The sequence below is a fragment of the Euphorbia lathyris genome, chromosome 1, assembly GCF_963576675.1.
Source record: "Euphorbia lathyris chromosome 1, ddEupLath1.1, whole genome shotgun sequence".
Classification (NCBI taxonomy): domain Eukaryota; kingdom Viridiplantae; phylum Streptophyta; class Magnoliopsida; order Malpighiales; family Euphorbiaceae; genus Euphorbia; species Euphorbia lathyris.
In genome coordinates this window covers 51,950,600-52,022,688 of record NC_088910.1, presented here as the reverse complement: position 1 = coordinate 52,022,688, position 72,089 = coordinate 51,950,600, and the positions used below count along the sequence as shown (strand labels likewise).

At 36.6% G+C, this 72,089-nt stretch overlaps 4 protein-coding genes and 1 pseudogene across 5 annotated transcripts in view; 2 read left to right on the top strand and 3 right to left on the bottom strand.

The window, feature by feature from the left end:
- The window catches only part of LOC136232628 (flavin-containing monooxygenase FMO GS-OX-like 9), a 2,689-nt gene extending 1,159 nt beyond the window's left edge, over positions 1 to 1,530 (top strand). Inside the window, exons 5-7 of the mRNA XM_066021881.1 lie at positions 223 to 358; positions 533 to 706; positions 1,091 to 1,530. Coding sequence (XP_065877953.1) covers positions 223 to 358; positions 533 to 706; positions 1,091 to 1,285 — 505 coding nt within the window. The 3' untranslated portion in view covers positions 1,286 to 1,530. The remainder of the gene's footprint in view (positions 1 to 222; positions 359 to 532; positions 707 to 1,090) is intronic.
- Positions 1,531 to 6,529: 4,999 nt separating this feature from the next.
- Positions 6,530 to 11,164, bottom strand: LOC136232619 (uncharacterized). Of its 2 annotated transcripts, none has more exons than XM_066021857.1 (3): positions 10,700 to 11,164; positions 9,633 to 9,965; positions 6,530 to 9,007 (listed from the first exon to the last, which is right to left on the bottom strand). In XM_066021857.1, exons 2-3 carry the CDS (start codon positions 9,876 to 9,878, stop codon positions 6,821 to 6,823), a joined length of 2,433 nt encoding a protein of 810 aa, XP_065877929.1. In that variant the 5' UTR covers positions 9,879 to 9,965; positions 10,700 to 11,164; the 3' UTR covers positions 6,530 to 6,820. The 2 variants fall into 2 exon arrangements, with proteins under 2 accessions (XP_065877929.1, XP_065877938.1); XM_066021866.1 differs by lacking the exon at positions 10,700 to 11,164 and adding an exon at positions 10,367 to 10,621.
- Positions 11,165 to 53,139: 41,975 nt separating this feature from the next.
- On the bottom strand, positions 53,140 to 54,027 carry LOC136202116 (uncharacterized). The gene is made up of 2 exons (XM_065992634.1): positions 53,645 to 54,027; positions 53,140 to 53,574 (listed from the first exon to the last, which is right to left on the bottom strand). Exons 1-2 carry the CDS (start codon positions 53,789 to 53,791, stop codon positions 53,359 to 53,361), a joined length of 363 nt encoding a protein of 120 aa, XP_065848706.1. The 5' UTR covers positions 53,792 to 54,027; the 3' UTR covers positions 53,140 to 53,358.
- A 4,144-nt stretch (positions 54,028 to 58,171) lies between these two features.
- On the top strand, positions 58,172 to 59,850 carry LOC136218110 (uncharacterized; annotated as a pseudogene).
- Positions 59,851 to 65,972: 6,122 nt separating this feature from the next.
- LOC136232610 (probable LRR receptor-like serine/threonine-protein kinase At1g74360) lies at positions 65,973 to 70,126 on the bottom strand. The gene is made up of 2 exons (XM_066021846.1): positions 69,732 to 70,126; positions 65,973 to 69,365 (listed from the first exon to the last, which is right to left on the bottom strand). Exons 1-2 carry the CDS (start codon positions 69,796 to 69,798, stop codon positions 66,136 to 66,138), a joined length of 3,297 nt encoding a protein of 1,098 aa, XP_065877918.1. The 5' UTR covers positions 69,799 to 70,126; the 3' UTR covers positions 65,973 to 66,135.
- Between the last annotated feature and the right edge of the window lie 1,963 nt (positions 70,127 to 72,089).

The window sequence follows — 72,089 nt, the reverse complement described above, 5'->3', positions numbered from 1 at the left end:
GAAAAGTCTAATTAAGAAATACTTAGAATTATTTGGAAGCATTAATTAAGTGAAGTAGGAGATTTCCAATGTGAAAAGTGTGGTGATTAGATGATCATCATCAGTCATGGCTGGGTGGGACATGTATCATTTGTTTGGGGGTGCAAATCTTGTAACACTAATTTAGTCATTTCTTGTTGCAGAATCAATACATGAATAATAATTATATATACTATGGTGTAGGTATACATATGCATTCCCATTTCTTGACACCAAAGGAATAGTGGTTGTGGATGATGATAGAGTGGGACCTTTGTATGAGCATACCTTCCCTCCTTCTCTTGCTCCTTCTCTTTCTTTTATTGGCATACCTAGAAAGGTATTTCTACTCATTCTTCCTATTAAAAATACTATATTGGACTGAATATTCGAATAAATATTTTTAGTACAATGTCAAATCTTTTTCTCGGGATATTCGATTCAATCTAGTGTTTTTCACAATCCGTATTTTAATTTCTTTTTTGTATTTGAGAAATGAATAATTGAAATGCAGATCATAGGGTTCCCTTTCTTTGAGTCACAAGCAATATGGATAGCTCAACTGTTGTCTGGAAAGAGAAGATTGCCATCATGGGATGATATGATGTTGTCCATTAAACAATTTTATCAATCTAGGGATTCTGCTTCTATTCCTAAGCATAATACTCATGACATTGCAGATTTTGAGGTAACATATGCAATTTTTTAAATTTGTTTAATGACATATACATATACTACTTGACCAAACAATTTTAATGTGTGTGATTATAATTGATTGAAAGAGTAGAGCTTGATGTATGAACATACAAAAGATGAGGAGTTTGGTGATGTTTTTTCTTTATTCCAATATTATATTAAAAAGAAGAAATACAATTATAGGTTAGTTAACCAGGTTGGGCAAAATGGGGACAAGTTACATAAAAGGTCCTTATAAAAATGCCATGAGCTGTAAAGGGCAGACTTTGTCGTATAACTTTCTTTCTGTGAGTCAAAAGCTTTATAAAGATGGAGCAGTGTGAGATTGATATGACTTGGAATTGAAGCTAAAATAAAAGTAAATTATATTTTGCAGTACTGTGATAGATATGGGGACAATGTTGGATTCCCACATTTAGAAGAATGGAGGAAGGAATTGTGCATATCAGCATTAGTAAATGCAGAAGCAAACTTGGAAACATACAGAGATTCATGGGATGATCATCATTTGCTTCAACAAGCTCTTCAAAGTTCTCATTTTACTCAACTTCCTCTTCAAGATTTTTCTTGATCATTTTTTCTTTCTTTCTTTTTTGGACCTCTCCTTTTTATATTTATTTATTTTTTATTGTCCAAAAGAAAAAAGAACTACAAAGTTAGGGATAGCCTGCAACAGGGTCATAGAGAGAAAAAGAAATGATATCATATCACTTTTGGGGTTTCCAATCATTCAGTAGACTATTCTGCTTTTTTCTTTCTTTTTTCCTTTAGTAGAGGAAAAGGAGTTATTTTAATAAAATTTTGAGTTGTTTTGTATTGTAAGACTCCATACTATCATGTTGCTGATTGATAACTTTGTTGGTAACTTGGCTTGTTTCTTATACTTAATAATACAATTAAGTCATAAATTTGGTCTTACTAAAATTAAAAAGGTAGTTCATTCAATTTATGCATTACTTTTGAAGTTCGTTTACTCACAACTACTCCAATGGTAAGTAATCATTTATCGTAGGACTAATGTAAATGATATTCTAATTAATTTTAATTCTTGATTTTATTTTTTTTGAGATCGTTTAGGTGTTTATTAGCTAGGAGAGAGAAAATTGTTGTTTAGAAAAAGAAATCTCCGAAAATGGTGATTTGAAAAATAAAAAGTTATTAATTCATGGATTTTTTTTATTTTGATATCATCATCAGTCATTTTGAGGTCGTTCACTTTTATAAAACACTTTTCTACCATATGGATTTCTCCTCACAAACTACAACTCTCTCTGTCTACTTTAGATTCATTATGCTCGCACACATTCTCATACTCAACTTCCTCATTCTAACTATCAAGTCATAGAAAGGATTAAGATTCAGTTTCTTTACCATATGATTTTTTTGGCATCTAGGGGTTCGAGATGGTTGAAATGAGGTGCTTGGCTCCCTTCTTAATGGATGTGATGGAGGTGGAGGTGGTGGCAGTAGAGGACCTTATTTTCTCCTCTTCGATTCCGCTCAAAGACTTGTTAAAGCATGTCTTGAAACTCTGCACTTATTTGCTCAATTGCAGCCCACGTGTCTTGCCTAATAGCTTGGCTTGATTCTGCTATGGAGAGCCTCAACTCTTGCCTCAAATCTTCAACCTTTTTTTTATAGGCCTCTATTTGTTCTTGAGAATTTCTTAGTTTAACCATACCAAAAAAAAAATCAGGTTAGAAAACGATTGGCTCTAATATCAACTGATAATAAAATGAATTGAGAAAATGGTGTTTGTTTAACCCTAAACAAACATAGCAATTCACAAGCTAAACTTGTAGAAAATTAGAAAATCTTTGATTTATAAAAAAGGTGAACCCTAGCCTCCATATGAGTTTTTATATTTTTTTTATTGATAAAAAGTTACTTTTACAATTCTTAAGGGGTTTAAGTACCCTTTTACCCTTGGAAGAAAAATACATAAAAATCTTCGCAAATTATCAAGTAGAACATAACTTAATGGGTAGAAGGAAAAATGAAAAATGAAAGGAATAACTATAAATATAATATAATGAAAAATTTGTAAATTTCAGTAAATGAAATTAAATAAGGTGGGGACTGTAATAAGATATAAGAATTCAAATTCAAAAAGAAAATGGGGACCTTATGGTTGGGCATGAAAACGTGCACCAACAGTTGAGGTTGGCGACCACAACACTTTCTATCGAGAGGCAGAATGTGGGCGAGTCGGCGACCCATGGCCTAAAATTGCTCCTATATGTTCCCTTTCGCTTCCTGATGCTCCTTCGATGCACATTAAACACCTCGCATCCTCTAGAACACCAAGAATGCTCACTTGGTCTTATTGGAAAAGGGTTGAACAAATTTATGTCTTCGTCATTCTCTCTTTCTTGAAAGTATTTGGGCCCACATCTTGTGTAGGATAGTTAAAAAGTGTGGATTTCTCTTAGGTGTTCTTACAAACTTCATTTTTTCCATGTACCCAAAAGTTACCTCCTCAACTTTAAGTTTGATAGTTTTTCCTTTAACCTTCAACAATTTGTCAAAATTTGGAATTAGTGTCAAGTACAATGTCTCATTATTAGGCATGAATGTAGTTATGTGCTACTCTTCCCACTTGAATCCTTTATGGTTATCAAACCTCGGGTTAAAACCTTATAGAAGGTCCATATTGCAATAAATTTCACTATATAGTTCCAACATGACTTTGTGTAGGTCGACCCCGGTTCTCTTTAACATTCTTCTAATTGACCCGGATACCAAGCCCATCCTTGACACACCTCAAGAATATCAAGCTCCTCCTTAAAAAAAAATGTTACTTCATACTAGGGGCATAAAGTTGGTGCTCCCTCAACAAAGCAATCATAATTCTCAACATAAGTAAGTCAACAAAATACATGACAACAAGTTTCAAAATTACTAGGTGGAGAACTTGATTCAACAATCGCCTACATGTGTCATTATTCATACTAAAAGGCATCACTGGGAGTTTCTACTCTTCTTCGTAAAGCTCATTTCCTGATGAGGAAGCTTAGAAAAACTATCACATGGAATCAAATGAGGTTGGTGTGCCTTGCCTTTCAAAAGTAGTAGCTTGTTAGTTTCCACCTTTTCATTCCCTCCAATAATTGCTCTTACTTGTATCGAGTTAGTTTTTTCCGTCAACTCATGAACTTAATTACTCGCTATATCTTCTTTCGACATCGATTCCCGAGTTGGACAAACGATCAAAGTGGCCTTCCTCTCCTCACTAGAGGAACCCATCAATGGTGTAAAGATATGTATTGGATCCATCCTTGAATATTTTATATGTGTTTCTTCTTCCTGCATGTGTCTTATCTCGATCCAATTTCCAAAGCCTTAGGAGCAAATGACAAGCATACATTTCATATACAACTCACATAAGTTTATCGTTATAAGCTCCCTATAGAGATGGGAAATTTACATCGATGAGTAACTTGAAGCTTCTCAACATCTTTGATCCAACCAATCCGATGTGGTCCACGATATGGTTCGGGTACCATACCAAACCAAACTTACTCAAAGCGGCTCAACTAATGATATTCTCTTAGCTTCCCCTATCAATGATCACCTCACACGTCCTCCTAAGAATTAAGCACCGAGTTCTAAATAATTGATGTATTGGGTCATGATCTTGCACACTAGATATTAACATCCGCTTCACCACATGAATGGTATGTTCATCCCCGAGGAAACCACTCACAAATAGGTCACAATAAAGCCCCATCATCTTTTTCATCATTATCTCTATAAATTACCATGTTGGTGTTCCTCCGTTTTGGACTTTCATTAGATATATGGCTTGGTTCATTGCATCGAAAACATTTGAGGGATGTCGACCTAGCATAAAGATTATTGTTTCTAGGTGGAGGTGGGGCTCCCCTACATTGCCTTCCATCTCCTATAAGAATCTTCCCAGCATTGGAACTCTAAGACTTGCAATTTGCTTCTCTTTATCTATTGACTCCAATTGATCTAAAGTGAGAGTACTACTCTTAACCCCCCCCCCCCCCCCAAAAAAAAATCTTCCTATAGCTCTCTCGACTCCTCATGCTCAATTGAGACTCTACCTTCAATGCCAAATTCAGGTAAAAACATGGATTGGCTTCTATGCCAATCTGAATAAAAATCAGAAACCCTTTCATTAAAATACCAGGCAAAGAAGAAAAGCAATGAGCTACATTGAATTAAAAAAAATTCATCTAAACAAAAATAGAAAGACAAATGATTAATAAAATCTGTCATCTGGAAAAAAATCCATTGACATAATTGATCAAGATCTATGTCATCTGAAACACGCTATAACGACATAAATCAATATCCAAACTGTCATCACTTTAACCAAGAAGCTAATTTTCCATAATTTTTTTGAAATTTTTTTAGTAGGGTGTCATTCAAGGGTCATATAAGTGACATGAATAATAAATATGTCGTCATCAGAAAATGAGTAAGATGACAGTGTATCAATAGACTGATGTCATGTAAGGTTATTTCAAATGACAGAAGACATCCGTCATCGGAAATATAAACAGACGGCAGCGAACCTCGTGACAGTTTCATATTCTTTGGGACGACAGTTTTTAACCGTCGTCTGAATGGGTTATCGTCGTAGTGCTATAGAGGACCTTCATCTTCTCCTTTTCAATTTTGCTCAAAGGCTTGTTAAAGCATGTCTTGAAACTTCACCCTTATTTGCTCCATGGAACCCCTCATGTCTTGTGTAATAGCTTAGTTTGATTCTATTGTGGAGAGTCTCAATTCTTGCTTCAAATCTTCAAATCTTCAAGCTTCTTATCATATGTCTCTATTTGTTCTTGAAAAGTTATTGGTTGAACCATACTAAAGAAGTTTTGTGTTAGAAAATGATTAGCTCTACTACCAACTGGTGCAAAAAGTGATTGAGAGAAATTATATGTTTGTTTTAACCATAAAAGCAATTCACAAGCTAAACTTGTAAGAATTTAAAAAGTTTCCACATTTATAAAAGGGATGAACTTGGACCTCCATATAAGTTTTTAGATTTTTTATTCTTACAATTCACAATTCACAAACCCGAGGAAGAAAAATACATAAAAACCTTAAGAGTTAACCAACTAAAACATAACTTGTAAGGGACAAAAAGGAAAAAAGAAAGTGCATAACGGTAATATAACATAATGGCAAACTTGTAAATTTTAACAAATGAAATAAGGTGGGATTGGAAGAAGATATAAGAATTCAAATTCAATGAAGGAGACACCTAACAATAATTGGGATCGCTGACCTAATTGAGATCGGCCCCTCAAAACATTCTATTGAGTCAGAATATGGACAATTCGACAACCTGGGACCTAAAATCGCCCTCGTCTATCATGTTTCGCTTCGGGATGATACACGTTAAACCCATTGCATCCTCCCGAGTCCTTTAGAAGGCCTCGAGTGCTCACTTGGTCCTCTTGCAAATGACTGAACGGATTTATGTCCTCATCAATTTTTAACAATTTGAAAATATTTTATTTATATACGTGATTTCATGTGACTATATAAAAACTATGAGAATCTTGTTTTGAAATGTATTTAAATATACACGCATTCTTGTTAAAATTAGATGTTTACAACTAATTAATTGACAATTGATTAGAGGTGAGAGGATTGAAGTGTCCAAATGAATAAACAATTCTATGGCTCAATCCAATCACTGTCTGCCAAAAAGTTACAGAGCATCCATTCAATGAATGATGCATGGAAAATGCAGCATTTTAGTTACTTGGTCATGAAAATGTTGCCAAAAGCCATCACAATTCATACATAATAATCAAACAACATTGTGAACTAAGGAAATTGAGAGTAGTTGCTACCATCACCATGTATCGTAAGTCGTAACATTCCCATTTCGAAAGCTCAGAAATAGTAGAGAATAGACAATGCAGCATGTACAAAACAAAACCAATGAAAACCATCCCTATCAACTCAACCCAAAAAGCTTAGAGATTTGCTGCTTTTGGTCTTTCTATATGATGCTTATCAAGTATGTAATATTTTCCATGTACAATAATATGTCATGGTTCACTCACCATTGAGTCAACCCCAAAAGTGACAAAATACCAAAGCGAGCGAGCTTCCGCTACACTTGGCTCACAATAAGACGTGGATTATTAGCAGGACATCGCTGTCCCCTGCGCCGCCTTGTTATCTTCCCCCAGTCTATTATATTCCGCTCCTCCACACTGCATTCACCATGTCTGTTTTGCTGATCCAGTGCCATGCAGAGTGACGTTTCTGTTTCCATTTCCGCCTTCGAAGATAAAGAGGGCCTCCCCCTCCTCCCCCTACTCCACCCATTTCTACCTGTTCTTCTTCCACCACTGCTGCATTGTGCAGCCTCAATTAACCCTCCTATTGCCTGAAGATCCTCACTCACTTCATACCTTGACAAAGAGGCGAGACTTGGGAGGATTTCGTTTTGAAAGTCCTTCCGCTGCTGCCTTCCCCTTCGTGTCCGGCCTCTCCTTGCCAATGAAGCTGATTCCTCCTGTATGCTAGTGTTACAACAGTACTCTTCTGCCTTTGTTTCCTCCAGCTGCAATGTCATGGCCTCGAAGGAGTCAATCTCATCTGTAGAGTACTCGTTATGATGATTCGGTTTCTTACAACACAAAACCACACCGAATTCACTATCTGGATCATCTACTACAGAAGAAGCTAGCTTCGCAAACCAATAGAGCAAGTCACCCTTCAGAGCTTCAGATGGACTGGTAGTTGAGTTACTTTGTACCTCGGATGATGAAATTGAAACTATGGCCTCTGCTGCCATTGTTACAAGATCCTCTTCTGGTTTCCCATTTTCCAGCATTAACAGTTCACAAGGCATATCAAGCTGGTTTTTGTCCGAATCTCCTCTAGGTGGAGACCGCTCCTTGTTTTCAGGGCTTTCAGGTGCATGCAACTCTACTTCTGTTGATGGAGAGGGCAGTGGCAAAGATTCATCCTCGCTAATGTATGAGTTGAGGTCAACATGAAATTTAGACCCTGAGGACTTGTTATCAGGCCTACTTACTGAATCTAGATCACCTGCAATGAGCTGCTCTCCTAAATCAGGCATAGAAATGCAGTCCGAGTCAAGTTTCTTACTCGATTCGGTTTCTTCTGTTAACCCTTTGAATTTCGTTTCTACATCTGCAAGGCAAAAACCATTGGCAACCACATCTGGAGAATAACAAGGAGAAATGGAATTGAGGTCTATATCCCTGGTCAACATCAAATCCATAGAACCATTAATGTGCTTTTTATTGCCGTCATCTGGTTCAGATTCAAGATTTATTGCAGGGCAAGAAATATCTCCGGCATATTGATGGCTTCTTTGCTTAGAGATTCCACTCAAGAGTGCAGAACTTCTATAACATGGAAGTGCTTGAACTATAGGGGTCCTCACAAGATCAAGTGTATGCTTTCTCAAAGATGAAAGAGAAGATGAACCACATTCATATTTCCTTTTGGTCAGCAAATTTCCACTATTCAGATCCAACAGAAGAGATGGTGAAATTTCACAAACTCCATCGACTTCATCATCATCTTCATCATTATCGTATAGGAATTCCTGTTGACCATCATCCTTGTCCAGCTGCATAACATCGGGGGAAGATTGAGGATCCTCTGTTGTGTTTGTATTTCGGATAACCTGTGTTTGAAATTGAAGCTGTGAATTTCCTTTCCCAGGCAAATCTTGGTGTTCGATCTCCACATAGCCTGGGACCGGATGTAAAAAACCGTTGTATTCACTATCTACTTCTTCCTCAGGCTTAATGGGTTCATTCAAATCAGCAAAGCATTTTGTTCTCAAAGAAAAAGAAGCATCATCAATTGCACGACATGGTTCTACATCAATCTTCTGCAAATTCTCAGAAGGATTTGTTTCCTCAGCCAAAGATTCCTCTGGCTCACTATCAATGTACTCATAAGCTGGAAGTTCCAGATCCAATATCTTTTTACCAACTTTTATACAGTTCGACTCCACCAATTCGGACTCTTTTCTGTGGCCTTCAGTTTGAACACTGCTGCTACCTGCCAACACCATATTTCCCTGAACATAATTGTTTTCAGCAGATGGAACAAAGGATTGACCATGAGTAGGATTCAGCCAGGGTACAGCAGAAACTATGCATGTCTTCTTTTTATACTCAAACGAGGTTTCTGATAATATTTGATTTGAGGTTGAGTTTTCCAGCTGCAAGTGTTGTCCACCAAACTCGCTCCTTTTCACTTCAACCATTAATTCTCTTTGTCTGTTGTAAAGGCGATGGAGTTCATGGACCTAGGACAGCAAAAAAATCTAGTTTATAGACATCTATGGCACCAGAGCCAGTTCTGAATCATGCAGTTTATCACTTTACACATTATACAAAAATAAGAAATTATGATAAAAACTGAACTTAGTGATGTTATATTTGGAAGCCAAAGGAACAATAAAACCTCCCCAAACTTACCAACATCAATACCAACCAAATATGCATCAAAGTATATTAAAAATGTACAATAAATTGCACACTTTTCCTTGTCTCAGCCAACTATAATTGTTTTTTCAAATTGAAACTATTGAACTTCACAAGAAATCAATAAATAAGGGTAATAATACATTATTTCCATTAGCATTGAGAAAGCTCAATCAATCAGACTATTGCAACAACCATTTCAGATATGTGTTGAATGACCCAAAAGATCCAAATGTGTGTACTTTTTTCATTTGAAAAAGGAGGTAAATGTTTAAATTTATATATGTAGATTAGCCATTTTTCTGTCTTTTTAGGTGATAAAATGCTCATATTCATCTGCTTAGCAGAATAAGAGTCTGGTTCCATAACACGTGAAATGTGATTATCAAATTGATACATAAGAATCAAGATTCTGCACTTCAGAACAAAAGTCAGTACAAAATATACCTGACTCTTAAATATAGCTTCATGCTGAAGCATAATCTGCTTGAGTTTGTCCTTGTATGCCAAATACTGTTGGTCTGGAAATGGTGGTGCCAAGTTCCCATTGTAGTAGTGACCATTCATCAGGATATTATCAGCATTACTTGAGGGCCAAACGCTACAGTTTGCATTTAAATTAACATCTCTAGTTGAAAAATAACTGGGAAAGTAGTGGCACTGCATATCTGCTTGCATTCCCAGCATTGTCATGAGATTTAAAAGCACAAGTTCCAGTTTATATCTCAATGAAATAAAACCCAAGTTTCCTTAGTAGCATTTCTCCATTAGAAAAGAATTCTGCAAGAAAATCACAAATAGCTTTAGTAAAAGGAAAATTTGTGCCGTTCATTTTCTATCAGCTTCTATGAATTAGCAAATACATGATCTAGTACCTAAAACATATTTTTGAAATCCTGTTAATAACTCATAAAAACTGTGAACTTCTCATCCTCCTCATTCAAAACTTTTTCTTATAGAATAAGAAAACAGTAGAAGGGGAAAAAACTGAAGAAGAAAAGAAAAAAAAAACCCATTAAAAGATGAAGAATGAATGAGAGAGGAAAAAGATGTAGAAAAATTCAAGAAAGTGAGAATCTAAATCGTGGAATGCAATCAGAATCAGATTGCTTAGAAAGTAATATCTGAAACCCATTTATTTAGGAGGTAACCAAATCTACCACTTGGTGCCAAATGCTTACACAGAACATAAGCCCGAAATGCAATCCGCAATCTCAGCATTGAGTGAGCCACAACCTACATCATCTTTTGGGCTTTTCTTAGAAAATAAAAAGGAACTAATAATAGATTTAAATCCAAAATACATGTTTCAAAACAAATCCAACTACACAAACACAAAAAGAGATGGGGAAAAAAAACTGTTCTGTAGCAAGCAGCCATAGAAATCAATCAAATTCCCCCAGTGAACACCCATTCGAAATTTACAAAGTCTCCTCCTTTACTATCACAACAACAAAGAATCTATTAACCCAATAAAAACAGATAAGAAAAAGGAGAAAGCTTTGAGAACATACCCCAATAATCAGAGAAGCCCAGAAGAGAACGAGTCATTATGGAGAAGAGAGAGCATATGAAAGAGAGAGAAAAGCAAAAGTAATGGATGAGAAAGAGAGTGATTAAAAGGGAGAAAGAAGAAGAAAGTGGTGATTTTGGAAAGAGGGAGAGAAGAAGTGAGGAATATGGATCTGCTGCTGGGCCATTCTCTCAAGGAAGATATATAGAGAGAGAGAAGCCATAAAAAGCAAAGACACAAAAACAAACGAAACTTACATAAGAAGAGACATGAAAGTTGTGAACATATATTTCTCACATTTAATATTTGTTGTTTTGCGTGAGAGAAAATAATGGGTAATGTTTTTGACACTCTAGATTCTCTCCTCCTCCATTTTCCATTTCCTTAGCTCTTCTTCTCTCTAAATGAGATTGATTCATCAGATTCAACAGAATAGAATAGGATAGAATACAAACCGTTTGTTTTATAATTATTATTACACAGATTAAAAAAGACAGTGACAAACCAACAATCTCCTTCTTCCTTCCCATCTTGATATTACCTTCTTTAAATTAAATAATAAAGTCAGCAGTGGGGCCCTTTTACACTGTTCTTATTAGGGTATCAACTAGCTTTGCAGATTTTGTTAAAGTTTGTCTCTTTTTCTTCCTTAAATACCCCCCTTCCTTCCTTCCTTTTCTTTATGTGAGTAATAAAGGAATAAAAAGGCAATCCACTGTAATTCCAACAACATTTATCAATGAATTACTTGGACATCTGAAATTGCATTTTCGTAATTATGTAACATGCAGATATCCACAAAATCACTTTGTCGAGTAGTCCAAAAAACTATTGGCCCGACGTTCCATTGAGCTTTATAGAGAGGTTGGACACGGATAAACGAGAGGCCACACAATGTGGTTAAGAGTTAATGAGGGGAGTCGTTGATGAGCGATTTGCTGATCGGTTTGATACAATTCAATTGTATTTCATTTAGATTTATAAAGTTGAAATTGGGTTTGAAAGTTAACAAGCAGGTTCCATTATAGATTCATAAATAAGTTTAATTATAATGTTCATGAACATTCTCGTAAACAAATTTGGTTCGATTATTTTTTTAATAATCATATTTCTATAAACGGAAAAATGTAAAATTATATATTTTGTAAATTTTAATTTTATAGGTTTAAAAAATGTATAGTTTTTAATAAACTATTAATGAGCGAAGTTTATGAACAAAATTAATGAACTGCTCGCCGGCAAAGCTCGTGGACAAGCTTGCGAGCAGCTAACGAACAGAATGTTAAGTTTGACCTTGTCAATTTTCTGACGAACCGAGCATGAGCTGGCCAAAACTCGACTCGGCTCTAGTACAACCGTAAAATGTTGGACCATTCAAATCTCCTGATAGCTGACAACATGAGATTTAGGCAAGAGTCAATATCGATAGCTAAGAGGTAAGGATTCAGACGGCATACATATAAGATAATGCTAGTGTAAACACAATAAACAAAAGATCAAGCATGTGGAGGCTTCTCATTAAGACAATGTGATCTCCTTATAAAAGTTAACACCTCAAAGCTCTTATAGGAGTCGTCACAAATTATAAATAGAGGGTTTAAGAGAATCTTTCAGGTATGTTCAAAATTCTAACCCCCGTTATTTTATTCATTGTTCTAAGAGTGATAGTAGCTAAAGTATCGAAGTGCTTACGTCGGGTCGCCTACACCTTCACTGTTTTGTAAGAATTTACTTGGATAGCAATAACATTGGAGATCTTATATATAAGAGAAATTACTCAAATATCATTTGGTGTGGTGAGCATGGAGCTGAAAGTTAATCATGACTTCATCAGCTCCAATGACGAATACAATCAATGGCAACACAAGTAAAGACAAAGAGGAGGATGACGTCTTCATCGAGGACATCGCAGATTAGGACGACTACGACATCTTTCTACAAGCTAGATATACAGAATCCATCAACAAATTCATGCAACAAGTTTAGGTGGAGATAAGGTCAGATGATTCTAACACTTTCTCAACAGTGTCAATCAAGATAGCTTCGCAACTGGAAAAATCGGTGGAGTTTCCCTCTAGATCTACCAACCTCACAGTTGATGTGCAGACTATAACAAGCGCAAGTATAGTAGTATTGGGATTTCACCCAATGATTGTATTCCCTAACACAATAGGGAATATCGAAGGAAGTTTGAAGGCGGTGTCGGCCATCACTAGGAGTGGAGAGGTGATAAATCACCCCTTATATTTGTTCTGAATGGTCTGTGGGAGAGGACTTATCACAATAAAATGCATTAAGACAACACTCAGAGATACGAAAAAAGGTTGTATGGTGCTCTAGGAGTCAAACCAGTGGCGGAGCTAGGAATTAAAACTTGGGGGGAGCTAAATTTAGCCATGCGGTTGAGGGTAAATTTTCAAAGTCCAGTCCGTTAGGGCTGGGCAAAAAAAATTAGCCTCCAACGCGTTAAAATTGTAAAAATATTATCATTTTTTAGAAACTAGCATTGAACTAATAAAAAATTAAATATGTTTAGTTTTTTTAATGGAAACGACCTAATAAAAATTAATTCAAAAGTGTTATCAAAATAAAGAATCTATTTGAATTAATTAATAATGGTAACATGCTTTTATAATTATTTAAAAATAAAGTTAAAATAAATAAAAACTTTCTAAAAGAAAATGAGGCATTGAACTAATAGAAAATTAAATATGTTTACTTTTTTTAATTGAAAACACATAATAAAAATGAATTCAAAAGTGTTATCAAAATAAAGAGTCTTAAAGCTGATGATATCCTCGTTTTTCTTGAAGCTGATTTGGGGCAGTTAGTTGGTTTTATGGGTGTCCTGAATGATTTTTGCCGAATTTCAGGCCAAAAGGTTAATTTAAGCAAATCTAGGATTCTGGTTTCTAAAAATGTTTCGCCTTCGCTAGCTCGTAGTATCAGTGATGCTTGTGGTATCCCCCTCACAGATTGTTTGGGTAAATATCTTAGGGTCCCGCTTCTTCATGCTCGAGTTTTCAAATCCACTTTTTCAAAAGTCATCGACAAGGTTAACGCTCGTTTGGGGGCTTGGAAGGCTAGTGCGCTCTCTCTGGCTGGAAGAATCACTCTGGTACAATCTGTTACCTCTACAATTGCCAACCATACTATGCTAACTAATCTTTTGCCCAAATCTGACCTTGAGCAGTTAGATAAGATTAACAGGAAATTCATTTGGGGTAGTACCGATAGTAGTCAGAAAATTCACTTGGTGAATGGGGAGACTATGGTTTGTCCTAAAAAGTATGGCGGAGCGGGACTACACAGTGCTGAAGACTCCAATAAAGTTTTGTTAATGAAATTATTATGGAGAATTTGGCGAGAGCCGAGGCCCCTTTGGGTTCGGGTTCTTGAAAGTAAATACCGTTTGGACAAAAATTTTGGTGGTATCAAAATTTTAAAGAAAAATTGCTCTCATTTGTGGGGAAGTCTTCATACGTTTTTTAGAGTTTTCTTGAGGGATTGGTATGGAGCATCGGAAATGGAAAATCGGTGGACTTCTGGCATGACCGCTGGCTTGGCAGTTTTGAACTTCTTGATGTTTCTATTACGACTGTTCCACCTGATTGTTTTACCTGGAAAGTGTTAGATATGTTTGATGGTAAGGGATGGTGGAAATGGGATATTATCAAGCAGTACCTCGATGAGTCCATTCTCCTGCGTTTGCGCAGCATTTGGACTGATATGGATTCGGATATTTGTGACATTCCCCGTTGGGGAAATGCACTTAATGGTAATTTTTCATGCAGGATGGCTTACGCAATGATTCTCAATGGAAAAGTTCTTGCTTCGCCTGAACCTATTTTCTCGAGAATCTAGAAGCTGAAAGTTCCGTAAAGGATTCGCTCTTTCCTATGGCTTTGTGTTTGCAATCGTATTCTCACGAATATGGAACGACATAGACGGCAGCTAACTTCTAATCCGGCCTGTTCGCGCTGTAGAAACCCCGAGGAATCAATTTGTCATATCTTGCGGGATTGTCCGAATAGTTCTCTGGTTTGGAAAGGTTTGATTCTATCGAGTTGCTAGTCTCTTTTCTTTGGAATCCCTAGTTCCAATTGGATGAGCTTATGTCTTGCAGGTGATGATGCCAAGTTTGGGTGTCAGAATTGGTTATCCACATTTGCTATTACGGTTTTTAATCTTTGGAAATGGAGGAATATTGAATTGTTTATTGAGGGATATGACATCCCAAGTGATAGAGTGAGGTTTATAAAGTTTATAATTGTTTCAAATCATCTGTGTTGGGATAGTTATGAGCTTGTTCGGAATTACCTTCGTTTGGAAGAACCGTTTTTGTGTTGGGTCAAGCCGCCGGAGAATTTCGTAAAGTTAAATGTTGATGGCTCCCATAATAAAGCAACTGGCGGCATTACTTCAAGAGGGATTCTACGGGATTGTAATGGTTTGTGGATTGCAGGTTTCAGCCAATGTATTGGGGTCGGTTCCTCTTTTGAAGCTGGGCTTTGGGGGTTGCATATTGGTATCACTCTGGCTCTTAGTCGATGCTGCCTCGCGCTGGTGGTGGAGTCATATTGCTTTGAAGTTGTTAGAAATGTAAATCAAGCTTGCCCATTACACCACCATTCACGGGCCCTTATTCGGGGAATTCAATCTCTCCTCCATAGTTTTGATAAGATTTCCATATCTTATATTCATAGGGAACGGAACAGATGTGCTGACCTCTTAGCTGGCCTGGCTCACTCATTACCCCCTAGGATTCTGAATTTTCCTTCTCCGCCTGCTGTGCTGAAGGATGTTCTCCGAGATGATTTCATGGGTGTCTCTCTTTCTAGAGACATTGTTATTTAGCTTGCTTTTCTCTTGTTGCTGTCTTTTTTTTCTTTTCTCATGTTACCAAAAAAAATTCTATTTAAATTAATTAATAATGGTAAAATATTTTTATAATTATTTAAAAATAAAGTTAAAATAAATAAAAATAAAAACTTTCTAAAAGAAAATGAGGTTGGAGGGACTTGAACATATGAACTCTCAAATAGGAATATACATCCTTAACCATCTCATCTACCTTTAAAGATTAAAATAATACTACATATAGTCAATATACTAATTTTAGGGGGGCTAGATAGGAAAAATCGATCCATACTCAAATGTGGAGCCGGTGGTCGGGGGGGCTCTGCCCCCCCCCCCCCCAAGCCCTGGGCTGGCTCCGCCCCTGACTGTCAAACTATAAGATAATACAGTCAACTAAAGATTCGAGAATTCAAGGACCGACTTATACCCTCAGATAGCCAAAAGAGGCATGCCATATCAATCCAAGAATTGTGATGAATTTGGCTGGGAAACGGTTGGTAATCACTTAAAACAGAGGTCATATGGATAGAAAGGGGATCAGAAAATTCATTACTTATTTTCTCTAAATATATATAAAAAAATACCTAGGCGAATGACTGAAAAGGTTTGACCCTAGGGAGAGTAACTATAAAGTTAACTCGTCGCATCCATGGGAAATCTTGGGTCATTCCCAATTTAATACCAACACATACCTTAGAGGATTGGTCCAGAACCTTGAGGAGGAAGTTATCGCCCCCAAGATTCTTCCTAGAATTTCTAGCATTAGCAGCATCTACCTCTTCTAGAGTAACAAAGTTCCATCATTAGAAATTTCCTCATGGGAAAAGCTTTAGGGCTCAAGGGACGTTTCGGTAAGATCTAATATGGTGACAATTTGGGGACAAGAGTTTCTTTCATGTTGGTTCATCTCGGGTTCTCAAAGAAATCGACAAAAGAAACACTAAGATGGGAAAAACAAAAAAAAACAGAGTACGAAACAAGCCTAGAGAAAACTCACATATGAAAAGATTTGAAACTTCAAAGAAATGACCCTCTAAACTTTGAAGGAAAAAGGAGTCATCGCAAAAAGTAGAGTATAATTGAAATGTTAAGAGACCGTGAAAAGAGAAGGCAAAATACATGATTCCTATTTATAGAAGAGTTAGTTTTGAAAATGATCATGATGAATAGATATTTGAGTCACTTTGCATTTATGCCCTACACTTGTCAATCATCTGTGTATCCATGAGTATTCTTAATAAACACCTAGTTTGAGAAGACAAAGCGCTAAGATTAAGGGAATTACCAAAGCTTAAAATGCATTTTTACCCCTCTTTATATGGGGACTTTTGATAGCATACGGATATCACTTTGTGAAGTAGTTCGAGGAAGTCTTGGCTAGATGTCTCAATGGGCCATAATTTGTGAATTAGTATGGGTGTTTTTGAAAGTAACCATATTTTTTAAAAGTAAATTTAGTTACATCAAAAAAATTGTTACTTCTTTTCACTTCAAAAACTTTCTCAGCTCTCCATAGAATAGTACAAAGAGTAATTTTATCAAAATGAAATAAATATAAAAATTTTATATGACAAGTTTTAAAAATGATATTTTTTTTCCAAACGATTGTTAAAAAAATCTAACAGTTATTGTTTTTATAAACATATAACTTGTTTGATCCAGTTGTTCATATCCATTGCTTATGGTTAGTTGTTCATTATTTGTATAGCAACTGGTAGAGTCTATGTCACGTCCGTGTCTAAAGTTCTAGAATTTATATCTTGATAGTAATATATTTTCGAATATATATTGAAGAGGAATGCCAAAATTAATAAATAAATATGATATTATGATATTTGGATACATTGGAGACTCCTAAGTATTGATTATGATCTTTCTATTTCACGCCTGATGCCGATTGAGGTCGTCTAGGGTTGGGTGTGACAGGCTAGCTAATTTTTCTTCTGAATAACTAAAAGCATTTTTTCTCAATCCTAACCAAACACTTTATTCTATTATTTGGAGTAAAAACCAAATTTCAGGCGATTAGCAATGACCTTGGATAAGATTTTGTAGATCACATTGCATAGCGCAATAGGACGAAGATCAGAGACCCATTCAGGCGACGTCACTTTTGGTATAAGCACTGTAGTGGTAGCATGTATATCAGGAGGGAATAAACCGAAATTAAGCCACTACAGATAGGAGTGTACTACATTAGGTCCTACCAAATCCCAATAGTCCCAATAAAAGCATGGATTAAAGTCGCCAGGGCCCGAACTTTTATTCGGATGCATGGAGAAAACCGCCACCCTTACTTCTTTTGTTGAGAATGGTAACAATAGCTTTGCATTTGTCTTTGCTGAAATTGTTGGCCTAACCGACTCCAAAATAAACGCAGGATCGTATCCTATAGAAAAAAAAAATATCAAAAAAATAGCCGCAGATGAAGTTACTCAGTCCCGTGTCCTAATCCTTCCAAGCCCCTGAGTCATCCCGTAGTTTGTAGATTAAATTCTTCTTCCTTCTTCCGTTAGCCGTAGCATGATTTTTTTTTTTTGAATTCAGATCACCGCCTTGCAGCCTTAACTTCTTAGACCTCTGCTTTCAGTAAGATTCCTGTTGTAGCAGAACCCTATCAAGCTCTCGATGATCTATCAATGTAAGCTCATGGGCTCTACTATTTGTTCTCCTCTTTAATTTGTTAAGTTCATATCGACAAAATCGAAGATGGCCTTTAAATTGGGACCGTATCATTCTACCCCAGTTCGCCAAATCCTCTCCATACTTCCAATGTCGCTATATCAGATTCATCTCAACACCGCGTTCTCAGGCAGTTCGAACTTCAGCCGCACAATCGGCTTCCACTAGCCATGCATTTTCAAAGCAAAAATGACTATAATACACCTCCTCCACCGTGCGCAAAGACAAAAATAAGACGGAATTTTCAGAAGCCGTAACCTCTTCATTTAGGACCAGTGCATCCAAAAATTGGACAATCCAAGCCGCATTAGCAAGTGCCCTATTAAGCTTTTCTTCAATAAATCTATCAGATCCCCATCTCTTTTCCCATGTAAATGGGTGCCTTTGCATTTTGACCTTCGATAGCTCACAAAAATCAACATCCCGAAAACCGGATAACAGGGTGGGTGGGTGACGATTACCCCCTTGTTTCTCCAACTGTAGTAGTAAATCATTAAAATCACCAATCAAAATCTAAGGCCTCTGAGGATGGTCATATAGATTCTGGAGTAGTTGCCATTACTCCACACGCATAGACCTCTCAGGATAACCATAGAAACCGGTTAATCGATACTTCGACAAACCTAGCAACGAAACGATAACATTTATAAAATTGGAGGAGAAAATCAGTAGCTTAGCAGCCCATCAGATTCCCAAAGAAAATCTAGGCCTCCTCCCATATTGATTGGGTCCATATAAAGTAAACCTGCAAAAGCAAGCTTCCTTTTGACTAATTCCACTTCAGAGCGATTACATTTTGCCTCCATAAGAAACACGAATTCAGGTTTGAGCCAAGAGACTAGGTCCAGTAATTGATGAACCATACGAGCGTTCCCCAACCTCGGACAATTCCAAATGATAATGCTCATTGGCTCGAGCGGTACTGGCCACCAGTACCCGCTTCTCTATTTAGTGCAAACTCCACAATAATAACAGAAATAGTCCCATCCACAGAGTCTAATGGTCTCACGGTCTCAGTAGTGCCCTCTAGAGCTAGCCCTCCTGTCTCCTATGTTTCGGTCCAGAGAAGGTAATTCCTGTTGGTCCCGTGTAACGTGACAAGATTAGTTCCAGGGGGGTTAGGAACTATTTAAAATTTTTTGTCCGTTAAGGCTGACTTATTTTCTTACAAGACTTTAACTTAGTCCTTAAGTACAGCGGTACTGAGTAGTTTTAGACACTCAGCAGATGTATCCTGGTTCGGCCTCTCCGCCTACGTCCAGTCTCCAGAATTCCTTTCGAGATTTTCAGAATCCTCTACTGAGCTCTTTAAAGGTATAACACAAACCTTTTATAATAGCAACTGAGTATACAAGAGTATCTTCCTCTATTCCTCTACTCAATCTTATTTCTACCGCTGAGTACTATGACCGAGTACTCAGCTTCTCCTTTCTATACTTCTAGAAATGATAAGTGTTTTCTGTTCTAAACAACAATTGCTAAGAACACTTTAGATGAACTAAGATCACTCTAGACTTTTACACAAAGATTGGAATTGGTGTAAGATTTGCTTTGCTTTTCTAATACAGAACTTCGAATATCAATTTGGTCAGCGTTTTGACTTGATGAAGATCTGCATCGAATGAAGCGTTTGAGTGGCCTATTTATAGTGACACTTGATGCACCGGTAATTTCAAATTTCAAAATAATCGTTGGAGGGAAACGGCTTCCTGTCGCTTTCACTCAGTACGTGCTCAGCGTCCTCGACCAATCAAATTCTTGTATCTTCTATCTTCGGCAGTGCTCAGTAGCTTTTCGTCAGGCTGGACAAAATGTTTCCACATTTTTGGCAAAGTCTTCCAGACAGCTTCCTGCGTCTTCTGAACTTTACCCAAAGTAGAAATACTTTGTCTCCAAGTTTGTTCAGGTCAGCCGTTGACCTGAATTCCTTATCGCACAACTCAGCAGCTTCGTCTTGAAGCTTTTAGATGAGACTTCTCGACCCTTCTCTGTGCTGGGCTTGCGTTTCATTCAGCTGGAGTTGCATTTTGATCTGCTTGGGTCGTGTGGCTTTCAGACGTTGACTTGGGCTTGACTTTCTCTTGTGGGCCTTTGGGCTTTACAACTTAATGCCTTATGAATTAAATTACTCAACATTGAACAAACACATTAGTACAAATAAATCAAAGCATTTAAATTTAATGTGTTAGAATATTTTCATCATGGAGATTTAATTCTACTTAAATAATTTTGTCAAATCAAAATCATGTGGAAAGGTGTTTCAACAAACTCCCCTATTTTGATGTTGGCAAAAATATTTAGTAAGGAACTCAGTGTTGAGCTCCCCCATGATAGTTGACATTTTCTTAATTTCTGAAGATTCTCCCCCGTAAGGGTTGAACCACTGACTTAGTTTTACTTTAAACATTTTAAGGTTTAATTAAGTAGGTCTAAGGTCAGCTTCAGAAGAAGGTCAGCACTTGGAACATTTTGTCTTTACTTAGTTTTGATACTTGATTAAGCGGAAGATTAAGTTCAGTTATCAAAGTGGAAGTAAGCTGAGTAAGTTAGTTGGAGCTGAGTAGTTTTACTCAGTGGCCAAGTACTTGTACAATATTTTTATTTTTTTTATGTTCACAAGTTTTAGTTTACTTTGTTCAATCAGTTTTAAGTAAGTAGACATTTGAGAAAGGTCATGCATTAGATCAACACAGCAGATAAGCACGAGACAATAAGTAAATAACTCAGTTGTTTTAAGAAGATACGATAATATATTAACTCAGTGAAACAAGAAAACATAGCAGCAACAAACATCAAGATTACACAAGTTAAAAACATCTATTTCCTAATGTTGACTTGAACTTGGTTAGATTTGGGTTTGGTTTGCTGACTAGGCTTCATTGTGTCTTATCGCTGAGTCTGTGTGCTGGGAGGGACATCAGAAGTTGATCCAGGATGTTTCTTCTTCTGTTGAGTTCCTTCTGCCGTTTGTTTATCTTTCTCCCCCATTTTTCCAGCATCACCAGGCTGAGGGGCAGCAGCATAAAATTGTCCTCGTTCAACAGCACGAGTCAGTAAAGTGGAGTACTGTTAGAGTTGACTCGTACTCTGCTTTAGCCCTTCAAAAACCTTTATACCTAGAATTTTATTGAAGAGGATTAAACATACCGATAGCTTCTCTTAGTATGCTGAACTGCTCACGAGCCAGCGGCTTCGTGAAGATATCGACAAGCTGCTCATCCGTTGGGACATAGGTCAGCTTGATCTCTCCCTTGAGTACATGATCTCTGATGAAGTGATGCCTTATGCTGACATGCTTCATCCTGCTGTGCTGGATTGGGTTCTTTGATAGGTCAATGACACTTTTGTTGTCACATTGGACTTCAATCATTTTAGTCTGAACACCATAGTCATCTAGCTGTTGCTTGATCCATAGGACTTGGGCAACACAGCTTCCAGCAGTAATGTACTCAGCTTCAGTGGTTGACAAGGCTACTGACGACTACTTTTTACTGAACCAAGACACAAGACAGCTTCCAAGGAAATGACATCCTCCTGAAGTGCTTTTGCGCTCAAGCTTGTCTCGTCCATAATCAGCGTCACTGTATCCAAGAAGTGTGAAATCATGAGTGTTGGGATACCATAAACATGCATTCACTGAGCCTTGCAAATATCTAAGGATTCTTTTTACAACTATGTAATGAGACTCTTTAGGTTTAGATTCATATCTTGCACAGTAGCATACAGAGAACTGAATGTCTGGCCTACTTGCCGTTAGATAGAGTAGAGAGCCAATCATACCTCGATACAATTTGCTGTCTACTGACTTACCATTTTCATCAGCACAGAGGACATTGTCTGTGCCCATTGGGGTAGATATTGACTTACAGTTTTCCATTTCATATTTCTTCAATATCTCCTTGGCATACTTAGTTTGACTGATGAAGATGCCATTCTTGCCTTGTTTAATTTGAAGTCCAAGGAAGAAGTTGAGTTCTCCCATCATTGATATTTCAAACTCAGTCTGCATTTGCTTACTGAACTCCTTTCATATAGACTCATTAGTAGCACCAAAAATAATGTCATCAACATATATTTGAGCCAGCAGGGTATCCTTACCCTTTCTCTTAATGAATAAGGTTGTATCACCTTTACCTCTGACATAATTTCTGGTCAGCAGGAAACTGGTCAGCCTTTCATACCAAGCACGTGGTGCTTGCTTCAGACCATACAGAGCCTTTTTGAGTTTATAAACATGGTTTGGGAACTTAGGATCCTCAAACCCTGGAGGCTGATTAATATAAACCTCCTCATTTATAACTTCATTAAGAAATGCACTCTTAACATCCATTTGAAACAGTTTAAAGTTCATAAAGCTAGCATATGCACATAGTATTCTAATAGCTTCTATCCTTGCCACTGGGGTGAAGGTCTCACCGTAGTCAATACCTTCCTGCTGACTATAGCCCTGAGCTACGAGTCTTGCTTTGTTTCTGACTACGTTCCCTTGTTCATCCAGCTTGTTGCGGAAGACCCATCTTGTTCCTATGGTCTTCTGGCTTCTTGGATTTGGCACTAAATCCCATACTTCATTCCTTCTAAACTGGCCAAGCTCTTCTTGCATTGCTCCTATCCAGAACTCATCACACTCAGCTTCTGAAAAATTCTTTGGTTCCAGAACTGAGACGAATGCTACATTGCTGAGGTATCTCCTGAGTTAATTTCTAGTCATCGGGGTATTCTCAGCAGCATCGAGAATGGCGCTTTTAGAATGTCCTCTTGGGATTTTGATTTCTTTCGGTAGTGTAGTGTCTTGAGCTGGTTGTGTTTCAATAATTTCTACAGGTACAGATTGGTCAGTGAAAACAATTTGGGTTTCGTTTTTACCTTTAGTCAGCCCTTGAAGTGGTAACTCAGCGGCTGCACTTTGGTCAGCGGATGCTGAGTATGGATCATCCTCAGTCGGTTGATTGACCTTCCCTGCAGGGTTAGTTTCATTGAACTCAATATGTACAGACTCTTCTAAGACCTGAGTTCGTTTATTGAAAACTCTATATGCTTTGCTATTTGTTGAGTAGCCTAAAAAGATAGCTTCATCAGCTTTTGAACCAAACTTAGCAAGGTTGTCTTTTGTATTTAGAATAAAACATTTGCAACCGAAGGCACGAAAGTATCCTATGTTGGGTTTTCGTCCTTTCCAAAGTTCATAGGGGGGTTTTCTTCAATATAGGTCTGACTAGAGCCCTATTGAGTATGTAGCAAGCTGTGTTGACTGCTTCTCCCCAAAAGTACTTTGGAAGCCTATTCTCACTCAGCATTATCCTGGCTATTTCAACCAAGGTTCTGTTCTTCCTCTCAACTACCCCATTCTGTTGAGGAGTTCTAGGAGCAGAAAAGTTATGGTCAATGCCGCTGGCTTCATGGAATTCAACAAACTGTTGATTTTTGAATTCTCCACCATTATCACTTTGGATGTGAGCTAACTTTAGGTCTTTGTCATTTTCACGTTTTCTAACCAGTGTTGAAAACATCTCAAAGGTTTCATCCTTGCTACTCAGCAAGATGATCCAAATGTACCGAGAAAAGTCATCTACAATGACCAAGAAAAATCTCCTACCACCCAAGCTCAGCGGCTGGACTGGTCCGAAGAGATCCAGGTGTAGCAACTCTAATGGACGCTTGGTTGAGACTATGTTTTTACTTTGAAAAGATTTTTTAGTTTGTTTTCCATACTGACAAGCATTGCATAATTGATCCTTTTCAAACTTAAGTTCGGGAAATCCCTCAACTAATTGCTTTCTTGCTAATTTGGCCAGAAGGTCCATGCTTACATGACCAAGTCTCCTGTGCCATAGCCAGAAATTTTCTTCCTTTGACACTAAGCATATATTTTTTGAAAATTTCTTTTCCAAATTCAGCATAAAGACATTGTCAACACGAGGGGCAGTTAAAATCAATTCATTTGTTTTGCCCTCGAGTATTTTACATCCAGTGGCATCGAATATAACCTTCCTACAGCTGTCACACAGCTGAGCTATGCACAGTAGGTTATATTCAAGTCCTCTGACTAGGGAGACTGACTCAATAGTAGGATTGCCACCAACGGTTCCTGAACCAACTATCTTACCCTTTTTGTTGTCTCCAAAACTTACGCTTCCTCCTCGTTTATGCACAAGTGTGATGAACTGAGTTTCATCACCAGTCATATGCCTCGAGCATGCGCTGTCAATGTACCACAACTTTGACTTCTCAGCACACCTCAGGCCTACCTGCAATATAACTAGTTATCTTTAGGTACCCAAGTCTTTTTAGGTCCTCGTTTGTTAGGCTCAGCAGGTGATACATCATATTTAATCTTATGACGGCACACTTTGGTAGTGTGGCCAGACTTCCCACAAAAGTCACAATGGACCTTCCTTTAGGGACGCCTTATTGGCGGGTCAGCACCATTGTGCTGAGCATGCCAACACACTTTGGTGGTGTGTCCTTTCTTCCCACAAAAGTCACATTGGACGTTTCGCTGGGGAGTCCATTTCCGCTGACTAGTACCTGAGTACTCAGCGTACTGATGGAAATTTTTATTATTCGGAACCTTAAGCTGGTTCTGAATAGATGTGATGTCCTTCCTGTGTTTCTTAGAATCTGATTGGACCTCAGTGACATATCTACGCATGATTTTTAGATTTTCATCTTGCCTGGTATTGTCCTGGAGAAGATGACGAAGGTCACTGAGTTTAACCTCCTCAATTTCATCACATCACTTGCTGAGTGCTCGTACTTTCTTGTTACACTTTTTGACAAGTGTGTAGAGATCACTCAGGGCATTAATCATTTCATTTCTGAGTAAGGGTAGAGTCATTGCCTCAGTTGATTGTTCCTCATTGTCAGATGCACATGAGGGTTCAGCTTGCTCAGAAGGGCAGGGGTCAGCAAACTCATCAGCCATGAAGCAGATGTTTGCTGACTCAGTGGCTTCAGCTCCTGATGAAGATGATTCATCACTATCGCTCCAGGTGGCCACCATTGCCTTTCTACTGCTCTTCTTGTCCTTCTTCAAGGTAGGACAACTTGACTTGATATGGCCAGTTTGATGACATTCAAAGCATGTGATGGGCTTTGAGCTTTCCTTCTTGTATTTGCTGTCGCTTGACTCAGCTTTGTATTTGTCATTTCTCTTGAATGGCTTTCTACTGTATTTGTCATTTTTGCAAAACAGCTTCTTCATCTTTCTAGTGAACATGGCCATTTCTTCATCGTCTGATGAGTCACCATTAGTTGAGTCAGCTTTCATGACAAGAGACTTTTGCTTCTTGTCCTTAGCCTTTTCCTTCGCCTCAAAGTTCTTCATTGAGATCTCATGGGTCAGCAGAGATCCAATGAGCTCATCGTACTTGTAGGTGGTTAAGTCCTGAGCTTCCTCAACATCAGTCTTCTTTGCTTGCCAGCTTTGGGGAAGACTCCTCAATATCTTCTTCACTTGTTCTTCCTCAGTGAAGTTCTTACCGAGTCTCTTGAGCTTGTTGATTATGTTGGTGAACCTTGAGTTCATTTCAGAGATTCCTTCACCATCATTCATCTCGAACAACTCGTACAGCCTCATGTGCTGGTTCACCTTGGATTCCTTGACCATGCTGGTTCCCTCATAGGTGACTTCCAGCTTCTTCTAAATCTCCTGTGCTGACTCGCAACCTGAGATTTTATTGTACTCTACAGCATCTAGCGCACAGTGAAGCATGTTTATTACCGAGGCATGGTTTTGCAGTTTCTTGAGGTCATCCTCTGACCACTTAGCCTCTTTCTTGATGAGCTTTTGCTCGTCAACAGTTTCATAGGGAACAAATGGGCCTTGGACTATTGAAAGCCATGCACTCATGTTTGTTGCCTGAATGAAATTTTTCATCCTGTTCTTCCAGAAGGTATAGTTAGACCCAAAGAACAGGGAAGGCCTAGAGATAGATAATCTCTTAGGGAGTATCTGAGTTGTCTGATTTCCAGGGAGGAAATGAGTGATGTTCTCAGCCATTATAGGGATCAGCTCAAGATAGTTTTATCTTGTTCAATAAGCTATTAAGCTCTGATACCACTTGTTGGTCCCGTGTAACGTGACAAGATTAGTTCCAAGAGGGGGGGGGGGGGGGGGGCTTAGGAACTATTTAAAAAATTTTGTCCGTTAAGGCTGACTTCTTTTCTTACAAGACTTTAACTTAGGCCTTAAGCATAGCGCTACTGAGTAGTACACAAGCTTAGTCAACTGGTGACTAAGGTTGTTTCTATTCTTGAGTCAGGAGATAGCACTTAAGTCTATTCCTGAATTCAGCTTCTCAGTTCACTCAACTCAGCGTGTGTTCGTTTTAGTGTTTTACTAGGCAGTGTTTAAGCAAGAAAAATATAAAGGAGTTAAGGGTTAGAAGGATATTACTCAGCAGACATATCCTGGTTCGGCCTCTTCGCCTACGTCCAGTCCCCGGAATTCCTTTCGAGCTTTTCAGAATCCTCTACTGAGCTCTTTAAAGGTAGAGCACAAACCTTTTACAATAGCAACTGAGTATACAAGAGTACCTTCCTCTATTCCTCTACTCAATCCTATTTCTACCGCTGAGTACTATGACCGAGTACTCAGCTTCTCCTTTCTATACTTCTAGAAATGATAAGTGTTTTCTGTTCTAAACAACAATTGCTAAGAACACTTTAGATGAACTAAGATCACTCTAGACTTTTATACAAAGATTGTAATTGGTGTAAGATTTGTTTTGCTTTTCTAATACAGAACTTCGAATATCAATTTGGTCAATGTTTCGACTTGATGAAGATATGCATCGAATGAAGCGTTTGAGAGGCCTATTTATAGTGACACTTGATGCACCGGTAGTTTCGAATTTCGAAATAACCGTTGGAGGGAAACGGCTTCCTGTCGCTTTCACTCAGTACGTGCTCAGCGTCCTCGGCCAATCAAATTCTTGTATCTTCTGTCTTCGGCAGTGCTCAGCAGCTTTTCATCAGGCTGGACAGAATGTTTCCACATTTTTGGCAAAGTCTTCCAGACAGCTTCCTGCGTCTTCTGAACTTTACCCAAAGTAGAAATACTTTGTCTCCAAGTTTGTTCAGGTCAGCCGCTGACCTGACTTCCTTGTCGCACAACTCAGCAGCTTCGTCTTGAAGCTTTTAGATGAGACTTCTTGATCCTTCCCTGTGCTGGGCTTGCGTTTCATTCAGCCGGAGCTGCGTTTTGATCTGTTTGGGCCGTGTGGCTTTCAGACGTTGACTTGGGCTTGACTTTCTCTTGTAGGCCTTTGGGCTTTACAACTTAATGCCTTATGAATTAAATTACTCAACATTGAACAAACACATTAGTACAAATAAATCAAAACATTTAAATTTAATGTGTTAGAATATTTTCATCATGGAGATTTAATTCTACTTAAATAATTTTGTCAAATCAAAATCATGTGGAAAGGTGTTTCAACAATTCCCTCCTCATCACTATTCGTATTTTATGAAACCATCCCGCCAGCCCTCATTGTCCCCTTAGCAATTGGGCTCTTATCCCTTGTTGGATGTACCAGCCCATCCACAACCATATTCAACTATAAATTATGTTATTTATCATCTGGCAGAGTCAATTGATTTATCGTTGCGTGACGTGGGTATCACAAGTCAGACCTTTATCTTTGCATGTGGCTTCCGTCCGCGGTGCATAGACCCCACGTGCCGCTTTCCCGTGCTTTTTTGCTTTTGAAAATATTTCTAATTTTGGATTTTCGAGATCTATGATCACGATGATGGGGTCCGTTTGTCCATATAACAAGCAAAAGTTAGGGTTTAAGGTACTCATACCATTTGTCGCTTCTAAAACTTGTTCCAAATCCGAAAATTGAAACCCTTAATTGCAAAATACAGTTTATTTTGGCGATTTCACGAAAACACTCGCAAAAACATATTTTGATTTTTCAATAAATGCATATTTAATCCTCTCATACATTATTATAAAAAAAAGTATCAAATTTAATTCGTGGATTAAAACGACAAAAGACAAAATATGCGACTTTGATACTAAAGTTAGGTTTATCATATATAAATCGAATAAATTAAACAAACAATCAGATTACCTTTTGTAGCACAGAGCAAAAGAATTTGAATCGTGATTTGTATTATTGATCACACAATTTCTACAACAAACGACTTCGGGAGTAAATGCGATAAATCCACGAACTAAACGCCAATCTTTGTATACGTAACGCTGAGTATGGTGTATTTTGAGAGGGAGCTCGATAGGCTTAAAAGGATAACCTTTAGTCCTTTGTTTAGATTTTATTAGAATAAGATGCTAATTTGCACCACAATTCTTAATTGCCAAATATTACTTTAGGTAGGGTTAAGATTATTTTCATCTTTATGAAAATACCTTAAATCTTATCCGATGCATACAATCTTAACCTAATTACCATACAATTTTACACAATCTATTTCAGCTGCGTGTGAATACCAATTTTAATCTGATTATTAATTCCAACAATTACAAATGTTATCTGAATATAAGAAATAGTTTATAAATGAATTGAATTTTTAGTAAGGAAAATCAATATTTTTCGTGCATAGAATTTACTTGAAATAAGAAATGAGAGTTTTCTAATTAGGTTTGGCAAGTTGGTTACAAATCATTAAAAGTTTAATCTAAGTTTAATAAATTCTCAATTTCAAATGATTTGGGAAATTCTAAAGATTGCCACATCAACCCTATTTTAAATAAAAGAACAAAAGAATTGCACACATCATCCACATGTGAATCCTGTCAAAATTTTACTCAATTTAGACAACAACTGATAAACATAAACCCATATTCTGTATGCTCCACCACCGAAATAAAAGTGTAAAAAAATAACTGAAAATAGAATTTGTGCAGGGAATCAAATCTATATATAACTAGTTTTTGGCCCGTGCGATGCACGGATTCATCTTAATATATAAATATTAATAAAAATACAATCTAATAATTACAATTAATGACATAAATGTGTTATATAAATTAAATATTATTATTTGATTTTCACATTTACTTTAAATAATATTTTTATAGATAAATATAATAATAGAATAAAAACTAATATATTATATATTATATTATATTTTTTATTAGTAAAAAAGGAGGAAGTGACACCTCAGTTCCATCGTTACTGTTTTATATCATATATAGATAGATATGTAGAGAATTAGAGAGATTTTAGGGATTAATTTAAATTTTGTAGTACTCTTAGATATATAGGATAAAATAATCTTTTTATATAGATAAATATACATAATAAAAATAAAATTAATATAATAAATTTTTTATCACTAAAAAAGGAGGAAGTGACACCTCAGTTCCATCGTTACTGTTTTATATTATATATAAATAGATGTGTAGAGAATTAGAGAGATTTTAGGGATTAATTTAAAATCTGTAGAACTCTTAGATATAGTACGGGTAAAATAATCTTTTTATAGATAAATATATATAATAAAATTAAAATTAATATATTAAATTTTTTATCACTAAAAAATGAGAAAGTGACACCTCAGTTCCATCGTTACTGTTTTATATTATATATAGATATAAAACAGTAACGATGGAACTGAGGTGTCACTTCATCCTTTTTTAGTGATAAAAAATTTAATATATTAATTTTAATTTTATTATGTATATTTATCTATAAAAAGATTATTTTATCCCATATATCTAAGAGTACTACAAAATTTAAATTAATCCCTAAAATCTCTCTAATTCTCTACACATCTATATATAATATAAAACAGTAACGATGGAACTGAGGTGTCACTTCCTCCTTTTTTAGTGATAAAAAATTTAATATATTAATTTAAATTTTATTATATATATTTATCTATAAAAAGATTATCGTATCCGTACTATATCTAAGAGTTCTACAGAATTTAAATTAATCCCTAAAATCTCTCTAATTCTCTACACATCTATATATATATAATATAAAACAGTAACGATGGAACTGAGGTGTCACTTCCTCCTTTTTTAGTGATAAAAAATTTAATATATTAATTTTAATTTTATTATATATATTTATCTATAAAAAGATTATTGTATCCGTACTATATCTAAGAGTTCTACAGAATTTAAATTAATCCCTAAAATCTCTCTAATTCTCTACACATCTATATATAATATAAAACAGTAACGATGGAACTGAAGTGTCACTTTCTCCTTTTTTAGTGATAAAAAAATTAATATATTAATTTTAATTTTATTATTATATTTATCTATAAAAATATTATTTAAAGTAAATATGAAAATCAAATAATAATATTTAATTTATATAACACATTTATGTCAGTAATTGTAATTATTAGATTGTATTTTTATTAATATTTATATATTAAGATGAATCCGTGCATCGTACGGACAAAAACTAGTTTTCAATATATTTCTAATTCACTTAGCTCTGTTTTATTATTTTACTCCAAATAAAAGATATAAATTATTTGATTAATTTTTGGAAAGAAAATTAATTAATATTTACTAACTATTAATAACAAATAGTTAATAATAATAAATAAAGCTAAAACAAATTCTTATCCTTTTAGTGAAAATGTCCAAAAATTAGAAATCCATTTAACAAATTACTAAAAAGTTCTAATATATTTCCAACCTTCAAGTTGTTCAAAAACTGCAACTAACTTTTAAATTTTAAAATATTACAATTAACTTCTTCAACTTGCTTATTTGAAACAAATAACCATAAAAATCCAAGAAACATTTAACATAACATTATATCGGAAATAAAAAGATGTTGAAAATATCTACTGCTACATCTAACTAATCTGCTGATACATACAAAAATATAAGAAAAACTTCCAAAATTAGAGATATTAACTTATTTTAGAGGTTATTTGTTTCAAATAAATAAATTGATGAGATTAGTTGTAACATTTTGAAATCGTTAGATTGAATTTTTGGAACAATTTGGAAGAATGAGATATATTAGTCCTACTAAAAAAAGAAAGTTTTGCAGAGGAAGATATTATAAATAATTGTAGATTATAAAACAATATTTACATCATAATTTTTTAGTTATATATTCAATTTGTTTTTTACTAAAAAAAAACTAAAATAAGCAATGACAAAGCAGTTTCCAATGTTCAAATTAGGTACTAAGCTTGTCTCACACTCATGTCTCACACTAATTGATATTAATTCTTATTTGAATAGAAATAATAATAAAAAAGAAATACGAAGTTATATGGAAAAAATAAAAAATCTTCCTTGTTTTATTGAAGGAGCTTTCATTTCAAAAATATCATTGGTCTTATTGTCATTATCATATGATGTGCCAATGAAATTATAGATAATGCTCTTTCTTAATTCTTAGCTATTCCCAAATTACTCATCCAATTTACCCTCAACACCTTCATCAAAACTGTCTTATATCACCTCATTTTTTTTTAATAGTTAGTTTAGATTTTTCGGTTTGAGGTTCGTCAGTAGGTTGGTCTTGAACATAAACTATGAGTACAATTGCCTAGAATCCAAAATAAAGGGTCCATTTTTTTTTATTATATATATAATATTTTTTTTTATTATAAATGTTATAAACACATTTGAGCTTAAAGATATTTTACTTCTTAAATAGATCCAAATTTTTATTTTAAATTTTTAAGTATAATTTTTTTTTATTAAAGGCTCTTTATTTTTTATTTCGTCTAAGGTCTATAAAAGTTAAAACTGGCTCTGCTCGTTAGAGCCAATTTAGGTGGATTATCTTCCAATTAAAGTTTTTGACGTACATTATGATTTGAACTTGATCTTTATTTTAAGCGATTTGAGACCCTTCCAATTCATAAAAAAAAAACAAGGCTAATTTGCATCTCCCCTGAATAAGTTTAATTGGAGCATTTTATATATAAATACATATTGGATTCTATATCTATAAGTTTCACTTATTTGATTCACACTTTAATTTCTATCCGTTATAAATTAATATTTAAAACTGAAATAAATTAAGCAATTTATTTTTTTAATCATTAGTCTTCGATCTAGTGATATTATCTTTCACTAATGAAAGATCAATATGAGTTCAATCTCTATGACTTTAAAAAAGAAGGTTCTTTCCTCACTATTCCAAGATACACTGGATATACAATTAATGGGCTCAAATTCGGCCCAGGCAGAGGAGGATATTGATATGGGCCCTATTGGAGGAGAAGAAACGGACGCCTTATAAAAAAGCCCAGAGTTACTAATCAATTGGGAGAAAAAAAAAAGGGAAATTTACATATAACTTCACTTTTTAAAAACTATCTACAATTATGTCAAGTAATGATTTTGATTATGTCAAATTAGTAAAATCATTACGGTTAATATATTTTAAGGATTAGATTTATAAATTAGAAGTCGAGAATATATTTTCTAGGGTTTATAATTTATGAATTTGGATCTAGAATTTTGAAATTATAGTATAAAATCACAATATGTAAAAAATAATGACATATTAAAAATTAAGTTTGGTGATATGATTTAATTGTAACCCTATCATATTTATGTATTTGAAAAAAAAAAAAAAAGCTTAGTGGAGCTCTTCCAACCAACAAAACTCTATAGGCCGGGCTTGTTAAAGAGCCCCACCGGCAGTCATGATTGGCATTTTTTTAAACTGCCGAGGCCTTAGTTATCCTTGTGTAGTTACTGTTTTTAAGAATCTTGTTAAGAATCAAAGATCTTTATATATATATAGAAACCCTAGTTCATTCTAATAAAATTGAAAGTATATAATGTAAGGTGCTGGTTGATAAAATTGAAAATTAAGTATTAAAAAATTAAGTACTGAATTTTAAGTTCTGAATATTATAAAGGCTGAAAATGTTAAACTCTCAAACTGTTTGGTTTATATTAAAAATTAAATGCCGAATATCATCAATCTGTTTGATAACTATAATACGAAAAAATATAAAATAATAAATTGAACAATTTTATCCTTATTTATATATATTACAAAGTTTTATCCTTTCATATTATTCAATTATACTAAGGGAAAAAATACAATAAATTTTTTGTTCATTTTCTAGTTTCGGTCATAAATGCATACTATTCAAGACATTCTGATACATTATTTTTTTCTTTTTTTTTTTGTATGAGTTTTATTGGATTTCTTCCATCATTAATATTTAAAGAATTATAATACCCAAAACCCATTTTATTTAATTTAATATATATGTCTCCTATTATGTTTATAACAGTAGGCATAATAGTCAATTTACTTAAAAATAATTAACTACCTACTACTGAACGTGTTAAGTGGTAATTTTAAGTCAAAATTTTTTACTTACCTTTTAAAGTGCATTTCAACTTAATTCATTAATTTAAATGGTTAATAAAAAGTAGTTATCAAACACACTTATTTAATTTAAGTGTTGAATATATTAATTTAAGTGCTTTTTTTTCATTTATCAAACAAGGCCTAACATTGACTTCACTAATTGTTATGTTGTTTATGTCATAGTTATGTTTGGCGAAGTCTTTTAAATGCTAGACATGTTATTATGGATGGAAGTTGTTGGAGAATTGGTGAGGGCAAATCTGTTAATTTATTACATTCTCGGTGGATTCCTGAAGTTCCGTGTAATCGCACGCTCTATTACTGAACCCAACTCCCTCACAAAGTGTTTCCTGTTTGATTAACTTTGATGAATTCTATAGGAAAAAAGATCTAATTGATTTCTGCTTTTCTTCAGATGTTGCTACAACTATTTTAAAAATTCCTTTGAGTAGAAGGATTATATCTGATTCTTTATTCTGGTCTTTTTAAAAATAGGGAGTATCTTGTGAAGTCAGGTTATAAAATTGCTAATAGTGCGTTACAGATTGCCTCTTCATTGGCTATGTCTTCCTTGGGTGTAAATGAATTTTGGCATTCATTATGGAAAGTTAAAGCACCTTCAAAGTTTGTTCACACACTTTGAAATGCTGCTAAAAATGTTTTACCATGTTCTGATCTTTTGAAAAGAGGTATTAATGTGTGTAATCAATGATGCTTTTGTGGTATACAAGCTGAATCTTTAATCCATCTATTCAAGGATTGTCCAGGAACTAAATCCTATTAGAGATAAGCAAATTTGGTATATCCTGTATATAAAGTTGCATGTCTTTCTTGTCTTGAATGGTTTGCTGCTGTTTTGAATTTATCATCGGTTGAGATTGTTGGAAAAAATTGAATAAAATTATATATTAATTTAAATACCAACAAACACATCCTTTCGTAAATAGTCGTGTCCGTCGTGAACAATCATGTTCGTACATAAATAATCGTGCCTGTCAGTGTATAGTCGTGTTCGTTCGTAAAAAGACATATCCTTTCGAGTTCTATTTATATAGAATTGATTGTCAAATTCATAAGCTGTTGTTGAAGTTTTCTAAAATACTCTTTGTCTGTTCACATTGTTCTTGTTTACCTACTCCAGTGATAACTAGGCTACATACGGTTTGAGTTCGCTTGCGTAATCTGTTGTATCCTGGTAGACGATCGTCAATAGCGACGAAACTGCTAATACAGGCCTCAGATTTGTCTAACTCTTTCCTTTTAATTTCTAGTTTTATTATTCGTATGTTTTTCTGTGTTCGATTTGTTTTTTGGTTAATCACATCTAACATTTTTAAGACAGACGTAATCGTTTATCCAACAGAGTTTGCTTTGTTCTGTGCGATAATTCATTTCATTTGGTTTGAGAGGAATAAAGTTTTACATGGAAAAATGTGTTACAGTGAAATAAAAATAGTGGCAATCGTTTCGGATTTGGTTCATAGTTTTACTGATTTGTAGGGAGATCAATTGGTGGGTGGAAGGAATTATGGTTTATATGGGGATGTGGCGGGTTATTATGCAAATGGTCGGTTTGCTGCTAATCGTGATGGGGTATATAGACCTGAGAGTTCGAAATCATCTGGCAAAAGAGTGGCTGGAAGCTGTCAATTTAATGGTTTTAAATCTGCAAGAATTTGTCTTAATTTGGATTTGCGATGAATGATGTAGCTGATGGTGGAATAAAAAATTGGGGAGCTGATGATGGTCGGCCAAATAATATGCTTCATGGATTTAATTTTACTAATTGCAGGTTTGAAGTTGGTGGTGGAGCTGCTGCTCAAGGGAGTTTACAAGACAATTATAATTTTTTTTTTTTAATTTGAGAGCTGTTGTACCAAGATTAATTCAATGCAATAATCATGAATTAAGTTTAAGAGCTAATGTTTTGTCAAGAGAGGTTAGGTGGCAGCCACCAATATTAAACTCTTACAAGCTTAATTGTGACGCATCGTTTTCGATCAGATCGTTGCAGGGTTCTTTTGGAATGGTGGTTCGAGATTGCAATGGTTTGGTTTCAATGTCTAGTGGAGGTCCAATTGAGTCTACTATTTCTGCATTGCACACGGAATTAATAACAATTATTTTGTCCTTACGCGTGGTTCAGGATTGTGGTGTATCAAACCATTTTGGTTGCTACTGACTCAGCTTGAGCTATCAATTTACTTAAAGAAGATCAAATTTTGCCAAATTGGTTGGGTCTAATCCTAGGGGATATTATAGAGGTTGCTTATGCATTTTCCTCAATTGAGTTCGTATATGAGAAGAGTCAAGCAAATGTTGTCGCTCATAATTTAGTTGCTTGGGCACTAGACCTCGGCATGGGCCGGGCTGGGTCGAGCCTGTCGGGCTTGTGATCAAATCTGATAAGCCCAAGCCCACACTAATATAGTCGGGCTCGGGCGGGCTCGGGCCTAAAAAAGGAATCACAAGCCCGCCCGCCCAAGCCCATATCTAAATTAAAAAAAATCAATTAAAATAAAATACTAACTTTTTTTTTAATAAAAAATAATAAACATAATAGTTAATAAGTCTTAGAAAAATATAACAAACTAATTGTAGGGTTTTTATGCAAACTAATTGTAAATTGTAAATACTGATTACTTATATAATTATCTATAAATTTTAAAATTTATATATGTAGGGTTTTTATGGACTCATTTAATTTATATAATTAAAATTATAAATATATATATATATATATATATATATATATATATATATATATATATATATATATATATATATATATAACGGGCCAGGCCCGTCGGGTATTTACATAGCCCAGGCCCGCGCATTTAATAGACGGGCTTAATCGGGCTTGGGCCGGGCCGGGCCTGACACTAATTTTATGTGTCCAGGCCCGGTTAAATGGGCCTGGGCTCGGGCCGGGCGGGCGGACTCATCGGCCCATGGCGAGGTCTATTGGGCACGAACCCTCTCTCATATGGAAATTCTTATAGAAGATTTTCCTTCTTCTGTTTTTCTTGTATTCAGAATGATGTTATGTTTCTTTCTTCGTGATACAAGTTTTCGGTTTATAAAAAAAAATTTGTTATGTTGTTGACGGTAATAGCTAGAGTGGCGATCTCGCCTTGATTTGGAATAGTAAAGTATAGGTGTAGATCTTCGCAGGACTGGGGCAGAAAGCAAAGGTGGTGAGCTAAAAGAAGTTTTGATTGCTTTGAAGGTTGTTTGACACTCCAAATTCCATTGAAAATGGTTCACCTGTTTGAGTAGCTTATAGAAAAGGGAGACATTATTGTGTGGAACATGAGAAGAATCTCCCCAGGGCAATGAGTCGCCCGTTAAGCCTTTGGACTTCTTGGAGTGTTCTTGTGAGCTTTCATTTCTAATATGGTGCTGGTTTTCTCTGGGTTAGGTTCGATACCACTTTCTGAAACCACATACCCTAAGAACTTGCCTGATCTTATACCGAAGAAATATTTCTCAAGGTTAACCTTCAGGTTGTACTTGTGGAAGATATTGAAGATGTGAGCAAGGTCTTGTGAATGTTCATTCTCATTAGTGTTTAGGACTATGATATCGTCGATGTAGATCTGTACTGTTTTACATGTGAGGTCGGAGAATATTTTATCGATGAGACGCTGGCACGCAACTCCAACATTTTGAGCCCGAATGAATGACCTTGTAATAATTAGTGGCTTTTGTTACAGATCGGTTTCGGGACGAGTTAGTTTTAATCATAAATTAATAAATAGGTCATTCTCTAACTTAACTAGAAGGAGTTAATCCTGGATTTACGGTCTAAAATCGTAGGAAATCATAGTTCCCCCATTGTTGAAAGTTGAAAACCTTAACAAAGCTTCACAAAGAAGAAGATTAAAATTGTATTGATAAAAGTTGGATATCCTTACAAAGAATGGAGCTTATATAGCTCATCAAAATGAAATGTAAAAGACTAAAAAGCTTAACTATTAACCCTAAATGGCAAAACGGTAAATACATGAGTGGTAAAGCAGTAATTTCTAGAGTGGCGGAAAACTAGCAAAAATATCTCCTGGTACTTTTTGGTGCAGGAAACAGCCCACACGACGTGTGAGTAAGCCACACAGTGTGTGGATCAAGCCGCACGGCATGTGGGTCACTCCACACGGCATGCATGGCGGAGCTTCTGCCTCAGTGCGTGAATTTGCTCGTCCTAACTCCTGGTGGCAACTTTCTCCGGGCCAGACCCCACTCCAAACGACGCGTGGGATAGGTGGCACGCTGCGTGGTTGCTATTTTTGTTGAAACACCTTTCCACAAGATTTTGATTTGACAAAATCATCCATGATTAAGAGGCAATTAAATTTAAATGCTTTGATTTAACTGCACTAATGAGTTTGTTCAATATTGAGTGCAAAAATATATATATATATATATATATATATATATATATATATATATATATATAAAGTTAGACAGGTCAAAAGTCAGCACAAGCCAAAAGCTGAGTGGAACGGAACTCAGCATGAAAGAATAGAAGCTGTGTGAAGTAGAACTCAGCATCAGAAGCTTCTTTCAGAGTTGCCAGAACGAAGCTAACTAAATTAGAAGACTCCTTCAGAATTATACAAACAGAACAAAGCTGACTAAGAAGGAACTCAGCATAAAAGTTGAACATTCGAAGATAACGAATGAAGCTGAGTGACAGTCAGGACAACATGAAGGATCCGTTCACTAAAAGACAAAGTCTGCCAATCTTCTGCACCAATAATTGAAGCCTCGAAAACACACAGAAGACTAATTCCAAGAATCATGGGTCTATGGATTATTGGTAAAAGACAACTGGCACAAAAAGACAAGTCTGATGCAAGAAGACAAAACCTGACGCCTGAAGAAAACAGAAGAAGGGAATGTCGGAACAGTCTGAAGCTGACCAGAAGCTGTCTCCTAAAAGAGCCGTTTTGGACACAACGGCTAAACCAATTCAAAATGATCGAATCTTCAGAAATTCATCTATAAAAGGACAATGATAGTTCTTGGGATCATTTGCCGAAGTATCAAAAGAAAAATACAAGAGAGAAAATCCTGAAAGCACTCAAATGCAAAAAGATCTTACACTAACTTTTCTATTCTCTGTGTAAATGCTAGATTGATTGTTTTGTAATCATCTAAGGTGTTCTTTAGTTGAAAAAGAACAAGTGTGTGATCAATAGGAATATTGAGAGTGTTGAGCTGAGTACTTGGTAGGAGCTGAGTAGACGAATAAAGGACGTACTCTTGCATACTCACTGCCTTGTAAAGGGTTTGTGCTCTACCTTGAAAGAGCTCAGTATTGGATTGAAAATCCCAAGAGGAACTGGGGACTGGACATAGGCAGAGAGGCCGAACCAGGATAAGTCGTGCTGAGTAACTTCTAAACTCTCTCTCTCAATATATATATATATGTGCATGTGTTGCTTGTTGTATTTACTCAGCTTATAAATTGTTAAAACTGAAACTGAGTAAATCTGAGTGCTAAGTTGGAAGCTGACCTTTCAAGTATCAATTCCCAACTCTCAAGTCAAGCAGTCTTAATCAGCATAGAACTAAAACTGTCTGACTAATCAAACGCCCGTGCTGACCAACACGCTGAGTTATCAAACTCTTAAAATAACATTAAGTCACCATAATTAAATTCGAAAAAGTTACATTAGTTCCTAACCCCCCCTTGGAACTAATTACTAGGGACCAACAAGTGGTATCAGAGCCTAAGCTCACTACTCAAAGATCTAACAATCTTGAGCTGATCCCGAAAAATGGGTGAGAATAGCACTCGTTTCCTCCCAGGAAACCAAACAACACAGATACTCCCTTTGGGATTATCAATCACTAGACCTCCCCTATTCTTCGGATCTAATTATACATTCTGGAAGAATAGGATGAAGAAATTTATTCAAGCCACAAACATGAGTGCATGGCTTGCAATAGTTCAAGGTCCACATATACCTTATAAAACTGTTGATAATGAGAAAGTTATCAAGAGTGAAACTGAGTGGACAGAGGATGACCTCAGAAAATTACAAAATAATGCTTCGGCTATCAATATGCTTCACTGTGCTCTAGATGCTGCAGAATACAATAAGATTTCAGGTTGTGAGTCAGCACAGGAGATCTGGAAAAAGCTGGAAGTAACTTATGAAGGCACCAGCAAGGTCAAGGAATCCAAAGTGAACCAACACATACGATTGTATGAGCTGTTCGAGATGACTGACAATGAGGACATCTCAGCAATGAATGCCAGGTTCACCAACATAATAAATGAGCTTAAAAGACTCGGTAAGAATTTCACTAAAGAAGAACAAGTGAAGAAGATCTTACGAAGTCTTCCCAAAAGCTGGCAAGCCAAGAAGACAGCTGTAGAGGAAGCTCAGGACCTGACCACATACAAATATGATGAGCTGATCGGTTCCTTGCTGACCCATGAAATCTCCATGAAAAACTTTGAAGCTAAAGAAAAATCTGAGGATAAGAAATAGAAATCACTAGTGATGAAAGCTGACTCCACAGAAGGTGAGTCAACTGATGATGAGGAAATGGCCATGTTTACTAGAAAAATGAAAAATCTGTCCAAAAGAAATGAAAGAAATAGTAAGCGGCCATACAAAAGAGGAGATAGATATAAAGCTGAGTCCAGTGACACCAGGTATAAAAAGGACAGCTCCAAGCCTGTCACATGTTATGAATGCCATCAAACTGGGCATATTAAGTCAAACTGTCCCAATCTGAAGAAAGATAAGAATGGAAGCAAAAAGGCAATGGTGGCCACGTGGAGTGACAGTGATGAGTCAACATCATCTGAAGCTGAGCAAAATGAAACAGCCAACATATGTTTCATGGCAGATGATGGAGCTGACCAATCTCAGTCTGAGCAAGCCGACCTCTCTGGAGATTCTGAGCAGGAGGAAAACAACAATGAGGTAACATCCTTACTTTTGCTTAGAAACGAAATGGTAAATGCCCTGAGTGACTTATATACACTAACTAAGAAGTGTAACAAAAGGATTAAGGCACTCAGCAGGCGCTGTGACGAGATTGAGGAGGTCAAGCTGAGTGACCTCCGATATCTCCTCCAGGACAACTCAGATTTACATACGAACATGCAAATCTTACATAAGTTTGTCACGGAGGTTCAAACTGAGTCAAAGAAACTTAGAAAGGATGTCACAACTTTACGGAACCAAATAAAAGGTTCAACTAAGAATAAACCCCATGCTGAGTACTCAGGTACTGGTCAGCATAAACAGCTTACTCAATGTAGCTGTTGTGGGAAGAAAGGACACACAAAAGCTGTGTGCTGGCATAACAAACAGACTGTCCAGTGTGACTTCTGTGGTAAGAAAGGTCATACTACCAAGGTATGCTGGCATGCTCAGCACAACAATGCTGACCACACTCAATATCACCCTCAAAGGGTAACTATGTGTGGCTTTTGTGGTAAAAGTGGCCATACTACAAAAGTATGTCGTCACAAGTTAAAATATGACTTTGCACCTGTTTACACTAACAAGAAAGGACCCAAAAAGAATTGGGTACCTAAAAACGAATAGTTTAAAATGCAGGTCAGCTTGACATGCGTGGAGAAATCAAAACTTTGGTATATAGACAGCGCATGCTCAAGACACATGACAGGTGATGAAACTCAGTTCATCACACTATAGCTTAAACGAGGAGGTAGTGTAAGCTTTGGAGACAACAAGAAGGGCAAGATAGTTGGCTCAGGAACTATCAGAGGTAACCCTAAAATTGAGTCAGTCTCCTTAGTTAAAGGTCTCAAATATAATCTTCTAAGCGTAGCTCAGCTTTGCAAGAGTGGAAGGAAGGTTATATTTGATGATACTAAGTGTCAGATACTCGAGGGAAAAACAAATGATTTGATCTTAACAGCCCCTCGTGTAGAAAATGTTTACATGTTGAGTTTGGAAAAACAATTTTCAAAAAGTATAAGCTTAGTGTCAAAAGAGGACAACTCCTGGCTATGGCATAGGAGACTTGGGCATGTCAGCATGGACCTCCTTGCCAAACTAGCTAGAAAGCAATTAGTTGAGGGATTACCCAAATTAAAGTATGAAAAAGATCAACTGTGTAATGCTTGTCAGCAAGGTAAACAAATTAAAAAGTCATTTCATAGCAAAAAGGTTGTCTCAACCAAAAGACCATTGGAATTACTACATTTGGATCTTTTCGGACCTATCCAGCCACTCAGCATGGGAGGTAAGAAATTTTCCTTAGTTATTGTAGATGATTTCTCTAGGTATACTTGGGTCATCTTGCTTAGTAGCAAAGATGAAACATTTGAGATGTTTACTTCATTAGTCAAAAAGCTTGAAAATGACAAAGACCTAAGAGTAGCTCACATTAGAAGTGATAATGGTGGAGAATTCAAAAACCAAATGTTTGATGAATTCTGTGAAACCAATGGTATTGACCATAATTTCTCTGCCCCTAGAACTCCTCAACAGAATGGAGTTGGTGAAAGGAAGAATAGGACAATAGTAGAAATTGCTAGGACAATGCTGAGTGAAAATAGGCTTCCAAAGTATTTTTGGGGAGAAGCTGTCAATACAACATGTTATATATTGAATAGGGCCTTGGTAAGACCTATATTAAAGAAAACCCCTTATGAACTTTGGAAAGGACGAAAGCCCAATATTGGATACTTTCGTGCCTTTGGGTGTAAATGTTTTATACTCAACACTAAGGATAATCTGGCAAAGTTTGATGCCAAAGCTGACGAAGCGATCTTTTTGGGATACTCAACAAACAGTAAAGCATATAGAATTTATAATAAAAGGACCCAGGTTGTAGAAGAGTCAGTCCATGTAGATTTCGATGAAACTGACCCTGCAGGAAGAACAACTCAACACACAGAGGAAGAACCCAACTCAGCTTCTGCTGACCAGAATGGACATGCCGAGTCATTAGTACAAGAACTGACCAAAGGTAAAATCGAAATTGAAATTACCTTTGCTGACTAATCTGTCCCTGCAGAGATTGTAGAAACACCTGTTCCAAACAACTCAACATTACCCAAGGAGATAAAAATTCCAAGAGGACATTCAGAAAAGTCCATCATTGATGATGCAAACAACAAAGTGATGACTAGAGATTAGCTTAGGAAGTTTCTTAGCAACGTCGCTTTCGTATCAGTCCATGAACCAAAGAACTTTGCTGATGCTGAGCATGATGAGTATTGGATCAATGCCATGCAAGAGGAGCTTGACCAATTCACGAGAAATGAGGTATGGGATTTAGTACCTAAACCTAGGAATCAAAAATCCATAGGAACTAAGTGGGTTTTTAGAAACAAACTAGATGAGCATGAAAATGTAATTAGGAACAAAGCTCGACTTGTAGCCCAAGGCTATAGTCAGCAAGAGGGCATTGATTATGGTGAAACCTTTGCACCCGTTGCTAGGCTAGAAGCTATACGTATATTGTGTGCATATGCTAGTTTCATGAACTTTAAATTGTATCAAATGGATGTTAAAAGTGCATTTCTTAATGGTTTTATAAACGAAGAGGTATATGTTAATCAACCTCCTGGTTTTGAAGATCCAAAGTTTCCAAACCACGTTTATAAACTCAAGAAGGCCTTATATGGCCTGAAGCAAGCTCCAAGAGCTTGGTATGAAAGGTTGACCAACTTCCTGCTGACCAGGAATTATGTCAGAGGAAAAGCTGACACAACCTTGTTCATTAAGAAAAAGGGTAAACATACCCTACTTGCACAAATCTATGTAGATGACATAATATTTGGTGCTACTGACGAATCTTTGTGTCAAGAGTTTAGCAAACAGATGCAGACTGAGTTCGAAATGTCTATGATGGGAGAACTCAGCTTCTTCCTTGGACTTCAGGTCAAGCAAGGTAAGAACGGCATCTTCATTAGTCAGTCCAAGTACACCAAGGAGATGTTAAAGAAATTTGATATGGAAGATTGTAAGCCCATATCAACCCCTATGGGTACTGATACTATTCTATGCAAAGATGAGAAAAGTAAGTCAATAGATAGTAAACTCTATCGAGGTATGATAGGTTCCTTACTTTATCTCATTGCTAGTAGACCTGATATACAGTACTCAGTATGTTATTGTGCAAGATATCAAGCTGACCCAAGGGAATCTCACTTAATTGCTGTAAAAAGAATTTTTAGATATTTGCAGAGCTCAGTTGATGCAGGTTTGTGGTATCTAGCCTCAAATGACTTTACACTCATAGGATACACTGATGCTGACTATGGACGGGATAAGCTAGAGCGTAAGAGTACTTCAGGAGGATGCCATTTCCTTGGAAGCTGTCTAGTATCCTGGTTCAGCAAGAAGCAGTCATCAGTTGCTCTGTCTATAACTGAAGCTGAGTACGTTGCTGCTGGTAGCTGTGTAGCCCAAGTCCTATGGATAAAGCAACATCTTGAAGATTATGGAGTAAGAACTGAGACAATAGAGATCAAATGTGACAATAAAAGTGCCATTGATCTATCTAAGAATCCCATTCAACACAGTAGGATGAAGCATGTCAGCATAAGGCATCACTTCATCAGAGATCACGTACTAAAGAGTGAGATCAAGCTGACCTATGTGCCGACAAATGAACAGCTTGCAGATATCTTCACCAAGCCTTTGGCTCGTGAACAATTTAACATACTAAGGGAAGCTATCGGTATGTCTAATCCTCTTCAATAATTCTAAGTATTTGAATAAATGTTGAGTGATTGTCATGCTGACTGATATCAATCTAGTAACTACTGCACATTGAGCTTAATAGTCTATGCTGAGTAGATACAAATGCTGAGTAAATATTCTGGCAAACTGAGTAAATGCCCACTTGCACCGATAAACAATGACACGTGTAACAAATCATACCTAGGAAAACGCAAGTAATAATGAATACCCATGCGCCGAACCTGTCATAAATGGCAGAATCTTTGTCGATTAAAGTCCCAAGATGAAAACGGCTAGTTCATTAATGACTCAAAACTCTATAAGTAGTGGAAGGATCCCCACTCATTACTCTTTACGCTTACGATCTTCTGAAATCGAATTCTCCTCTCTCCCTAAATCTTAAAAACCTTCCTCGGTAACAATGGCTTCCGGCAAGAATGAAATCCCTAACCTCACCACTTAGCCTGGCCAAACCTCTGGCAAACCCACTCAAGCTGACCCCGCTGGTTCTTCGAGGCAAATCGAAAGGAATATGATCAAGGTCCATAAAAAGGTCAACAACCTGGAGGTTCTGAAGTGCAGATGGTTTTCTCCAAGATTCGTCACTTCTGAGAAGCCATTCTGCGACTGGATTGAGAAGAACAAATGGACCGGTCTCTTCTCACTCGTCGGAAAAACATACCCCAGGCTGGTCAGAGAATTTTACTCTAACATGCTTGTTGATGAGGATGATGCTGACTATTTGGAGACTACAGTCAAAGGTCAGAAAATCACCATAACCCCTGCCTATCTAGCTACTTTGCTTGATTTACCAGACGAAGGAATAGAATTTAGGACAACAAAAGATAAAGTACCAAAGGAGAAGCTTGACAAGATCAAAGGGTTCTGTAAACCTAAGAACCATAAAGGTGAAATACCCAACACGTGTATGGGGCAAGACCAGAAGATGGCTCACTACATGCTGACCAACTTCATCTTCTCCAAACTCAACTCAGCCTCATCTGCCTCCAATTTTGAACAGTGCTTCATATGGCACATGTTGACCTACACTCCACTCAACATGCCCGTCTTTCTGGTTGGGGCTCTTCAACGCAGTGGAAAGAAGCTCAGGCTGAGTTCTCTGATCACTAAGATCATTGTGGACAAACAGATTGAGACAATCAATGAAACTGACACTTTGGGAAGTGAGATCACAGTAGCTCTGCTGGTTGGACTGTTGTACAATCAACCGTTGAAAGGATATGAAGAAGTTGTAGATGCTGAGGAAAATGATGAAGCTGAGCTAGAAATTGAGGCTGAAAATGAGCCTGAGAAAGAAGTGGAGGCTCCTGCTGAGTCACCTAAGGAAAAGAAGACGAAGAAGAGAAAGGCCATTGAAACATGCTCCAAAGACATCCATGCTGTCCCAAAGAAAGTAAGACTAGTGTCTCAAGAAAAGGTTAAAGCTGACAAGGCTAAGGAGAAAGCTGAGTCGGCAGAGAAGAGAAAGAGGCTAGAAGAGCCTGAGGATGAAGAAGAGGGAACTCCAGAATCCCCCTTGATGAAAAGGAAGAAGGTTAATTCCTTAAAGACAGTTGAAGCTGATCCCCTAGATTGGGTTGTATCGTCCAAAGGTCATGGAACTGACCTAGAAAAGGAAGCTGAGAAAGAAACTGAGCAACAAGCTGGGAAAACAAATGTTGAAGTAGAAAGGGAAGCTGACAAAGAAACTCATACTGAGGAAGACATCCATACTGAGCAGGAAGAACCTGCTGATGTTGAGCAACCTCAGGGTAATGCTGAGCATAGAGATGAGGAAGAAGAAACTGTTGCTGTAGATCTCCTTGCAGACTCTCCTCTTCCAGAACAATTTACTGGCATGTCTGAGCTACAGTTCGCATACTTTGCAAACGACCCTGAGTCTCCTTCAAAGGAAAAACAAGCCTCTATTACTCAGGATGAGGAACACGCCAAAACCCTTGAAGATCCAAATCCAACTGCTCAAGATGGAACAAACCCTGCTTCAACTTCACCCACTCAGGATGAGCAGGTCAACATGACTAACCAAACTCCACCTCCAACTCAGCATGTTGACAACTCAGCTTCTGAAGGTAATCTGCACCAAAGTCCAGTCATCAATCAAGGTGATCAATCTGGCAAACAGCCAACTCCTCCACCCTCAAGCTCAATTCCAGCCTCTGAGACTAATGCGGCTCAATTCACCTACTTGAATGCCACTGAGTCAGGTTGACGCATCATTGCCTCTGCTCAGTCCTTGCTTCAAGAATTGAACCCTCCTCAAGCTGATGCTGCTAGATCTTCTGATACTGAGTCCTCTCAACTGCCTGGAATCACTCAGCTCCTCAATGAACTAAGAGGACTAAAGGATCTAGTAAGTGTTATGACCACCATTCAGACTCAACAACCAAGGCAAGACCAAATAACAAAGCTGACTGAATTGGTTCTCTCAATGGTGAACCATCTCAACTCGCTTGAAGGCAAAATCCAACAACCATCAGAAGTTAATCCAGGGTATGCCACTTCCACTGAACTTCAAGGCCATTTTGCTAAGTTAACTGCAGAACTGACCAAATCAAGTGCACCTGGCAATGCTGAGTTTGCCACCTCTGCTGAACTTCAAGAATGCTTTACCAAGCTTAATGCTGAGCTGACCAGTACGCGTGACTTAGTATCTTCCTCCTCTCAGTGTACAATTGACCAACTGAGTGAAGCAGTCAGCCTACTCAACCTCAACAAAGCGCAGATGGATGTTGATCCAGTCTCCAACAGTGAACTCTTGAGTTTTTCCCAGGCGATTATGAAGGCAATGCGCATCAACAATGCCCAGCGCATATTTTATGACTCTGCCTTGCTCAAGATGTACCACCAATCTTTTGGTCAGCTCACCAGCTCGCTCACCTGGCTTAGCAAATCTCATGAATGCCTGCTAAGCATGATTAGCAGTTCTCTTCGGGTTCCTCGCCATGTCCAAGATGACAGTGTTCCTATAATTGATGGCTTGCGAGAAAGTACTAAGAGGCTCCAGCGTTACTCAACTCACCTCTCCTCTCATGCTCGCACTGACACATTCATTTATAAACCCGATGATGGCAAAACGGGGGAGACAAGTCAAGGAGGAACTCAGCTTGCAGGTAATGCCTCAGGAAATAAAGACAAAGGCAAAGGAATAGCTCAAGCTGACCACCAAGCTCAGAAGAAGAAGAACTAGATATAGTCTAGTAAATGTTTAGAACTTAGCATAGAAACTTTCATATATGTTTTTGCTTTATCTTTTTGTTTAATCTATGTCAAGTACTATTTTCTCAATATAGTCGATAAAATTGAACAAACAAATTAAGAAGTAAAACATACTCAGTATACATTAACACTAAAATACTTAGGTAATAAACTGAGTAACAACATACTTCTAATATTTTTGAAAACTGACTTAAATTCAAAAAGTTCAGATCTTGAAAAATCCAACATTAAACTAAGTCAGTATACACAAATGTCTTAAGGACAATTCAATTAAATCTTGGAAGGTTTAGAATTAAGTTAAGACAATATGTGCAACCCTTACGGGGGAGTCATTTCAAAAATATATCAATCATGGGGTAACTTATAACTGAGTTCCATAATTATGTATTTTGCCAACATCAAAATGGGGGAGTTTGTTGAAACACCTTTCCACAAGATTTTGATTTGACAAAATCATCCATGATTAAGAGGCAATTAAATTTAAATGCTTTGATTTAACTGCACTAATGAGTTTGTTCAATATTGAGTGCAAAAATATATATATATAAAGTTAGACAGGTCAAAAGTCAGCACAAGCCAAAGCTGAGTGGAACGGAACTCAGCATGAAAGAATAGAAGCTGTGTGAAGTAGAACTCAGCATCAGAAGCTTCTTTCAGAGTTGCCAGAACGAAGCTAACTAAATTAGAAGACTCCTTCAGAATTATACAAACAGAACGAAGCTGACTAAGAAGGAACTCAGCATAAAAGTTGAACATTCGAAGATAACGAATGAAGCTGAGTGACAGTCAGGACAACATGAAGGATCCGTTCACTAAAGGACAAAGTCTGCCAATCTTCTGCACCAATAATTGAAGCCTCGAAAATACACAGAAGACTAATTCCAAGAATCATGGGTCTATGGATTATTGGTAAAAGACAACTGGTACAAAAAGACAAGTCTGATGCAAGAAGACAAAACCTGGCGCCTGAAGAAAACAGAAGAAGGGAATGGCGGAACAGTCTGAAGCTGACCAGAAGCTGTCTCCTAAAAGAGCCGTTTTGGACACAACGGCTAAACCAATTCAAAATGATCGAATCTTCAGAAATTCATCTATAAAAGGACAATGATAGTTCTTAGATCATTTGCCGAAGTATCAAAAGAAAAATACAAGATAGAAAATCCTGAAAGCACTCAAATATAAAAAGATCTTACACCAACTTTTCTATTCTCTGTGTAAATGCTAGATTGATTGTTTTGTAATCATCTAAGGTGTTCTTTAGTTGAAAAAGAACAAGTGTGTGATCAATAGGAATATTGAGAGTGTTGAGCTGAGTACTTGGTTGTAAGTATTCAGTGGTAGAAAAATCTAAGTGCTGGGTTGTAGTACTTAGTAGGAGCTGAGTAGACGAATAGAGGACATACTCTTGCATACTCACTGCCTTGTAAAGGGTTTGTGCTCTACCTTGAAAGAGCTCGGTATTGGATTGAAAATCCCAAGAGGAACTGGGGACTGGACGTAGGCAGAGAGGCCGAACCAGGATAAGTCGTGCTGAGTAACTTCTAAACTCTCTCTCTCAATATATATATATATGTGCATGTGTTGCTTGTTGTATTTACTCAGCTTATAAATTGTTAAAACTGAAACTGAGTAAATCTGAGTGCTAAGTTGGAAGCTGACCTTTCAAGTATCAATTCCCAACTCTCAAGTCAAGCAGTCTTAGTCAGCATAGAACTAAAACTGTCTGACTAATCAAACGCCCGTACTGACCAACACACTGAGTTATCAAACTCTTAAAATAACATTAAGTCAGCATAATTAAATTCGAAAAAGTTACATTAGTTCCTAACCCCCCCTTGGAACTAATTACTAGGGACCAACAATTTTGTCCATTTTCTCATCGTGTGCTTGCCAATGCTTCGTTCCTCCTCTGACTTTCTCACCCGGACTCGCACCCTTGAAGAACTGATCCGCATCATTCACTCTCTCTTGAAAAGAACTTGACCTCAAGTTGCTCGTTAGGTATAGTCTAAGCTTGTTAGTTTTAAGTGGACTCCAAGCTCTCAAACCAAGCTAAGGCGTTGTTCGAATTAAATTCAAGAAGCTCATTCCATATATCTCGGGATCCGCCTTCTTCATACGAACCTTCCCGCATATTTCAATTTTTGTCTTACCTCGGTTCTCATCCTCCATGATACTCGACTCCCAATCTCTTCCGACATCGAATGGTATATCTTGTTGAAACTTGTAAAACCATTTCCCAACAATTGCTTGGATGCTCTTCCAAATCCCCACATTTTGTTGAACAGACCACCCCCAGATCCTCTCGATCTCCATATCATTAACCTGAGGAGTCTCCACAACCTTCTTCCGCTCATAGCCTACTTCAAATGGAATGTCCTGGTGACACATGTCAACCCAATTAGGAGCGATCCTATGAGCACTTTTCAAAACCCCAACATGACCTTGAGTTGGATATGCCCGGACTTCTCTATCACTCACTCCACTAACCCGGCTACTATCCTCAACCTCTACTTGCCCATGGCCGACATCAAATGGAATTTTTCGGTGACACTTGTCAACCCACTTCATAGCGAGCTTAAGAACACTTGTATTATCGCCCTCCTCGCCTTGGGTTAACAACTTTGGGACTTCAAGACTCGCACCTTCACTAACTTGGCCACTATTTCAGAAGTCTTGAATATCTTCCATCTTCTCTATATCCACCGGAAAGCCATTCACATTCAATAAATACTTCATAAAGCTTACATTCTTCACTACAAGATACCCCCCCATGGACTCCTCGTAGGATAGGTTCTCTCTCAACAACATACACAACAAAGATCCCAACACATATATTTCAACAAAGCACAAAGCAATAAGTTCAGATTTTACCAAGTGAGTGACTTGATTCTTTAGCATATTTCATGTGCTAGGCGTCTCAGTTCTATCAAAAGGCATCATAGAGTAACCTTCATCCTTCTCCTTAGAGCTCAATTCACCATTTGTACGACTAGGTGCAATATCTCCCGGATCCCATGCTATGTTGTTAGCACCATATTATATAAAGTCTTATGTATAGTTTAGACCTCATTTATGTGCTTTTATCACCTTTATGCCTTGGTTTATGGTGTCTTGTCTCTATTATCTGTCTGATGTATGTTTTGAGTTGTTTCAGGAACAATCGAGCAAGAAACAGAGTGAAATGGAGCAAAAATACACCAAGTCCACAGGATGCTCGGCGAGCAGTCCACAACATGCTCGGTGAGTAACCTCATTGCTCGTCGAGATTTCTCACCAGACGAGAAGTCAACCATTGCAAAACCAAGGCAGAAAGTCAACACTCAAAGGCACATATTGGACCTGTTGCTCGGCGCGTAAGGCAAGCCTCTACTCGATGAGGAACAACGAATTACCGATATATTCCTACTTCAACTCTTACTCGGGTGTTCCATTCCGAATCAGTCTCAATCTTCCTAATGTGGAAAGAAGACCGAATTAGGCCAGGGATAGGAATCAAAGAACTATAAATAGAGGCCTATACTATGTAGTTTAGCATGCAGTTTTCATCATTAGTTTAGCTATAGTTTACGTTTTTAGTTCATTTTTACTTTCAAGTAAGTTCAGATTCAAATTTTGTATAATCAGCCAAGGTACATTTGTTCCTTAGTTGTAAGATATCAATATCGGTTTGTCTTCACCCTTTGTTCATTATTTACTTATTGAATTCAATTATTTCCATCTCTATTCCATTATTCATTTACAATTCTAATAACGTGATCGATAAACATGAGATCATCTTCTATTATCTTTCCCCTATTCTGTGTTTTAGCTCAGACATAAGCTAAATCACCTTTAGCTAAGATCATGATGAACTGTGTTTAACGGGTATAGTTTAATTTAACTATTATTTAAAAGTGTGGTGTAAAAAGTCTTCAGCTGCAATTGGACGGCAATCTCAGTTCTCTTTTTTTTCAATAAAAAACCATCGACATCCATATGCAAATTAGTAAAACCATGAGATTTTTTTTTAAATAACCCAATACTAACATAGAAAAAAAAATATTATTAAATTAGTAAACTATATTAATATATACTGATGTTTTTTTCAATTTATAATAATGTAAAAACACATAAGGTTAATCTATTAATAATACCAATGATTTATACATTTATATTAGGAAAAAAAATTGTGGTTCGATTGATTTCCAAATTTATTTCTTATGGTTTAAAAATTTGCAATAAAGGGTCTATGTTTTTTGCGGTTACAAACTCAGTTAGTCGTTCAAAAAGTATTGTCGTGACTATTTAACCTAAATGAAGCGATTTAGAGCAATTAAAAAAACTAATTTTGCAAATTATTCAAAATAGGCTTAAAGCATTATTTGGCCCCTGATCTATCCAAGATTTTGTTATTTGGCCCTTGACCTATTATTTGGTCACATTTGGCCCCTGATCTATCCCAAATTGGTGAAATTTCACCCAATTTGGATTCAAACTTAACAAAATCGTTATCTCATTGATAAGTAACGATATTTTGACACTTGAACTTGAAACGTGATATTTCTTAAAGTTTTTTTCCACATTATGTGGAAATAATTAATTAGATTAAAAAAAAGAAAAAAAGAAAAAACAAATGCTAAACTAAAATCTATTAAGTTCAAGTGTCAAAATATCGTTATTTATCAATGAGATAATGTTTCGGTTAAGTTTGAATCCAAATTAGGTGAAATTTCACCAATTTGGGATAGATCGGGGGCCAAATGTGACCAAATAATAGGTCAAGGGCCAAATAATAAAATCTTGAATAGATCAGGGGCCAAATAGTACTTTAAGCCTTCAAAATATGCTGTCCAACTTTTAAATTAACTAAACCACGTATCTTTTTTAAAATTTATAAAGTGCAGACATTTGTTGATAAATTTTTAAACCACAAGAACTATTTTTCCAAATCGGTCAAATTATAATGTTTCCTTTTATACTTTTTCATTTATATTAGTATTATAATTAGATTTAATATAGCACATCTTTGCTGTTGAAAAAAAAAATAACACATCTTTGTTATACTGTATTAATCTATTAACATTATTAATAATTCATACATAATATTATATTATAAGATGTTTAAATTTTATCTTAACAACTGTCTAGTCATTTTATATGTTTTTTATATGAAAGTACTAATTACTCTAGTTATATAAATAAAAATAGGCTTAATATATTATTTGCCTCATGAATTTATCTAAAAAGTTTGATTGACTCCTTGAATTTTTAAAGTATCTTAATAGCCCTTTTAATTTGCATAAAATATTCAGTTAGTCCCCTAAACTTACATAAAATGTAAATAATTGATTACTCGATTGTAAAAATGTAAGTTAAATTAATGCGGAAAATATATTCTACGCATCTTAGAATGTTATTACATAATTCAAAAATAAATTAAAAATGAACTTATTAGTTGCAACTATAAAACTAATATTCTCTAATATGAACTGCATACCCGATCTTGATCGTTTTACGTGTCTATTACATCTTCCACATTTAACTTCTTGTTTACAACCAAGTGATCAAATGATTATGTTTTGCGCAAGTTCAAGGAACTAAGTGAACATATATATAAGTTGAGGGGTTATCGAACCACTTTGAACTGCGCAAACGATGTATGAAGCCCTAATAAACTTGTGACACGTATCAACTGGTTTGACACCTCTGAAACCTCATTAACAAACAGGCTCCGAATATTATTGAAAAAAGAAAGAAAATAACAGAAAAGTTCCAAAGCTCAAGAAGAGACCAGAACAATGAGAGAACTACAAAACAAAGGTGAGGAATCCCACCATATCTTATATCAAACTACAAGTCTACAACTCAACTGATGAACTAACAGGACGTAATTCCGTAGAATATAGAAGTAATTAAACAGGATATTTGGTAGCATTTTTGAGGATCTTAGACAAAGCAGCCTGTCCAAGATCAAGTCCACAAACATCAGCTAGACGAATTAGATATAGCAAAACATCTGAAATCTCTTCCTCTAGATGCTCTTTATCATCCCTACTCCAATTCGGCAACCCTTTTTCTACTTCCCCTTTCCATTGAAATATTTCTGACAGCTCTCCTACTTCCCCTACCTGCAATACTTTCACAGATCATATATGCAATTCACTTTGAATCAATTAAAGTATCCATATATATACTTACAAGTGCTAAAAGGAGATTTCTAGGACTGTGATACTGCTCCCACCCTCTAACTTGAGCAAACTCCGCAAGCCTATCTCTCAGTTCTTGAAGAGAAACATCATTCATAGCTTTTCTTCCATACCCATCATCATCATATGAACTCTCCATATTTTCTCTTCTTTATTACTTTGTGTTTTGTGTTGAGATCATGCAAGCATGTCCATATTTAAAGACACAAGAGTAGGGTACCCTTAGTTTTATTCTTGTGGAAGTAGATAGATGCACTAGCAAATTGTGGAGGTGGAGGAGAAGCCAAAGATGATGCTTAGTTAGGCAACAGAAAGATGAGAGATCACGTGAGAGATGAAAAAGGTGTCTCCATGACTTGATATCACTTACTCCAATTCTATCTCGTTCCCACCCCTTTCATTTTGTCTGTTTTTCACTTAATTTCCTAATGCTATCTATATATCCATGCACTTTTGGTTTTTGGACTACCCTCTTGATGAATAATACGATAGATAATTGCGATTCCAACGTGGATAAATAATAGACAGTAATATATAGGGTATGTATGTTGCTATTATAAGGTGAGCTACAACATGCATTTCCTTAACTATACTTTGCACATGAACCTTCAAACATGATCATCCCATCTCTTATTTTGTCCTCTAATGCAAATGCCTTGTTTCTAGGGACATCCTTTTCACCTCTCCCATGTGTATTGTGGCCCTCTAGCTTTAGGTTTTTTTGCCGTATCTCCTAGCTAGGTTGTCTTTTCCATATACTGTACATATATAATAAAACCAATTTTTATTAATTACCAAAGCAACTCAAAATATGGGTAAATTATAAACTGGCACAGCCATTTATATATTGAGATTTAAATTAGACACTTTCAACAATGCTCTTAGTATTTATACCAATTCTAAAAGACAATTGTGATTCACTTCTCATCCCAAGCAATCCAATTTTAATTTCATACATCATTGATTCAACCTCTTTATATAAATATTTTATTGATTTTATATAAATAAATTATTTTATTTAAGTTAGTTTTGTATATTTTATGTTAGTTTGCACATTAGAAACTAAAACGTTGAGTTTTTATCCAACCAATGAGTTCGCAGTTTATGCGTTTGCTCCGCAGAATCGTAAACTATGAAGTTATTGGCTTCGCAGAATTATAATTTGCGATCCGCAATTAGATATAAGGATTATGAGAATAGAGATCCACAGTTAACTTAATTGCAAAGAATTACAAAACAAACTGACTTCGCAGTTACATCAAATGTGAAAGACTGTGAACAGGGGCGGAGCCAGTCCAGAGCCCGGGGGCCGAATCCCCCCGGCCACCAGCTCCGTCCTTGAGTATCGTTAGTTTGATCTCGTGTAGCCCCCATAATATTAGTTAAAGTGGTTAAGTTGGTTAAGAGTCTCATTTTAAAATGAGAAATCATGGGTTCAAACCACACCAATCACATTTTTTTTTTTGTTTTATTTGAACTTATTTTTATTATATCTATTTTTTAAGAATTTAATATCTATAAAAAAAAAACTTCTTACTTTTGAAACTCAATTAACTTAATTTTTAAATTAAATTTTATGAAAAATATAAAAAATTTATAGCTAAAAATAAAAAAAATACTGTGAAAATATTATAACATAACGATAAAGTTTCAGTGTGCTGGGAGCTTAAAAAAATTTGCCCATCCCTGACGGGTTGGACTTCAAAAAATTACTCCCAATAGTCGGACTAAAATCAGCCCCCCAACTGTCAATTCCTGGCTCCACCACTGACTGCGAAGCACAATATATCAGAGTTTTCTACATTGTTCCACAGTTGCTTGAACTCTGAATCACTTTTGACTGTTTTTCTTTAATATTGTTTTGACAATGTGTTTATTTCTTAACAATAGTAGTATGTCAACCGAATATTTTTTTTGTATGTGATCACGTGGAACAACTAATGGATAACATAGGGAAAAAGCCATGACATACTTAGATGGTGAATCAAAGTTGCTTCGACTTTCAACAAAAATAAATTTCGAGATTTTATAAGAGAGAGTCTACAATTCTGCACATGTTGATTCAACATCATTTGACTACGTATGGACATGCAAACAACGTACGGTCCAAATAAAGGCTCTCACCGTGTTTGATGCCTTCGTATTCAAACTGAAACGATACTTGAATTTGATGTCTTTAAGGCTATCATAAAGAGAAACTCATCTCTTTCTGTTTTTTGAATTCTTTTAGAAGCATCAACCTTTACAAAAATGGAACTAAGTGTAAGGAAAAAAAAACAATAATACTTCGCTGTTCATGAAACTACTTCACACATGAAAACAAAGCAGTTAAATTATACCCCGCAGTTTATGCAATCCTTCCATAATTTGTGAAACTACGAAGGCACTCATGCGCAGTCATGAAAATCTTTCTCAGTGGAAGCAACTGCAGAGGAAATTCAAATGAATGATATGAATTTACTCCACAATTGCCTCCACTATCGAAGATTTTCATGACTGCGAAATTTAACTTCCTAGTGAAATAAGAAATTTTTAACATTCAATCACGCAAAATAGATTACAAATAACATTCCAATAAGTAATGTCCATTAATCTGGATCCTCTAGCCGCCGCACTACCTTCATCCCCCGCTCGGCCTCCATGGCTGATCGGAATCCCCACCATGCGGATTAGCTCAGCATCATAACTCTCTTCAATCCAAACTTACGATTTTCTCCCCAAGAGCATAAGACTCTGATTGCCCCAATTTCATCAAAGCTCGCAGTTCCTTCTTTCTCATATGTTCTGCAAGGCCGACATACTATTGCACTAATCTCGAAAGCGGCAGTTTCTGATTGCGGAGGCATCAAGTCTGTACGAATCTCTCAAGCAGCATATGAGCGACGATTAGCTTTATGCTCCAATTTCTTAATTAGAAGATTAATCCAATCAAAAGGCGACTTCTCGTGGAAAGTATTGGACTTCCTACAGACACTCACTAGCATTTGGGGGATTCTTGAACCATGGTGCTTAATTGCTATTGGTCGCGACTTTATCCAGGTAATTCTTCTGTCTCTCAAAGCTAAGGAACTAACCCTTAGTAGAGGGGTAATCAATGTGAAACTAGGAATTTTCAGGTTGCAGCCTTGGGTAGCAAATTTTGACCCGTTTTCAGAACGATCCACACACGCTCAGGTATGGGCCAGATTTTATGGTTTGCCATGGATACTGAGACTCACAGAACTTAGCTTACATCGCAAAAGGCATTGGTGGTTTGATACAGTTTGACAAGGCTACCCTAGAAGGTGAATTTGGCCATTAAGCTCGCATGCTTCTCGACATTGATTTGGATGGGGACTTGCCAACCTAACCTGGTATTGAAAGAGAAGGAAAACGGTTCTAGATTGAAATTACATATAAGCAACTCCCCGCATTTTGTAAAGTTTGCTCAATTATTGGACATATGGCCTGACTGCCACGGAAACAAAAAAAAATCGGTGCATAAACCTATGCACACGGAACCGGTGCAAAAGAATATATAGCTTCTGAAACATCAGGACATCCTAGTACCCCAGACTACAGGAATAAGATCAGTGTTTTCTCTTTTTCTTTACAGCTCCTCTCCTACTTACTGTTACTGTAATCCCCCAATATCTATATCTCTCTTCCATTTTCATTTGCTATTTCTATTTCTTGTTATGTATTTTGATTTTTAAGTCATCATCATCATCATCTTCTTCTTCTTCTAGTTTCCGCTCCTTTACAACAACGCCAAAACAACAATAAACGCTTCCTCTGTTACTCACTTTCTCCCTATTCTTCTGCTTTACTTTTTCTCTTCCTCAAGTAAAGCTTTTTGCTGTTTATTCATTTGTATGGTCAGCCTATTGTGTTGGGAATAACGCGAAAAAATTATTCCGTAAGAAATTGATGAGCAAAATAATCAATAAAAATGACACCGATAATTTAACGTGGCTCGTCCACAAACAAGCTCGAGAGTAAATTCTTCCACTAAAAATAGTAGGTGTACAAAGAGGGCGTTCTCTAGAAACTTTCTAGATTTACAATGAGATAAAACAAAAATAGTAGCACTCGGGTGTTTCCCAAAAATACCAAAAATAATTATCTTTACTATTTTTATCTCTCCCCAAAAATAATTAAACTACCCTCAAAATTAATTTACTCTCTAAATCATCACACCTCTCAATTTTCTTTTTCTTCTCCTCAAAAATAAATAGCATCCACCCTTGGCATTTTATAATGCCAAGGGATGAAGCCAACAAGAACAATTAAAGTTCTTGTTGATGATGGGTGGCACCGAAATTGTGCCACCCAAATTAATGCATTCACTTGACTTTTGGTTTTTTTTTTTTTTTTTTTTTACAAATTACAAAAACAATCCCTCATTACTACAAACTATAAAAATAGCCCCTCATTAATTAAGACTTCACAACAATTCCCTTTTTTTTATTTAATTGTTTTAAATTAATAGTTAATTTTCTCAACATATTGTTCTAGACTCCAACAATAACAAATAGAGATGGGTTCCTGCGTTTCTATCCACAAGGATACATCTGAATCTGCCATGAAACTTGGGGTTACTTTTCGCTCTAAAACCGATCATCTTCAGATTCCTGAATCGCCTATCAAACCTAAGCACCTCAATTGTCATCCTCCAATCAAGACTTTTCAGAGCTACGGTATGCTCTTCAAATCTTTCTTTTGTTTGGTCACTTCAATGAGTTTCGTTTCGTTTTACTCTTCAATCTGATGATTTAGTTTGGTCACCTCAATTTTATTTCTTTTTTTCTTATGTTTAGTAGATATTTTGGAGTTTTTTTGGAGTATCGAACAGATTAAAATTTACAGTTTGTATGTTTGAAGATTTGCCCGCGAGAAAGATGCATTAGATTTAGAAAGAGATTGAAATTCATTGATTTTAGAGAGAGACATTAACAAAGAGGAGAGAGAGAAGAGAGAGAAAGTAAAAGAAAAATAAGACATTAAAAAGTGTTAGAATAACCGAATGGTTATTATTCTGTTTTAGGAAATATTGTTGTAGAGTTATTTGTAATTAGTAGGTTGATTTGTTTCCTAGATTAGCTCCTAAAATTACTCCTAGATTAGCTCCTAAAATTACTCTTGTTTCCTAGATTAGCTCCTAAAATCACTCTTGTATATTTGTATATATGTCGTGTTAGGCTTAAGAAATAATCAACAGATTATCTTCTATTATGGTATCAGACTAAACATAGTTTTCTTCCTGGAGCCGCAGTCCTTTTCTTTTCCAGTCTCTCTATACTGGTCGGCCAATCTTCACCTCTACCTTCCGCTTCTCGATTAATCTGTTCATCATGACTGACTCCAAGTTTCATCCGGCGCTTGGGGTGTCTAATATTAAAAACCATATCTCCATTATTCTTAGTTGGAGAAGGTTCAATATTCTACCTGGGCGGAACTCTTTAAAGTTTTTGCCAAATCCCACAAAGTTATCCACCATATCATTCCGAATGGTAAAGCTGTTGCCTCTCCCTCCGATGAGGCTGCCAAAGATCAGTGGGAAACCTTAGATGCCATGGTTCTTGGGTGGATTTATGCCACCATTACTCATGATCTGTTAGAGACGATAATTGAGCCGGATGATACCGCCATGGAGGCGTGGAATCGTTTACGTGACATCTTTCAGGACAATAAGCATTTCTGTGCAGTTTCAATTGAACAAGAGTTTTCTCATACTCTTATGAAGGATTTTTCTTCCGCCACTACTTATTGTCAACGTCTAAAGGAATTATCGGATCAACTCCGTAATGTGGATTCCCCGGTGTCGAATGACCGACTTGTTCTTCAGATGGTTTCGGGTCTCACTGAAGCATATAATAGTATCGCACTATTATTCGACAAAAGGATCCTCTTCCTTTATTTAATCAGGCTCGATCGATGGTTATATTGGAGGAGGCCGGTTTAGCGAAGAAGGCCGCTACTGCCTCGGCGGGGACTGTTTTGGTGGCGGCGGGATCTTCTCCATTTTTTCCTCCGTCTGCTAATCCGTTTGGGTATATGCAGCAACAATCTCATCTGGTTCAAGGAGCCAATCGGGGACAGAATAAGAAAAAGGGGCGCTGGAATAATAATAATTCTCGTGGTGGCGGCAATGGTGGTGGCCGTAGAAATAATTCGATGAACCGGCCGGGCAGTGGTGGTTCGGCAAATCAGTGGTAGCAGCCGTCCTGGGGAGGTTCACAACAAGGCTCTTGGTCTTGGGTTCCTTGGCAGGCCCCTCCATGTCCATATCCATCTCAGTCTTGGGCTCGGCCCACTGGCAATTACACAGGTCCACCTCCGGCCCAGAATGCAGGGCTGTTAGGCCCCCACCCACAACAAGCCTTTCATACTGCAACCGATTCCGAGCCTTCGGATATTGAATTTGCTTTGTACACTCTGAGCCTCAATCCTCTGGAAAATCCATGGTACATGGACACAGGCGCTACTTCACATATGACGTCTGATAAGGGTAAACTCTCGTCTATTTTTAATATGAGCAATAATTATGGCATAATTGTTGGTAATGGACATTCAATTCCGATTCATGGACTAGGGCACACAAACTTAACTCACCCACATCCACCCTTAGCCTTGAGAAATGTTTTATATGCTCCACATATTATTAAAAATTTAGTCTCTGTCCATAAGTTTACTTCTGACAATTCAGTATCTGTCGAATTTGACCCGTTTGGATTTTCTGTGAAGGATTTTTAGACGGGCCGGCGTATAATGAGATGTGAGAGTCAAGGCGACCTTTATCCCATCACTACCAAATCCACCTTCCCGCCAAGTCCTCCTTCTAGTTTTGATGTTTTAGCACCATCCTTATGGCATGACCGCTTAGGACATCCCGGCTCTCCGGTGTTAGATGCTCTTAGACAAAAGAAATTTATTGAATGTAATTCTCTCCGTAGTAGTTCAATTTGTCAGTCTTGTCCTCTTGGAAAACATATTAAGTTGCCATTTATTTCATCCAATAATAAAACTTCTTTGTCGTTTGATATTGTTCATTGCGATTTATGGACGTCTCCTATTTTAAGTTCAATGGGGCATCGGTATTACATTGTTTTTTTTGGATGATTTTTCTAATTTTGTGTGGACATTTCCCTTGCATAAAAAGTCAGATGTTTTCTCTATCTTTTTACAATTTCGAGCACTAATCCGTACTCAATTTGAAAGGGAAATTAAAAATATCCAATGTGACAATGGGAGGGAGTTTGATAATAAAGCTTTTTGGGATTTTTGTAATGCTAATGGAATTTCTTTTCGTTTCTCGTGTCCTCATACTTCGTCTCAAAATGGGAAATCCGAGAGAAAACTTCGTAGCATCAATAATATTATCCACACACTTTTAGTTCATGCTTCCATCCCATCATATTTTTGGCATCATGCACTTCAAATGGCCACTTATCTTCTCAATATTCGTCCAACTAAAAATTTAGAATTCCAATCCCCATTATGTGTGCTCTATAGGACCGATCCTGTGTATTCCCATTTGAGAGTCTTTGGGTGTTTATGTTATCCTTTATTTCCATCCACCACAATTCACAAACTCCAAGCTAGGTCCACTCCTTGTGTCTTTTTAGGCTATCCGTCTCATCACCGGGGGTATAAATGTTATGATATGGAGTCTAAGAAAATCATAGTATGTCGTCATGTGATCTTTGATGAAACTCAATTTCCTTTCGCTACTATTCCTCCTCCACCCAATGTGTCTAGTTATGATTTTTTGGATCATGGACTTACACCCTATGTGCAATTTCATCTCACTAATGGGCCTCCTCTTGACACCCCGCCGGTTTCTACCCCAACCCGAGCCCAAAACAACCCTCCTATTAGCCGCGGACAGCCACTGTTATCCGGCCCTCTCTCACCCGACCCATCGGTCCTCCACCCGACCCATGCCGCTGGTCCATCGGAACCATCCCAAATCTGACCCCATCTGATATCCCGGCCTCTCCTTCCCATCATATAAACAGCCCACCTCTACTTCCCTCACCGATCCCAACTCCACCACCATTACCTCCCTCTTCCCAATATGTCTTCCCGTCCTGTTACTAGGAGTCAACGTGGGATTTTTAAACCCAAGAGTCAATTTAACCTAAATATCGTCATGTCTAGGTCTCCTTTGCCTCGTAACCCTGTGTCTGCTCTTCATGATCGGAATTGGAAAACTGCTATGGATGATGAATTTAATGCTCTTATTAAAAATAAGACGTGGGTGTTGGTGCCTCGTCCACCTAATGTTAATTTTATTCATTCTTTGTGGGTTTTTGCTCATAAAGAGCATTCTGATGGCTCTTTTGAGAGGCATAAAGCCCGTCTTGTAGGTGATGGGAAAACTCAACAGGTGGGCGTTGATTGTGGTGAAACGTTTAGTCCGGTTGTAAAACCCACAACTATTCGTACTGTTCTCAGTTTGGCTCTCTCCAAGCATTGGGATATCCATCAATTGGATGTCAAGAATGCTTTCTTATATGGTGAATTGAAAAAAACCCGTGTATATGCATCAACCGGTTGGTTATCGGGATCCTGACAAGCCGAATCATGTATGTCTGTTGAAGAAATCCTTGTATGGTCTCAAATAAGCCCCTTGTGCTTGGTACAAGCGATTTGCAGATTTTGTGTGTACTCTTGGATTTATTCATAGTACTTCGGATCACTCCCTCTTCATTTATCATCATGGGTCACATATTGCTTATATGTTGTTATATGTCGATGACATCATTCTCACAGCTTCCTCTGATGCTCTTCATAAGCACATTATTTCTACTCTTATCTTCGAATTTGCTATGAAGGATTTGGGTCCCTTGAGCTATTTTCTTGGTATTGCGGTTACTCGTAATTCCGGTGGTTTTGTTTTTATCTCAAAAGAAATATGCCAAAGAAATTATTGAGCGTGCGGGAATGTCGTCTTGTAAACCTTCCTTCACGTCTGTGGATACTAAGTCCAAGCTTTCTGCTACTGACAGTCCACCATATGCCGATCCTTCCCAATACCGGAGTCTTGCCGGAGCTCTTCAGTATCTGACTTTTACTCGACCCGATATCACTTATGCTGTTCAGCAGGTATGTTTGTTCATGCATGATCCGAGGGAGGTCCATATGCACGCTCTCAAGCGTATTATTCGGTATGTTCAGGGTTCTATTTCTCATGGTCTTCATCTTTTTCCGAGCTCCACATCCACTCTTTTGGCCTATACCGACGCTGATTGGGGCGGCTGTCCGAACATTAGACGGTCAACCTCGGGTTATTGCATATTTCTTGGGGACAATCTTATCTCTTGGTCTGCTAAACGCCAATCAACTCTTTTCCAGTCCAATGCCGAGGCCGAATATAGAGGGGTTGCTAATGTTGTTTCTGAGTCATGTTGGCTACGTAATCTTTTACTTGAGCTTCATTGTCCTATCCAAAAGGCCACGTTGGTATATTGCGATAACGTCAGTACGATTTACCTGTCGGGCGATCCTGTTCAACATCAGCGAACCAAGCACATTGAGATGGATATACATTTTGTTCGTGAAAAGGTTGCTAAGGGCGAGGTACGTGTTTTGCATGTTCCTTCACGTTATCAAATAACTGACATTTTTACCAAAGGCCTTCCCCAAGTTCTGTTTGAGGATTTTCGAAACAGTCTATGCAGTCCTTCTCCTGCTTCGACTAAGGAGGAGTGTTAGAATAACCGAATGGTTATTATTCTGTTTTAGGAAATATTGTTGTAGAGTTATTTGTAATTAGTAGGTTGATTTGTTTCCTAGATTAGCTCCTAAAAGTACTCCTAGATTAGCTCCTAAAATTACTCTTGTTTCCTAGATTAGCTCCTAAAATTACTCTTGTATATTTGTATATATGCTGTGTTAGGCTTAAGAAATAATCAACAGATTATCTTCTATTAAAAAGAGATGGTGAAGATAATGTATTTGATTTTTATTTTTTATTTTGAAGTTTGTTTGGGATAATTAGATAATAAGAGTGTTAATTTATAAAATAAATCAATATAAGAACAAAATTAACTATTTTCTATTTGACATTTGACACCCTTAGTCAATTTGACATGTGTTTGCCGACGAAATAAACCTTAAAATACCATTTTGTAAATTTTTAAGCCATAAAAGTACCGATCGAAAACAGGTGTAATCACAAGATTTATTTTTGTACTTTTCCCTAAAAGAAATCTATTTTTAATAATAAATATCCAATAAAAACTAAAAAATCATAATAAATAAATAAAAATCTTAAAAAATGTTTCAATGATCCAAATATTCATTTGGATGCTACTGAACTATAGCAAAAAAAAAATATGAGAATTTTATTTAAAGCAAATATATTTTTAATAATAAACTCGTAACAATAAATTAAAAATTTCAAGAAAAAGTTAAATGCAAAATTAATATTTCCTCAACTCAAAACTCCTTTTTGACAAAACATTCTTGCAAAGTGGAGTTTTTACTTGAATCTACTATATAAATACTTTGAAAACGACTCCAGAAACATAAGTTACTAAAATGGATCGGGAAAAGAGGATACAAACTCTTTTTTTTTTATGAATAGAGTTAGAATATCCTCATTTTCGGGAAAATGACTTCAAAAAATCTTTAAAAATCGAAAATAACCTCAAATCAAAGCTAAAAAAAATAAAAAATAATGACATTTAACTAGGATAACAATAAAATAGCACTTTGTTTTACAGAAAAGCGTCTTCAGTGCGGTTATCGATTTTAATCCCCTAAATCATTCCTGACTCCGATTTTAAAATCCGAAATGAGTTGAAAAGGTTTGAGTTATTGATTATGGATTAATCAAAACTCAAAATGTTACTAAAAAAGACAGAAAATTAAACAATAGTCACTTTCTCTTTCTAGAAAAAGTTTCTCTAAATATTCTAAAAATATTTCTATGAACTATTTTCTCTCTCATTTTCTTGGTGTCCAAATTATTATATTCAGACTTGTATTTATAAGAAAAATATCACTAAAATCCAAAATCCTACCATTTTAAGAATAGAGTCGGCGCGGCTCTAATTCTTACAAAATATTTTTCAATATTTTTTGAATTTTTTCTGACACATCCCTTTCTATCGAGCCTTGAATCTAACCGAAAAAGTTTTGTAATGTTCGGCTCTAATTAGAGTCGGCTCGATTCTAATCGCAGTCTAACTAGAGCCAGAGACACGAAATAGAGCCGAGGAGGCCAAAAAAATCACAAAAATCTGAAATAAATTGCAAATGGTTAGTTAGATTATTCTAAGTGGAATAATATTTTTTATTTTCAAAAATTAAATTAAAAATTTCCGAGATCATCTTCGTCTCGCTGCAAAGGGAAACGCAGTGTTTCGGAGTTTCTCAGAAAAATTATGAAAAATCTACAAAAATATAACGCGAAGATACATCGTGGTACCTTTTCAAATTAAAATAAGGTATGAATGTGACCTCTCTAGGGATCTCGAAGCTCGGAATTAGTCTGGAACTTGAATCTCAGCTCATTTATCCGCGTACAAAGGTGTAATCATTCTCATCATGGAAACGGGAAGAAAAATCTGTTCCCAACGGTGCAATACCCTAAAATTCTGATAGGAGCCACAACAACCTCTAAATAGACTGTTTAAAGAAATCTCTTATGTATGATCAAAACTCCAACGTCTATTACTTTTTTACTATTATAAGAAAGATACTAGCTTAAGAATCAGAGTGTTTATGTCCAGCTTCCGGTACCTCCACTTATTAGTAAGAATTCACTTGGATGGAAATTGTCATTTGGGATCTTAATAATCAAATAAATACTCAATTTATCAACTACATTAACTTGTCCTCTGCACATAGCTGCTTCACTTTCTAAGCTAACTAATAAGTGTATATTTTAGATGCATAACATTAACAATAAAGTGTAGGGCGTAAATATTCAATTTCATCCCATAATTTCTACAGTTTTTGTAAAATATTGCCAAAAAGACTGATTTCCATGAGAAAATGCACTATCAGATCGTTTCAAATGACACAACAAAGCTTCATTACTTTCATCAAATCGCTACTTTATCTCTTTCCAAAGTTCTTTTGCAGATGAAGTATACAAGAAGGATTCTACCAGTTCTTTCGATAATCAATTGAGAATCCATGAAAACACCAAATTATCTGTATCATCTCTTGCAATACACCTCGTCCATGATTTGTCTGCTTCTAATTCTCTTTGTGATTGTGGTTTTGTTGGTTTATGTTTTGTGTACTCTGTCGATATTGATTTTTGTGCATCTTATTTAGATTGCGCAGCATAAGCATAATTTTTCTTAATGATGCAAAGGATATAAAATTTGAATCAATTTAACCTTTCTATTCAATTGAGTGGAAATGGTTTCTTTACAAGAAGAATCATATAAACAAAAGAAAAATGTATCTGTGTAGTATACAAAGAACATGTATATTTTCCTCTGATTTAATTTACGAGCCTATAACTATATGAACATTTGATCAAAATGGAGGAGAAGAGCAACCATAAATGAAATCGCCTCTATTTCCTGAAATCTGTATTAACATAGCTGACACTTCTTTCATGTTAGGCCTAGCTTGTGGTGCTTCAGAAGTACACCTTATACCAACTCTTAATAACTCACACATCTCTACTGCTCCCTCTGCTAAACCTGACCCTAACATCATCACTGGTATCACTGCTCCAGATCTTCCCGTTCTCCCATTTCCGATCACCCGTCTCGCCCATTCTACCAAGCATTCTTCCCCTCCATCCACTGCTCGCCTTCCCGTTGCCAATTCCATTGCTAATACCCCAAAACTGTATACGTCGCCCTTCGTTGTAGCTTGCCAAGTTTGTCCATATTCTGGTGCTACATATCCTACTGTGCCTGCTATTGTTGTACTAACATGGCTATCTCCTGCATCAACGAATCTTGCTAGCCCGAAATCTGTCACTCTTGCCTTCCCGTCTTTATCCAGCAACACATTGCTCGCCTTCACATCACGATGAACTATTGCAGGATAGCATTCGTGGTGAAGGAATACTAATGCTCGAGCTACATCAGTTGCCACATCGATTCTCCTTCTCCATGGTAGCCTTATTCTATCAGAAATTAGATCTTCCAAGGTTCCTCCTGTCATGTATTCATAAACTAATATTTTCTCCGAACCATTAAGGCACCATCCGTAAAGTGTTACAAGGTTTGGATGTGGCCAGCCAAACCCATTACCGGTTAGTACTTCCATTTCAGCTCGAAATTCTTTCTCGCCTTCGATTCCTTCCCTTTGCAACTTCTTAACTGCTACATCTCTTCCATCAGGCAATAGTCCTCTGTATACAGTCCCGAATCCTCCTTTTCCGACGATTCTAGTCTCCGAAAAATTCCCTGTTGCCTTCAAAATGTCAGCATGAGTGAATGCTGTCTTGTCCAAACGGATGACTTTAATTGTACCAGACAACCATGGAGATGAGCTGCCTGAACTAGATGCCATGTCATGTCGATATTTTGCATCCTCCAAGAGGTATCCGGGAGATTCAGAGGGACTTTTCCTCAAAATCCAGACTAGAACTGATAGAGCTCCACACACTAACAAGGTCAGAGTCATTGTTAAGAGCACTAAAAAACCAGCCCACTTTACGCGGTCCCTCTTCCTGCTGTCAATTTTTCCGTTTCTAGGGGGGTTGCTCGAGGTATTGGTGATGAATTTTGGAAGCACCAAGAGTGGATTGCCTAAGTAAGAATCTTTCTCGAATGTCGCCAACTGTCCAGTTGATGGGATGACTCCTGAAATCAACTGATTGTAGGAGATGTTGAACTTGCTCAGCTCATTCAAGTCATTCAAGATCGATGGAAATGAGCCGGAGAAATTATTGTAAGAAAAATCTAGATTCTGTAAGCATTTGATGTTTCCAATATCAATAGGTATTTCTCCTGAAAATAAGTTTTTGCTGACATTGAGGACTACAAGTGGCACCAGTCCAATCTGTGCAGGAAGCTTCCCAGAAATTTGATTTGAACCCAAATGCAACATACTGAAATTGTGCATTTTACCAATATCCTCAGGGAGTGCACCAGAAAGCTGATTCCCGCTGAGCTGTAGATAACCGGTGATTTGAAATGTCCGAAATTTAGAGCCTGAAGCACAGACTGGAAAAATCCCATTCCCTCTTAGTAAATTATCCCATATGCTTCTGCAACTCTTCCTTGTTAGGATTGTGTACACAAAACTGAATGGAGGATAGTCAGCAGGAATCCACCTCTTCATTGCTAAACATTCGCCAGAACCAGCAATGACGCGCTCATTTTGCTGGTTCGACAGAAATGTAGGCGTCGGATTTCTGCCTATGTTCATCAGCTCAGGTGGGATATTGCCTGAAAGATTGTTGTTGGCAAGGTTTAACCACAACAAGCTACTGCAATTACCCAATTCTCTCGGAATTTCGCCTGTTAGCATATTTCCTGCAAGCATTAGCCACAGGAGTGATTTCAAGTTTCCAAATGAACTTGGTATGCTTCCTGTCAGTTTGTTGAAGGAGAGATCAAGAGCTTGGATGGTAGAAAAGTTTCCATATTCTTCTGGTATACTGCCATTAAATTGATTATAAGCAAGTATTAAGTACTTCAAGCTTGGCATTTGAGATAATTCTACAGGTAATGGACCTGAGAAATTGTTATAGCTCAAGTCTAATCGTACAACATTTGGTAATTGGAAAATTCCGGAAGAATGTAACCCTCCAGTAAAGAGATTTCCATGTAACACCAGATATTTTACCTGTGTGAATCTTCCAAAAATCGCCTGCACATTTCCTCCGAACTTGTTTCTGCTCAAGTCTAAAAATGCCAATCTACTCAAGTTCAGAAGAGACTCTGGAATTACAGAAGAAAAACTATTGTTTCCCAAGAACAAGCCCTGAAGAGTCAAAATCGAACCTATATCAGAAGGGATCTGTCCTCTGAACTTGTTTCCCCACACATTCAAAATGATCAGATTCCTACACTTGGATATCTCTTTTGGAATTCCACCACTGAAATTGTTTCCTGATAAATCAAATACTTCCAGGTTACAATTCTCAGCAAAACTCGACCCCAGAAGTTCACCAGTAAGGAAATTTTCGGACACCGAAAACTCCTTCAGCCTGAAAAAACCATTCCATAAACCTCCATTGAAAACATTAGAACTCAAATCAAGATACTGCAAATTCCAGCATCCATCAAAGGAATTATCAATCCGGCCGCTGAAATAGTTCCCTGATAGATTAGCAACTACTAACTTGTTACAAATTGCTGGAAAAATAAACTGAACTCCTCCAGAAAACCGGTTCAAGGACAAGTCAAGAGTCTGCAAGTTACTCAAGCCAGTCAAGTTAAGCTGTCCATTAAGAAGATTATGAGACAGATTAAGAAAAGCCAAATTTTGACAGTTGCTCAAGTCTTGAGGGATCTCACCACCTATGTAATTTCGAGAAAGATCAAGGTAAGCAAGCGCTGAAAGCGACGAAAAGCTATTGTATAAGTCTCCAGAAATATTGCTGCTAGTAAGATTGATGCCAGTAACTCTTAAGCCATCATTTGCACAAATAATTCCTGACCAATTGCAGGGATTAGTGCTCAAATGATCCCAATGAGAGTATATGCCTCGGTTTACCGGGTTCTTCTCTTCAAGATACGACTTGAGATTTAGCAGGGCTGCTTTATCTGCCTCTAGAGAATCTGCACAAACTGCTCTACCTGCAATCACAATTATCAGGAATCTTGAATAATTACAATAAAATGATGAACTTGATTACATAATTATTAGTCTTCTTCTAATTCTGTTCTTATTCTAAACCCAGTTGGGAATTGGGGATTATAAAATGAAATTCAAGTAAACAGAATCTATATATATGTATCCTTAGAAACTACAAACAAAATTCATTATTAAGAAAAAAAAACTAAACTTCATTCAATTTTCAGAAGAAATACCAAGACCTCTAAGGCTAAGACTGATAATGCAAAATTAAGTTAAATGAAATGTACTGATCATCAATGACCATATATAACAAGAAGCCAAAAGAATGAAGGAAAAAACATAATTAGAAATTAGCAGATAATTACCTGTAATCAAGATTAAGAATAGGAAGAAGAGTAAAGCACGCCATAAATCCGTTTCATCTTCTGCCATGATTATAGTGTATATCTTCTTCTTCTTCTTCGTTTTGTTCTTCTTCTTTCTGGATATAAAATATAAAGAGAGTAGCAATAACTTTATTCCCAATCCCAAGAAGAATAAAATCAAAGTTGAAACCAGAGGCAAATAGGATTACAGAAATTCAACAAAATGCCAAGTTTCAAAGAATTTGAATGTAAGTACTTGAAAATGGCCTGCAGGTAGACCAAACAAAAACTTGGAAGAAATACTTGTAGTGGTATTTATTATTTAATCAATAATAATAATAATAGTCATAAAAAAGGAAAGAAATGCTAATTAAGAAATTAGTATAATGAGAAAGAAATTGATGGTCTTCTAGTTAGGGTTTAGAAGTAAATAAGGGGCGGTTGAGCCGTCCTTATTGACCGGTTCACGTATATATATTTGTTGCCTCTCTTCTCTAGTCTTTATATATATATATGTCTTTGACTCCCAACCTAACTCTACTTTTTCTTTTATATGTTTTTCACGTTTCATTCTAATTGGTGCTAATATGGATTTCAATTTCAACTTTAACATTATCTTAATAAATTTCATCTATTAATTATAAAATCAACCATTGATATTTAATTATATTATTTACTACGGTTTTATTTAAAACAATGTTTAATCCTTAATTTTTTGTTTAATCCTACGGTTAAAGATGCAAAAATACCTCCAACGTTTACACCTAGAAGCAATTTTACCCTTAACGTTAGGAGCCAAGATCAATTTTACCCCTAACATTTACAAGTTGGGTCAATTAGAGAATTTATTCATCAAATTGTCTTATCAGTTATGACTCTTGTCATCTCAACTTCACATATGCATCATTTTATTACTCATTAGTAATATATCACAAACATATGATTAAACGTGAAATTTAAAAAATAAATAAAAATATACTGTATTTTGTATGTGTTGGAAAAAAAACAAACATTTCGCCGAATTTAAAAATATTAATCTTCAATTCTATTATTAAATTACAAAAAAATATATAATCTTTTTTAGAATCAACTTACGTGCAATTGGTGCAGAATAAGGAACAAAATATCCGTCTTTTATAATACGGTCTGAAATTGACCACACTTCCCTGTTGAATGTATAGTTTGATATACAGAATAATATGAAGATAGAGAGATAAGTAATAGGCACAATATTGATTTGATTCACCTTAATGATTATGGCTCAGAGGCCTTGTATTTATAGTGAGCCAATTGTAGTTTGTATAGGAATACAATACACAAGTATAATAGTATTGAAACTCTACCTAGCTAGGGATATAGATAAATTGAAACTCTAACTAGATAGGAATCTATTTACAGAGATAATAGGAACATTATCTCTAACACCCCCCTCAAGCCGATGGCGGGCACGAACAAAGAGGCGAGACCGTAGCATCGTGAAGCGAACAGGAGCTAGCGGCTTGGTGAGTATGTCTGCAACCTGATCATCGGTTGGAATAAATCGGACGCTGAGAAATCCATTTTGAACTTGTTCTCGGACAAAGTGATAATCTAGCTCAATGTTCTTCGTACGTGCATGAAAAACTGGATTTGAAGTGAGATAAATTGCTCCAACATTGTCACACCATAACTGAACCGGGGTGGGTAAAGGAAAGCCCAGATCCGAGAGAAGTGATTTGAACCATAGGAGTTCTGCTGCCTTGTATTCACTTTCGGTGGAGGATCTGGCTATTGTTGGTTGCTTGCGGGTCTGCCACGATACAATGTTGCATCCAAGATAGACATAGAAAGCACCTGTGGATCTTCTATCATCAGGACACCCTCCCCAATCACTATCTGAGTAACAATGAATGTGATCTAGCGATTTGATGGACATGACTATCCCAAAGTCTGATGTGCCTTGAATGTAGCGTAGGACCCACTTGACTCCTTTCCAGTGTTCATCAGTTGGACAATGTAAGAACTGACATAATTTGTTAACTGCAAATGCAATGTCAGGGCGATTGAATGTTAAGTATTGAAGTGCTCCCACAATGCTTCGATATTCATCTCCAGAGGTTAAACTGATGTCGAGCTCTTTTGAAAGTGTTGGCGTGGTGGCCATGGGAGTCAGTGTAGGTTTGGAGTCAATCATCTTCACTCTGTCTAGGATGTCAGCCACATACTTGGCATGACACAAGTGAATGCCATCCTTCTCATATCTTATCTCAATTCCCAGAAAGTATTCTGCCTTGCCAAGATTGCGAATGGGAAACTCATGTTTAATGGTTGCAATTGTGTTAGTGATGTGTGCTGGGTGGTTACCTGTTATGAGGATAT

Bases quoted from the DNA above. Each gene is read 5' to 3' on its own strand.
- LOC136232619 (XM_066021857.1), bottom strand. From the start codon at position 9,878: ATGACAATGCTGGGAATGCAAGCAGATATGCAGTGCCACTACTTTCCC. The intron at 9,008-9,632 runs GTATATTTTGTA...TTGCTGTCCTAG, and splicing joins AAGCTATATTTAAGAGTCAG to GTCCATGAACTCCATCGCCT.
- LOC136232610 (XM_066021846.1), bottom strand. From the start codon at position 69,798: ATGGCAGAAGATGAAACGGATTTATGGCGTGCTTTACTCTTCTTCCTA. The intron at 69,366-69,731 runs GTAATTATCTGC...TTGTGATTGCAG, and splicing joins ATTCTTAATCTTGATTACAG to GTAGAGCAGTTTGTGCAGAT.
- LOC136202116 (XM_065992634.1), bottom strand. From the start codon at position 53,791: ATGGAGAGTTCATATGATGATGATGGGTATGGAAGAAAAGCTATGAAT. The intron at 53,575-53,644 runs GTAAGTATATAT...AAAGTATTGCAG, and splicing joins GAAATCTCCTTTTAGCACTT to GTAGGGGAAGTAGGAGAGCT.